The 72,089-nt window shown below is 41.1% G+C and overlaps 1 protein-coding gene across 1 annotated transcript; it reads left to right on the top strand.

Annotated features, from left to right (window-relative positions):
* The first annotated feature begins 47,062 nt into the window (after positions 1–47,062).
* wnt4 (wingless-type MMTV integration site family, member 4) lies at positions 47,063–68,290 on the top strand. The gene is made up of 6 exons (XM_084542044.1): positions 47,063–47,867; positions 64,146–64,227; positions 65,751–65,904; positions 66,248–66,379; positions 66,613–66,755; positions 67,385–68,290. The coding sequence occupies exons 1-6, from the start codon at positions 47,650–47,652 to the stop codon at positions 67,853–67,855; spliced, it is 1,200 nt and encodes a 399-aa protein (XP_084398170.1). The 5' UTR covers positions 47,063–47,649; the 3' UTR covers positions 67,856–68,290.
* The last annotated feature ends 3,799 nt before the right edge of the window (positions 68,291–72,089 follow it).

Below are 72,089 nucleotides of genomic sequence, written 5' to 3'. Positions count from 1 at the left end.
TCAGGGGGTGTTTTCCTGTCTGTCAGGGTTGGCTGCTCAGAGAAAGCTCAGTCGAGCATAGCATACTATGCCTGGTCTGCAATTTGTCTGTCCAGTGGTGTTGCAAAAAGTTGTGGGGCAAAATGGAAGTGACTGAAAATTATTATTTTAAACACGCTAATTCCAATAGTTGTCATGCAAATCCAACAACATGCAAGAAATCTGAATTATAATGGACATACACTTTTACAGCTCCTCCAAATCAACTAATCACTCACACAACACATTTTGACATATATATAAGTAGCAAAAGAGCATGTGTACATAACAAAATAAATTCTATGAACAATGAGTCCCAGGGTTCTGGTATGTTGCTTGCTGGTTCACTGTACATCACTGATGTAAAATTCTAAAATGGACTCAAAGACTAGCCTTCCTGACTTTCCCTTCCCCTTTTTTTGCGGTGGGAAGTTGATCTGGAGTCTCTCCATTGGGAACTGATTGTGCTCCAGCAAAAAATCTGCCGGGGCAATCAAATCATTTGGGTGGGCTTTACGCGGTGATGGATAGAAGATTAATAGGGGCGTAGTCATAAACATGATCTGACCACCATGGAGTTCAACTTGTTTACAACATAATTGCTCTGATTGGTTGTAGGACTATCCAGTTGCATGCTGAGATATTTTTCGGTGGAAACACACAATGAAATTACTCAATTCTTCTAAAAATGTGAGTCTGGCTATGCCTGGCTAAGACAACCCCACAAACTTAGAAGAAATTTGCTTGCCCATTGAATTAATTTCTGGATACAAACGTCTGTAAAAGTAAAATTCTGTGCTTTACAGTTTGATGTGTCCTGTCAACAGTTTTCTAGATGCAGTATATGATATTTTTCATTGGACTTGCGCAAGTGACCACTTACAAAAAGCAATAGCATGACTCATAGTGAGGTTGCATCCAGCTCTATTAACATATCCATGGTTTACCGTCACTGCTTACTGTGGCACATGGTTCTTTCTGTTATCAAGACACATCAAATCGTGAGCTTTTACGTTACCTTTGTGTGTAATCATGGTCTGAATTTGACAAACAATGTGAACATTGTTAGGTATTGCCTAACCTATATTATGATTAATCCTACCCACAGCCTTATCAATACTATTTGTTGTGTCTTCACTATGTGACAGCAAGAGTATGTTTATGAATACAAAATCCATGACTCAGACATACATGTGCGCATCCACTCTCCTCTGAGAATACATTAGCCTAACACAGGATGGTAAGACCTTTTTTGCTAAGTGCTGAGCACCAGCTGTGTCGCGTCTCCTCCCCTGTCCTGTCCTTCACTGCACAGCTGGATCCATTCACTGTACTTTTACACTTGTGCATGTCTCTGTGTATATTTTGTGTGCCTGGCTAGGTGTTCCGGCCTGTTCTATGGTTTGGAGTGTGTATGATTTTGGGCAACGATATAAAGTGTGTGTTTGTACTTGTACAACTATTTTGTTATTAGTAACAGCTTGAGTTTTAAGCTATCAGAGTGAGGAGACATTTTGGCCAATTCTCAATTTCTCATGGCCCTTCAAAGGGTTGTTTGAGATTGGTTATAGAATATATTAAGATTTTGGTTAGATTTATGGTAAAACTTTGGGTTAGCTGGATTTAGGAAGGTTAGGGTAAGAGGCTATTTTAATGAATGTCCTCACAAAGATAGTCGCACGTGTGTGTTTGATTGCAGTGATAGGGCTCACCAGGCTCTGACACATGTTTGTTTTATCACTGCTCATTTTACCGCTCTGAAGCCGTTGGTTTAATAGCCACTCAGACATCTAATGATTTAAAAGCTTTATGTTTGACAGAAACACTTTATTCTTCACTGGAATTTGTTGATGCACTCAACATGTAAAGTTCTTCAATGTCAGTATAACATTGTTAGGAAAACTGTGATGCCTTGGTGTTAGCACAAATTTGAAAATGGTGCTGACACTGTGAGAATGAGGCTGAAAACACTTAAATGGCTGTTCTGTCAGATATACTAGCCAACATGCTGACATTATGTCATGTGCTTATAACTTGCTAATAACTCTTTAAAGCTTCTAATTAATAATTGATAATACATAATGTTACAGGTCCCACATTTTTCAGCCTTTCTCCTAGACAAGGTGTGTATTAGGGATTGAACGACTTTGGATTTTTTAAGGTTGACTAATATGCGGACTAGTCAGTACGACCCCTAGTGTGTATAATGTCTTTAAAAATATATCTTTAGATAATTAGAATCATATCTTCAAGAAATGTCCTACAAGGGAAATGGAGAAAGTGTTTAGAAGTGTACTAAGTGAAGATAGAGCTAGCTAAATATCTATGTCATGTTTGAACAATTATGATCTGTTTTTCAAGATCTATTCTGTCTGTGTAGTCCTGTTTCAAGATATAAATTCTTCTAAGCTCGATAATGTTTACAGGCCTGTAACCGCAGAATCATATCAAATATTTTTGTTGTTGTTGTTATTTTTTTGTAGTGCCTACATTTTTATGCTATAGTTTTAAGAGAACAAATCAAACTTGATTACGGAAAATCTTGTGACGCAACTACAATACCCTTTGTTGTTATTCTCTAGCAACTCTACACGATATATGTAGCTGCTAAACACAGCAGTATTATGATCATTCTACTGCTAACATTGTCTGTCTGCAGCTTAATGCTGAACAGCTAGAGTGCATCGGGCTTTTGTAGTTGTTTCACTTGCCAAAAATGACTTTAAACTCTTACCTTTTTACCAATTTTACCTTTACCAATAATCAATTATTTGACAATGATCATTTTGCAGCTTGCATCATCAGTTGTTATCTTTCCTCAAGCATATCACCTTGAGGCGATGGCTTTTAGACGTTCTCTTCACAACAGACTCAACTGTATTAGAAGCCAGACTAAATTATGGTAAACAGTCTTAATCAAGTGATGTAAATTCACTAAAAAGTCATTACAGTTTACACTGTGGGATGGCTGTCTGATGAAAGAAATGATCTATGTGTTTGTAGTGTTTCATTATTCATTTTCTACAGGAGGAGTTTTCAGCCATTTACTATGTTGAGGAGAGATAAAGCAGAGTTTTGTGTGGGCCTATTGCCATGGCTCTCTCAAAATAGCCAGAAATACACACACCAGACGAGGCACACACATTTGCAGTCTCCAGTCCAACATCAACACCTTGATACGTCTCAGTAATCACGGATGAGTGGAGAGGTATTGCTTGGTTGGGTTGTAATGACAAGCTTCCAACCATTTAGATCAGGAAAAGTGGCAGTGCTACCTGTGATGCAGACACACACAGAAATTAAATTGCCCCCCGGGGACAAATAAAGTTTTCTGAATCTGAATACACAGACCACCAACAAACACACACACACACACAACATATACAGTCCATTAACACTGACTGAGTGAATGACTGAGACTGAGACATCTCATCTAATAGATTGTCTTTTTGGCACATTCAAACCAATGCAAAGACACACAACTTTCTCTGAGTAGCACTGGTTTTAATCACATTTTTAGAGCATCATCAGGTCTGTTGTGAGAGTAAATTAACTCCTGTAATGGTTGCATGGGGAGCGGAGTTTCACACTCAGATGCACACACTTTCACCCAGATACTGTAGCCTGTTTCCATGCACTTACACACACTTTCATATCCACACAAGAGCTAACCAGTTGGATCAGCATGGGGACATGGCCACCCGTGAGTAAGTTTTCTGAAGAAGCAGCCTGTTTACTCTGTAATGGAAGCTGAGCAGCTGTAGATGATGGATTGCAAGCTTGTGTTCTCCCTCTGTCTTACTTTCTCTTTCTTTGTATATTGCTGTATCTCTCTCTCTCCCTCTCTCTCTTTCTCTTTCTCACTAACAGTATCAGCCTAGTACTTCACCAAAGCAACATGTAGAGTATATGGAGTGGTCCAAAAGTCTGAAACCACACCAGATATGTGCCATATATACATACAAGAGTCAGACAATTTGTGGAGTTTACAAACATCAATAACAAAAAAAAAAATCTGTAAAAAGAGGAAGAAATAAGTCGGATTCTGTATTCCCCGAAATAAAACAACTGACTGCATTGACCATGCTAACTCCTTGTACGAAAGATAAGAATTCAGAGTTGTGTCCTTCCATTAAATCAGCATTCAGTTGGCACAGTGGATTTTAGTAAACTCATCAGGGGCTTGCTCAAGTAAATCAACTTGCAGCCATTGTTCACCTGTTATACATATGGCTGTCCCTCAAGTTTCCAGCAAAACATGGAATCAGAACTAAAGGAAAGTGTCATAATCACTGCTAATTAGTCAGTGCTGCACTCTCTCTCTCTCTGCTCTCTGTTTTTGTGTAACGTCTTTTACGTTGTCTCCCAAGTGTTTTGTACTGACTGTATTGCACTGTGTGTCTTTGCGCTGTCTCTCGTTCTTGCACTATTGGCACTGTTTGTCTGCACTGTCTGCACCATTTACAGTGTTCGTACCGTTTGTACTGTTTTTGTATTTTCTGCAGAAGCTTAAACACATTCACTTTATGCTCAGTCCCTTGTATTACTACTACTACTTAGCCCTATGTCTTCATGTGGTCCTGGAAGAAGATCCTCACATCTCACTATGTAACTGCACCTGCTATATATAGTTGAAATGACCATAAAACATCCCTGGCCTTTGACCTCTTTGGTAAGTCAAATTGCTATTCCGCAAAGAAGGGCATTGTCGTGATGGGTTTACACTACAACTTGTTCAGCGCCGCCAGTAACATTGTCAACAAGTTGCTGTTAGAGTGTCATTCAAGTGCTCAGTGACACATAAGCGGAGCGGCAAAATAAAGTTGCTGCCATCATAAATTTCATGTCACGCGTCTCATGTGGTCTGCACACTGTGTATGCTCCAAGTGCAATTTATTTATTTTAAACAGGCCTGTTTAAAATAAATTGCACTTGGAGCATACACAGTGTGCAGACCACATTTTTTCAATATATATCCTTTTTGTCTAGCACCTGAACTATTTTATTTGGATGTGCGCACCCGGATCCACTTTTAGATGTCACGCGTCTCACCCTTCAATACTTGATGTTACAAAAGTTCAGTATGTGACTACATATCGCCGGCTCTCGCTGGTGGTGTGAACACACTGTCAGTGTATATCAAACTGTGGTTAGATTTGGTTTCTAAGGAAATAATTTGTCAAGTTCCAAAACATTTAACAACAACTTGATTAAAAGAGTGCACATGGCTTTGTTCAGTGAGAAATAGAAAGACATTTGCTAAATAAAGAACATAAGGCTAAGCAAAACTCGCAAAATTGTCAGTGGGTGATAGAACAGGGAAGCCGAGTCCAACGTGAGGAGAGCAGAAACATTCTACACCCCTTGGTTTGCATCTCTCTGGAGAAGGATTTATATTTCAGCAGGAGTCCAAACACACCTCCAATCTTTGAAGACCAAAGACAACCAAATAGTGCTGACTGTCACCTAATCCCACTGAACATTTTTTGTTCAAAACACACTATACAAACACAGCAACAATGTCAGCTAATAGAACGCTCGCACATAAACACATATGCTTATATATGCTTACTGTTAGCTGCAGATATGTTTAGCCTATCTAAATTGGCACCACCAATAGCATTTAATAGTACTTCACAACGTGTTGTAAGATAGGATAATGTAGCCGGGATAAAAAAATATTAATAAATAAATGCGGTATATCTCAGAAGCCTTTTCCGTGTACAGCTGCTAAAGGTTTAATAACTTTAGACCGTGAAATTCACCAGCAAATTGTTGATGTGCAGCCTCCTTCTCTCTGTTAATACAGGGTGTTTAGTGAAGTTGTTAACTGACTGCTGTCAAGTGGATTTGGACCTCTGCTAGTGTTAGGGAATGCCCTTTCAGATTAGTGTGCATTGCACAATTTGTTGTATTTCAGGACTGACTTATATATTCTGCATGACCATTCACATGATCAATAATCAATAACTCTGCACTATTGTATATACTCACTGTACAAAACCCTGGTTTGGTGTATATATCTGCTCTTATCCTATATTTTATGTGTACAGATTGAGATTTATTTTATTTTATTTTATTTTTCTTTCACTTATTTAAGTTGTTTCTGTACAAGAGAGCAAAGTTGCCGGAGTCAAATTCCTTGTATGTGTGCATACTTGGCCATTAAAGCTGATTCTGATTCTGATTCTGATGTCATAGAATGGGAATTCATCTTAAGTGAAGTATTTCCACACACTTGATGAAGCGCTGATGGACATGAAACCATTACAATTCTGCAATCTGGTCTGACGAGTTCAGCTTTGAAGTATTTAACTGCCATGTCCTTGTAAAGAATGTGCACGGATGGTTTTTTTAACAAGACAATGAGCCTAAACAAATCTCATGGCTCCTTAGGGGCTGTTTGATCAAGAAGCAAAGCGATGGAGCGCTGGTTTAGACCAAGAGTCTAAACCCGACTGAAGATGATTTGAGATGAGTTGGACCACAAAGTGACGGAAAAACAGCCAACAAGTGCTTAACATGGGATTTCTTCAAAACTGTTTAAAAAACTCCCGGTGAGTATAACATTTTGGTTGATTTGCATTTTTACTTAAATCTATATTGGTTCGTGTGTTGTTTTAATGTCATTAGTTTAGTTGAAAAGAGATGCGCGTCCACCAGATAATTTCCACAAAGATGAACCCCATGTTTCTACTCCAAACAACATCATCAACAAGCCAACACGGTCCATTTATATCAGAGGTGAGAGACTGGAAGTAGTTCGAAAACAAGTCTGCCAGATGAGAAAAATGTCAACAACCAATTAGATTTCCACATTTCCCTGATTTCCCGCAGATGTGATTCTGTTTACTGAATATCCCTCCAAACTGACAACTTCAAAATGACGAGACAAGATGAGAAGTTGATTACAGCAGTTCAAAGCTTCCTGCTTCGCTGTTATTTTTTAGGAAACATTGCAGACAGAAACATGTCAGGAACAAATCTGCATTCACTTTGATTGTTGGGCTCGTCAGTTGAATTAGTCATTTCTCTTGACTGTTGAGAGATGCTACCTTGCTAGCGAAATGGTAATACCAAATCAATTAAAAAACAATTGCAGACTATAACATTAAAAAAGTAAATGTAGTATCCAAAACTGTATACTCTGCCTCAGCAAAAGATAAATGTCCGAGAAATCAAAACAGGACGAAAATCTCATTTATCCATGTAATTGCTCCTGAAGGAAACAGTGTAATGTGGTACCAACAGAATCTCAGACCAACTCTATTTTAGTCTTGACTAAACACAGCGAAGGCAGACCCTTACTCAGTCTGCCACAGCATCCCTCATTATCAGGTTCAAGTCGACAGGACAGATGTACTCTTTCAGCGCTAAATCATTTCATAATGGGTTCCTTGAAAAGAGGCCAGACTCAAAGCCACATTTTCCCTAATTCATTAAAGTGTAATTTCCATTTACGTTTGTGGAAAGATAAGCAGACACAGACTGCCCTAAGATATAAGATATGATTATTCCAACCATTTATAATGGGTGGACAGGTCAGGAAAGTAATCACCAGTCTTGACGTGTATAAATGGACTTTCTCCGTACATTGTATTCTAACCTGAGCAGGCCAGCGCTTGTTAGTCTTGTTGTGTATCTTTATTTATAATTTTTTTTTAATTTGATTATTTTTGAATAGTGTTAAGACTTAGACTTAGACTTTACTGTCATGCAGGTACTCAACAAGTGTACAAAGAATTAATTTTGTTGTATGGACTTACAGTATTATAATATACAGCAGTAGACCAGCTATGTATAAAAGTGGGTATGGTGATTAAAAATACTCATTCAGTTATTTAGCAGGGTGCAGAGTGCAGTATACAACAGTATAACATACTGCATATTGCATAAAACCAGTGAATAAATTCAGCAATGTAAGAGTGATATATAGTAATGGCAGTAATGCTAATAAAGTACTCTGTAGTATTTAGCAGTAGTGCAAATAGTCTGTTATTTTAACCAGTGTGCAGTAAGTAATTGAAACAGGTCTGAAGTAGAGAGCAGCCTATTTCCAGACTATAGAGGTCAGTATGTTCAAGTGTATCAGGTAAATAGAAGAGTATGGTGATTCATACTGACATAGGGCTAATACTAATAGGGCTAGGTTCATTTCTTGAAAGGGTAGTTGCTGATAGTCACTGAATGGTGAGAAAAGCGGGGTTGTGCAGCAGCAGCGTGGAGGGGGGTGACTCCAGGACGCTGGAATTCACTGTTAAGTCTTCTTTAGGTGTTGTGGGCCTAACTTAACGAAACATCCGTGAAGGGAAGTGCCCGCTTGAAAACCCCAATAACTTGCTGCATACTGCTGTTGACTAGGCCAGGTATCTGATGTCTTCATGTTGGTTGGTTGGTTGCTATATTTCTTTGTTTGTGTAGAGGGCTGTACAAGCCAGCAGCATTATTTAGTTCTGCTCCTGACCCTCGACCTGAGCAGATTCTGCCCTTCGCTGCCTTCTACCCCGACGAACCCAACTGCCTGCCACAACCCGCAGCGCAGGAACCGCAGGAAGAACTGATGTAGCTGGGGGGCACCCGCCTGACTCCGGTGGAGCAGCAGCGACGGGTAAGACGAGGCCTCTGCAAATATTGCGGCAACAAAGATGCATGTCATGGCCCAGTGCCCGGAACTTCAGTGCTCCCGAATCTCCTCATCATGCCAGAGACTCCCGGTGGTCCAGTCCACGGCTTCTTCAGCCAGAACCGGCTCCCGGTAAAAGGTATGTTGCTCCGGCCCCACCACGCCATCCCAGTCCTCGTGTCGGTGGACAGTGGGGCTGATGACTCGGGTCTGGTCCAGAAACACATTCTACCCCTGCTGCAAACAAAGATGTGTTAGCTATGGACAGCCAAAGATTAACATTGATGATGCATAAAACAGAACCACTTAAACTGGTGTTATCCGGGAATCACCAAGAACACACTGAACCTTATGTTATCTCCTCTCCTGTGACCCAGGTGGTGGTGGAGTTATCCTGGCTGAAGACCCATAACCCCCATGTGGACTGGGGAATGTCAACAATACGGGGATGGAGTCACCACTGCCATGCCCACTGCCTCCGGTCGGCGATCCCCAGGACCCCCACCACACCGGAACACATCAGCTTAGTCAACGTGCCCCAGGATTACCTTGACCTCCAGGAGGTTTTAAGTAAGGACTGGGCTCTCTCCCTCCCTCCTCACCGCCCTTACTACCGCTCCATAGATCTCCTTCTGGGTTCGCCTCTCCTGTCCAAGTGGCTGTAAAACCTCAGCAAAACCGAGAAGGAGGCTGAGGAGAAGTACATCACAGAGGACGCCAGACTTATTCGGCCCACTTTTTCTCTGGTGGGTGCAGACTTCTTTTTTGTTGAGCAGAAAGACAAATCTCTCTGCCCCTGTATTGACTACACAGGGTTAAATGACATTACCATCAAAAATAAGTACCCACTTCCACTTATGGACTCAAGCCATTACGGGAAGGGGGCGAGTGGAAGGTGGTCTTTAACACACCCCTAGAACACGCCCCTGCTGTCTTTCAGGCATTAGTTAATGATGTTTTACGTGATTTGTGTATGTTTTCATCTACCTAGATGACATTTTGGTGTTCTCCCACACCTGCTGAGAAGGGGCAGCTTTGTCCAGAGCTGGTAAAAGTTAAGGCGGTGGCAGAGTGGCCAACTCCTGAGTCATGTAAACAACTGCAGGGTTTCCTTGGTTTTTCCAACTTTTGTCTGTGATTTATCAGGAACTATAGTAAGGTGGCTGCCCCCCTTACTCAGCTCACCTCCGTTAAAACTCAATTTACATGGAGTCCGGAGGCACAATTAGCCTTTAAACGCCTTTTGCATTTTTGGTTTTTGCTTTTGGATTTACTTGTCTTTTAATTCGTTTTTAATAAACTCACTTTTATTGACTTCAGCACGTTGTGCTTCAGTCTCTTGCATGTTTGGTCTGGCCTCCAGCTGGACAGCCCACTACAGGAGTATTAAATAGCATTCCATTTTGAACTCAGCTTCTCATTTCCTTCTCATTTTCAAGACAGGTTGCTGATTTCACCCATACCTAATGCTACATTCATGTCATATTGACTTTACCATGATTTAAACTTTCCAACTTGTAAATGGTGTTCAGGTCATAGTCCATGTTCTAAATAAAATTGAGAAACATCTCTGAGTTATTATATAGCTGTCTCGGCACAGACAGTCAAACAAATATGGTGTTATATTGTCAGTGTAAAATAGTTTAATACGCACATGGCCAATTCTCTAAATCTTATGACAAAGTAAATGTGCTCACAACATAAGTTACTATCAAGGTGGCCAATGTTCCAAAGTGAAAAAAAAAAAGCAGAGTGCTTGGTAATGTTTGAACCATGGCAGCTTGAGCTCCGTCACTCTCTATCAACCTGGAAACACTCCCATCATTGAACAAGCTCCTCTAATCCCTTACCACCGCATAAGGGTGAGAGACACTCAATATGTGTGTGTGTGTGCAAGAGAGAGGGAGAGAGAGAAAAAGGGAGCGAAAGACAGAGTGTGTCTCTGCCCGAGGACTATTGGGATTTCCCGTTTTAATTAATTCAGGATTTGTTTGGGGCACAGGGTCAGAAATGGAGAGAGAGGCAGAGACATTTTCTCATTTTCTTCATGTAAAGCCATGAGGCATGTGCACGTATAGGTGTGTGTGTGTCTGCTGGCATGGGGAGAGGAAATCCAAAGCAAGGTAAAAAACAAGTTAAAGAACAGTGAGAAAAAAACATAGAGAATAGATGTTTGCACTGGAAGGGCAGACTATACAGCTCCCTGGTAAAAAAACAAACCATGTTGGTGATTCCTTATTTGACACACAGCAAGAAGGTTCTGCGTTTGAATCCACTGACTGATTTTGTGTGGAGTTTGCGTGTTCTCCCTGTGCCTGCGTGGGTTTTCTCCAAAAGACACGTCCAAAGACATGTGGTTCTGGTGATTCTATATTGGCCGTAGGAGTGGATGTGACTGTAAATGGTTGTCTGTCTTTCTGTGTAAGCCATGTGATAGACTAGCAACCTGTCCTGGGTGTGCTCCGCCTCCCACCCAATGACAGCTGGGACAGGCTCCAGCCTTTCTCGGGAGACAACTTTTCATAACGCCTTTACAAGTTTACCTCACACGCAATAGCCACAAGGCCGCCTCCCCAAAAGGGAAGAGACTGGAGAGCACTATAAGATATCCAATAACATTCAGCCATCCTTGGTTTGGGCTCTGCGCTAATTAGATGATACATTTGGTAAACATTATACATGCTTAAGGTTAGCATTACCATTGTGACAATATTATCCAACAGCATGTATCTGACTGTTTATTTTCCAGTGCCTGTTATCCCTATAAATGAGCATTTAGCTCAGAGAACCACTGCATCAGATTACAGCCTCAGAGAGCGGCAGCAAGTTTGTTCATAATGAGAAAAATAAAAAAGAGATGCCTTGGTGTGTTTGTCTGTATGTGCTTTTCGATTAGGTAGTAACGTAAGTCTCTGTTATCATCACGCTGCATATCTGTGTGTGCAAGAGCTTGTTTTATTGAAACGTTTTGGTTAGTTTTACTTCAGCCAAGGTGTCCACCCTGCTTTTGCAATTCCCACAAAATCCCTGTCAGCCCCTTTTTATGATTGATACACATTGTGTTGCATTTACAGGGTTCACGGCATGCACTGTCGCCATGCACACACGCATACACACACTGTCTCTTTCTGGATATGCTAATAATTCATTGCGAGTAGCTGAGTGTTATTGTAGTTTAGAGGGCTCTCACTCGTCAAAATGCCCCCTGGGTGCGCACATGTTTTTGAGGTCTATGTTTGTGTGTGGAGCTCAAGCTCTGTGACATTTCTTAGACTAACATGAGTCAGTGAGGAAGAATTTCAAAACTCTTTATGAGTGTTTGAGATGCATTTGTTGAGCTCAGTGTTTCCTGTGAGTGTGAGAAAGAGTGTGTGAATATGATGGGTGTGTGTCGTAACATTTTAAATGATTTCAATGAAATCCATGAAATATGGAAAGCGGCAGAAGTAATTTCTCATCATCTGACCAACTCGTTCTGGCTGCAAAGGGTTCTGAAACACTATTTGTGCTTTCAGTAAGAAAAAATGCAGCCCATTAAGTTATGACTGAGAGTAATGTTTGGAGCAGTTGTGAGACCCGGTTCATAATGCTTCATACTGAGATGTTTTGAATTTAACGTGCAGGTGCATGTGTGCATGCATCCATGTGTGTGGTTCACAGGAATGTGCTGGGTGCTGTAATTGAGAGATAAGATCGCAGCAGAAGGCTCGGGTGCTGACAGACACACAGAGAGGTGATGAGACTGAGAAAGACAATCCTCAGTCGTACTCCTCCATTTCCAGTAGCTGCATCTGTCAGGTGTGCTCTCACTGACCCACTTCCAGTTCCTGGCGGCTTTCGAAGTTGTAAAAATTTCCATAATCACATCTCATGTCTCTTTTTATCATTCCTTTACATAAAAGTGAATGTCTGCCGCTTGTCTACAACTCAATGGTGACATGTTGCTACATTAGCACTCACCGTAGTTTATTTTAACTGAGCCCCACATAGACTTCATCAACTGCTAAATAGTTTACTGAAAAAAATAGTGTATCCCAAATATAGGACTATGAATAGAGGACTAGGATACACTGTAATATTTGTCCAATTGAGAAAGATCCTGGAGATGCACTAGATCTGTCACTGAAGCCTCATAATAAGGGAATACTTAAAACTCACATTTGTGTTGCTTGTCTTTCAGTCTCAGTCTAGCTATAGAATCATTTAGAATCATTTTCTCTCACAGTTACTATTTTTGAGCTCACCATCCATGAGAGATCTCACTCTCTGCAGTGACGATGTTAAGAAATGCTATAAACTTCTCCATGGCATCAGCTTCCTCTGAAGGCTGCTACCACAGATTAAACCAATGCATTTGTGTTTGCTGGCATATGCCAAATTCTCCCAAACATCTCTTATCCACATAACTAAACTTGTTCAGTTTGGTTGGTTATTGAGGCAGAAATGAAAAATAGTCTATGGTTTAAGTGGTTAGCACACATAAGATTTGGCCTCTACTGAGTTTAACACGGTCTTCATTGTTATGCTTGATGACAGAAATGCGGCAGCCATAGCCCTTAAAAGTCTCAACTGTTATATTTGAACCAAATTAGCTGAGGTGGGACCAAGTCATTGTTTGGCAAATTGCGAGTATTCACAAGGCCAGAGAAAAGTCCCAAGTCAAGACAGGCAGGATTAACTTTGGGGCCAAGTCAAAGTTCTGAATCCTAACAAATCATATTTTGCTTTTCACCAAATGTAACGCCATCAATTGCCGTTTAAGTAATTTTTCATATAAAATATTCCATGGCTCCTGCTTGACACTTGTGAAGATGTGCTGCTTTAGCTTTTACTTTTTTATTTTTTTAAGTGAAGAATTTTTACTCATCTTCAATCATTATTTCTTGTATGCTGGCCATCTATCAACAACAGATGTAGATTAGGTCTAGAGCTCAAGCCCAAAACACAAAATCTGAATTTTAGCCATGAATTTTAAATGAAATGAATGATAATAATGTCTTGCACTTTAATTCATTACTGTAACATTAATACTTTGTGGTGCCATTGTTTGTTCATCATAAGAGTAACACTTTTAAATCTGTTGTTCAACACTGGTAGAGTGGACACCCTCGGACTTGTGTGTTTCAAACATGTGAAAGTTGAGAGCGGGGATGAATCTTGATATGTTTAAATTAATTTTTACTCAGCATCTCCAGCCAAAGCATTTCTGTGTAGATGGGAAAAACGGGTGTGAATTGAAATAATGATTTTCCAAATGGCCAGAGTAGATGAGAGATGTTAAGTTGTTATAGGATACACAGGGGAAAGCTTAAGGTGGGTTTGCTCGTGAGCTGCATCCAAGCACACTTCCTTCTCTTATTGGACTTGCTAGAGTGTGTGTGTGTGTGTGTGTGTGTGTATGTCCAGCGGGGCTGCTGTAGTTAATGGGACCAGGGTCAGGGAGATGGTGGGTTATGAAACTTAATTCTCCTCGTAAACTGTCTCATTTCCACCGTAACATGTGCGAGCACACAAGGAGGATGGTGGGAGTGAGCGGGTGACTATGGATGGAAGGAGGAAGGCAAAGGAACAAATAGTTGAAAAGAGAAAAGGGTAGGAATGAAAAGAGGGGGTAGTAGGGAAAGAAAATATTTAGCAAAGGAGCAACTGAGCAAGAAAATGAGAAATTTAAGAAGTAGTTGAGATGTTGTTGCTCAGGGTACTCAGAGTACAAAGTAGATCAGATCAGCAGTTGAACAGTTGCACATGTGCTGTGATTACTTAATTTACTCGTGAGATATTGTTATTGCTCTCATGAACAGGAACTAACTGGTTACATTGACATTCTGATGTTGGTCCCCAACAGTCACAATTACTGTAACTGCTACTGTGATTAATAGAAGTTTTAAAAATAGCATAACAATACTATCAAAAACTAATAGTTTACACTTGTTTTCTTAAGGTATTGTTGGACAAGGTGTTTCCAATAAAGGCCATTTCAAGACTCAAAATGCTACAGCATGATTGCTTCATTCATTGTTCATATATTGCAAACTCTAACACAAACTGACCATGTCTTTCCTAAATTCGTAAAAGATCAACCAATTTCCTTTGTTGTGACTTCAGCCTATCCACTGAGCCAGCATGTCGTTATGTTCAGAATTTAATGGCCTACAGAAAGCGTCAGTCACCTGCACAACCACTTCCAACTGGTTCAGTCTTTACAGGAATGATAAAGATTGGTTGCTTCCTTTCACCGTAGAATCTTATTGGATATTGTAGGCTGTACAGTACATGGGAGCTCCTGTTTTGGTCAAGCGAGGTGTCATTCAAAACACAGTGTCGATGCAATGCTCTGATACGGAGATATTGTTAACATGTACATGCTAACTCAAGGTTTATTGGAGTAAAACCTGGAAAACTAGGCCCATATGCTGGGTAATTTCAAATGGAGTATCATTTTGTAACTTTAAGGACAGATGTATTAGTAAAAGTTCAAAAAGAGGATACGGTAAGAGTTCAGGGAGGAGAGGAGAGATGGACATTTAAATAGGAAAATACTGTGTAATGAATAAAGAAGGAAAGACACTAGAATAAGAAACAAGATCATTAAAGAAATAAAATTATATTGATGAAGAGACAATGAAGAAGGACAGGAAGGAAACAGGTTTAAAAATACAGAAAATAAGAAAAAGAATAGAGGATCAAGATGGAACGGCAAGAAAAGGGGAGGAAATGTTCGAAGCAGGATGGATAAGTAATGAGGAATCATATGCGAGAGATGGAGGGATGGATGGAGGAATGCCAGTGTTAATCTGTGTGTGAGAGCTGCAGCTCAGTGTCAGGTGTCTACCTGTGAATGGTCCTGTGTCACTGCTGTATAACCACAACTGGGCTGGGACGCAGCAAGGTGGGAAAGAAAGAACTGCAGCAAACCTGACAACGAGAATGTATTTTTACGGAGCAGCAGCAAGAAAACAAAAGCAAGCAACACTGATTACCCAAAAGATGGTGGGGAGAAAGGGACATTAAATATCTGCCTGTTGGTATATAGATAGTCAGACTGTCGAGGCTTGAGGTGAGTGTGTCACTGGCAAATTCTTTGTATTGAACGAGAGCCAATTTCTAGAGAATTTGTTCTCCTTCCTCCTTCTCGGGCTCAGATTCAGCCTGTCTGACATTTGTACGCTGGGGGATTGTTGTCAAAATACCACAGGCCAGCACACAACTTCACAAACACACAAGACTGCCCACAAACCTGTCCCGTCAGAACAAATTGAGAGAGTATATAAAGGAGTAAATAGCTCTTGTGATGAAGAGAGGAAACCAAAAACAGAGCTAACAATGGAAATAGTATAGCCTTCCAATTGTACACTGCCTGGCCAACCAAAAGTCCCTACCTGGATTTAACTAAGCAAATAGGTAGGAGCCTCCTATTGGATAATTACTGCATGGGTGATTATCTTTCAGCTGGCAACAAGTTGTTTAACCCCAACTGATGCAATGAGTAGCTTCTCATTTCTTAAACAACCATGTAGAAAGACACATCCTGTGGTCATAGAAAAGATGCTAGTCTGTTTGAGAAGGGTCAAATCAACATTTGGTGAAATCAAATCGAAGAAAACAACAGTAGAACTCAGGGCAATGTTAAATAGTGAAAGTAAGAACATTTCCACACGTACAATGTGAAGGGAACTCAAGGGATTGGGACTGAACAGCTGTGTAGCCTTAAGAAAACCACTAATCAGTGAGGCTAACTGGAAAAAAAGGCTTCAGTTTGCTAGGGAGCATAAAGATTGGACTCTGGAGCAATGGAAGAAGGTCATGTGGTCTGATGAGTCCAGATTTACCCTGTTCCAGAGTGATGGGGGCATCAGGGTAAGAAGAGAGGCAGATGAAGTGATGCACCCATCATGCCTAGTGTCTACTGTACAAGCCTGTGGGGGCAGTGCTATGATCTGGGGTTGCTGCAGTTGCTCAGGTCTAGGTTCAGCAACATTATGTGTCCAAAGAATGAGGTCAGCTGACTACCTGAATATACTGAATGACCAGGTCATTCCATCAGTGGTGTTTTTCTTCCCTCATGGCACGGGCATATTCCAAGATGACAATGCCAGGATTCATGGGGCTCAGATTGTGAAAGAGTGGTTCAGGGAGCATGAGACATCATTTCCACACATGGATTGTCCACCACAGAGTCCAGACCTTGACCCCATTGAGAATCTTTGGGATGTGCTGGAGAAGGCTTTGTGCAGTGGTCAGACTCTCCCATCATCAATACAAGATCTTGGTGAAACATTAATGCAACACATCATGGAAATACATCTTGTGACATTGCAGAAGCTTATGGAAACAATGTCACAGTGAATGCGTACTGTAATCAAAGTTAAAGGCGGTCCAATGAAATATTAGTGTGTAGAGTGTGTGACTTTTTTTTTGGGGGGGGGGGGGGGGGGGGGGGGCAGGCAGTGTATTATGTGTCTTCATATTGCCTGGAGTATCTTCAGTAGTCAAATGTTTTTTTTTTTCAAAATCATCTAGTGGCATCATGCCTCTAGTCAGTGCTGATAATTCCACTCATAGACTGTATATAAATATGGACACTTCCTTGCTTTGGCCAGAATGACGCTACATCTTATGAGTTTGGAGTCAGAGTCTGCGCAGAACAGTTCGAGAGTGGAGCCACGTGGAGCTGCATTATCGATGACCCATCCACACTTAGGTACTTAAGTCCCCACGGTCCTACGGGCAACTTGTTGTCATCATGATCTCACATCCTGTTTCTGTAGCATCAAATAACTAACTAAAAAGAAAATTATCAGAAACATGGACACTTGAGTATGCATCAGCATTATATTAACTACCTAAAATGAGAGAAACCATCCTTGAAAGAAAAAATATTTGATGTGTACTTTAAGAAAAACCTTTAGCGTGGATGCTTCACATGCTTCAGCTTGACTTTTGAGGAGCTATTCCGTCGTACATCTTTATTTACGATGATTCTATGATTCTACTGCTTTGGCCATGACTGGATGAATTTACAACTTTGACAATTCTTTGACGTGTACAAATGCTGGCATGTTACCATGACAGTATTAACTCGAGCAACTATCTCCAAATGCAGTTCCATTATATGGACAACTGAATACTGGATTGTAAGATCACAACTCATACTTTGGAATGAAAATTGTAAAACTTCACAAGGTTCCTCTATGAAGTTCCTGGATGTTCTTCAATTATATGTTAGTATGTGAGTGTGTATGTCCAAGATTCCTGTGGGCAGTATGGAAAATAGTCTCCAATTTCATTCATTCATTCATTCATTCATCTTTTGTAACCGCTTATTCCTGTTAAGGGTCGCGGGGGTCTGCTGGAGCCTATCCCAGCTGTCATCGGGCGAGAGGCGGGGGTACACCCTGGACAGGTCTCCAGTCTATCACAGAGCTAACACAGAGAGACAGACAACCATTCACACTCACACGTGATGGTGATACGATCTAGCCTGGTGTAGCAAGACTCTTGTTTTATCGGAATGTGTCATAAAAAAAATATCCACCATAGAATCACCAGTTAAACTAATGAGCATGTCTTTGGAAGGTGGGAGGAAGCCGGAGTACCCGGAGAGAACCCACGCAGACACAGGGAGAACATGCAAACTCCACACAGAAAGGCCCAGTCGGCCCATGGATTTGAACCCGGGACTTTCTCGCTGTGAGGCATCAGTGCTAACCACCTCGCCACTGTGCCGCCCGGTCTCCTATTTATAAAACTATATTCTACCTATTGGTGTTTAAAGTACATTACAGTAACAATGACTCATCTGCTCTTGTTCACGCAAGTGCACACAAGTTCAGCGTCTTGCTGAAGGACACTGTGGCATGAGTTATGGTCAGCATACAAACTGCTAACCTCCTGGTACATGAACAACCCACTCTCTCTATCTGCCGATTCACAGCTGTCCCGGTATGACTTCCGGCTGGTTCCCCACACTCATGGATAGGCTAGAACACAAAAAGACTGTTGCCCTGGGATGACAAAGGACACTGACCATCCAGTCACCTATAGGCAGACTATTGTACATTCTTTAATTAATAAATCATGTATTTTTATTTTGCAACACCACACATGAAACAAATGTATTTGTTAATACGCAGAATTAGATGTTACAATCCCTTGTGCCAAGTGGGCACCTCCCTTCACCGATGTTTCGTTAAGTTAGGCCCACGACACCTCAAGAAGGCTTAACACTGTTGTGGGCCCAACTTAACTTATTTATTATATATCAGTCATATGTTTTGCATTAAGCAAGAAAGTTTTGAAAGAACAACTGCAAACTGATGAATGAAAAACTGAGAATAACTTGGCAGCCTCACTGATTATCACACAAACTCATGAGCTTCCAAACATATGCACAGACTTCTCGCTGGAAGGTGTGTGTGTGTGTGTGTGTGTGTGTGTGGTACTAATTACACTCGTTCTGTCTACAAAACAGCTTCCTCATTTTTCACCAGCCTAACACATACATTCTGACTTGACATGCACATCCAGCCATTTCTTTCTCGCCCCCACTTGCTGTTGTCTCATCTCTCTCTTCCTGTTCTTCTGTCTGATTGGAGTGTGTGTGTGTGTGTGTGTGTGTGTGTGTGTGTGTGTGTGTAATTTTATTGACACTTTACTGATGGAATGATGTCCATCTGATCCGCCTGCTGTCTCAGGTGTCCCTCAGCAGCACTCACAACACATCAGTCACCCTAAAGCTGCCCCGCAGCCCCAAAACATGCTCACACACACACTCACACACCATCAGTCATACACAACTGCACAGATAAAAATCGCACATCTTCGCACAGACACCAGAGAAACATCACAACACTGACCGACCCACCCACACACCAAGAGGTGGTGTGAGAGTTAACAAAGAGGGAAACACACACACACACAAATGTATGCACACTAAGCCTAAGGGAGATTCTTTAGACTATGTCTCCATCCTGGGTGGCAAGATTCACACACATTCACATCAGGATGGTGATGGAAAGGCAGTGTCAGAACACAGTGATATATTAACCAGGCTATGCCAGGAACAGGTTATGGACTGGTAGTCACATTGAGCTGGGGCAACTAAAAATCCAGTATGCATGAGCAGTGGTGTGTGTGTATGTGTGTGTGTGTCTGCATGTCTAGCAGAGTAGTAATTTAATCTGAGACCTGCAACGTGACCTTAGAACACGTACTGACCACCTTCCATCCGAGGCACCCCCCACCCTGCCTGAGGCCGCACACAAGCCAAAACACACACTTTACTAAGCCACACACAGTCACACACAACAGCTAACTTCCCCAGCAAACACACAAACTATCCTCAAAAACAGGTGTGCTGTAGTTAGCAGAATCATGTTACCTGGCATTCAACAAAAAATATGTACTTTCTTTATTTATATTTATATTTATATTTATACTGTATACTTGTTCCACAAAGACAGTTTTGATAGTTGTTCAGTACCCATTAAGAGTTGATTTGAACCAATATAACGTGTGCGAGCACACACACACACATGCATCGCAAGCAATGCAAAAACGTGCTTCAAAACATACTATCATTCAGTAACTATAGCACTAAGGACAAAATAAAGCTGAGACAAGATGTGAATTATTTTAGCGGGTATTTGGTCATAAACTAAAGCATTTGTTTCAGGTCAAATATTTTAACAATGACGTTAGAGGTACAGCATATTGAGAGTCAATATATAGTGATTGCACGCTATTCAAATCCAAGAGTTTCAAGACATTTAATCAAAAGTCTAAAAATGTAAATCTCATGGTGTAAATTTCAATCTCATAGTAAGTCACTAAAGTCAGTCTTGAAATATCTTAAGGTAATATAGGTAAAAAATTATGATGTGTTAGGTGTTAGAGAATAATTTCTCTTCCACAAATTCCTCCCTAACATTAGGTACATAAAAAGTAAGGGGATTGCAAAATCAATGCCCATTTATTTACATATAAATCAAATTTAAAAGAAACAAAAAAGTGTTATGCAATCAATTTCTGTTGAAAACAGCAAAAGAATAATGTTCCCTTTGCTTCAACCTTGTCCTTGGGCCAACCACAAGGAAGTAGTTTGCTTAGGGGGGACCAGTCTTAAAATCAATCCTAAAACATACTAGGAGCCAGTGACGGTAGACCAATATAGGGGAAGTGTATTCTGACGTGTGTTAACGTGCTGCAGCATTCTGCACCAACTGCAAGCGTGAGAGGGAGGCCTGGCTACCACCAGCATACAGGGCATCACAACACAAGTTGAGAAGTGAACATGTGTAACCCGTTCAAAGGACTACCATTTCAAAAACCTTTTCAAAGACTTTAGATAAGAGCCTCAACTGGGAGAAACTGGACTTGATCTCTGAATTTTATTTGTTTTTGCTATTTAAAATCACTGTTCACTCCTGGCCATGTGAGAATGAAAAGATGCCATACGTATACTGTGCTGTACATAAGAAAGTGGAGCGTGTTTCTATAGAATAGAGCCCTGAGCGACTCCACAAGGTCGAGGTGTTGAAGAATCCCTGAGGCTAATACCAGACTGGAACACCTCCACGATCCCAAGTGTGTCTAAAAAAATAGATTAGATTAGGTAAGAACAGGACCTGTCAGAGTTGGAAAGGACAGAGGTGTCAAGATTGGATTTCTTAATCAATGAACGCACTACTGTATGTTTATGGTATAGTAATACACCTGAAGCATTGACTGCCATTTATAATTGCCTGAGTGTTTGGTTCTTTAAAAGTGAGACAAAGGCTCAAACTAGATAAAAGCAGCAGAGCCAATTATAGTTATAGAAGGGAGCACGGACCAGTGTCAAGTCACTGAAGTCAGTCACAGCCATGCCTCCTGGTCTTCAACTAATTGTTTCTTGTAATAGAAAACAACAGTTTGGACTGGGAATGACTGGAAGATGTACATTTAGTACATGTGCCTTTTAACTGTTCTTGAAGACTTATGGTAGAGTACTTGTACTTTGCTATAAGTTCACTACTATTTTAGATGAACTGTATTGTGCAAAATACTTATAATGTACTCCACTGGACTTTATCATTAGGTTGTGTGACTTATTAGACCTACTGAGGTTGGAGACGCAAAAGACATGCTGACTTTCACATGGAGTACATAAGTTCAATCATGCGGATGATTGTAATTTAATTTGGAACAAAACTTCATTTAAAAAGAACCCCTACAGTCTTGCACACAATCATAATTGAACACTTTGTAACAGCCATTATGCTTAGGAAGTTATTTCAAATGACTGCACTTTAAGTACATCTTTCTGGCAGTAGTAAGACACTTTCAATCATGAAGAACTCAGACTGAACTTGCCACAGAGTTTTTATTTTTATATTGTGGTTATAATTCTTCCACCAGTGATAATAAGCTCAGTGAGAATGTCTCACCCAGTTTCAGTCTGCAATTATACTAACCTGCTGTAATTAGTGTGGGTTTGATTTATTTACAAAGCCAGATTTATTGTGGAATATGGCCTACTTTTATGTTTCTAGTGTGTAATGGATACAGATTCCTTAGTCAAGTTATAATCAACAAACAAGTTACACCACATGGAGACACAGTTAATAAGAAACAGCTGATAACAACATTGAGTACATGGGGGTTAGAGCGATGTTTTGGGCTATATTGTTGGTCACATACTGTACAGTATGTGCATATGTTCATTCATATTTGGGTTCTCTGTATTCATATGTCATGTCAGTGTTTATTTCCACACTCCTTTCCTTGTTCTGTGTCTTCTACAAGATTTGAGTGGCAGAGGACCTAATATATGCGAGAGAAAGGGATCTGTCATCATTCTCTTCACAAGGCATTGGAATAACCAATTCTCTATGAGTAATATATTTAATATATACGTTTTGAATACTTTTATAATTCTATTGATCCTAATATAAAGCACACAATTTAAATTATGAAAAGAGCCTGAAGCTCAGAATCCAGCCCACATTCACAAATGCAACACACATGTAAGTTACATTTTTACCTGCAGGCTTGCCACTATACACATTCATTTTAGGAGACGTCTCAAAGTAACTATACCATTTGCATCTCTTTGTGTCCATGCAAACATCTGAGCAAAACAGGCCACCTGCTACATTTAGTAAAAAACACACCAAAACAGAGATTTGGTTGTGAACTCAGTTTGGGGAGTTTCTGTATTTGTAGCGTTAGACCGCTGCCTTCCTCACATTGAGATTAAAATCACATCTTGTTGGTTCAAGCTATTGTATTTTTAATCCCTGACACTGATACTTTCAGTAAGCCCTGGTGCACCATCTAAGTCCCTGTGTGTGCAAATTGTTTTTCTTGGGAAGCTGAAACAGAAAAGCAGAAGCCAGCTGAGTTCCTGTACATGTTACAGACTACTGGAAAAACGTAATGAAGAAAGTAATGTCATGAAAAGCTTGTCATTTGACTGAAATAGAGGGAAAGCAAGAACTTACCCTACTTGTCAGTGCTGATATGAACATTAAATAAGAATGTTTTATACCATACAAATTACAATTCCCATAAGAGTACCTTTCTTGATAACACTTGCTACAGCTTTACTTTACTTGCAGTAGTTTGTGTATTTTCAAAAAGCCGTGCACATTTAATAAGACCTCTTTGTGGGGAGCCTGGCCAGAATGGCATGAACTGTGTAAGAGACAGACTCTTAAAATGCCATTTTGTTGGTACAAAGTGATTTATTTACAAAAGAAACTGTGCCACCATGCTACATGTGTACAAAGAAACAAATGATCGGTTAACTCAGCTTCCCCAAAGGAAACTAACTCATATTAACCACTCTTAGCAAGAATGAGTCTGCCTTTATAATACCCTTAATGAGCATTAAATCAGTCTCTCTCACCTGGATAAGGCTGGGAGCACCGTGAGAATCATGTTCTTTGATTTCTCCAGTGCTTTCAACACCATCCAGCCTGTCATACTGAGGGACAAGCTGGTGCACACAGGACTGGACCACCACCTCACATCTTGCATATTGGACTACCTGACTAATTGACCACAGTATGTGAGGACACAGGATTGTTTGTCTGATAGAGTCGTCTAGCACAGGAGCCCCTCAGGGAACGTTCCCAGCTCCCTTACTTTTCTCCCCCTTTGGAGAGTGCTCTCAACCACTTTGTCACACTGGGAAACAAATTCCCATATTAACCGTGAAGTGAACGCTTGCTTCTAGTTTCAGCAAACACACTGAAACCTGCATTGTGTTGATAATCACGATGACTCTTCATACACCATGTAATTCTTCCTTGATTGTGTTGAGTGAGCCATAATCCTCTCCTCTTTTGACAGTTTATCATAGCTAGTAATCTGCTTTACTTTTGTTTTTTATTGGTTATCTCAACATATCATATCTGAAGATTTATATGTTTTATATCTATCTGGGGTACCATTTCTGGAAGTGGGTTGGTATCACTGTATGGCCACTGACCTGAGTCTGAATTGTTGCATCAGTAAGCTTAGACCCCTTTCCATGTCACTGGATCATTGTAAACTCAAATAAATTATCAAATAAATTATCAGTGATCCCAAAGTGATAACCAGTAAAAACCAAAAGTAAAGCAGACAGTGGTCCCAAAGCTAAGGCAAGTGCTATTGATCATCTATCTTTTAACGATGGTGCATGTCTGGGATATGTCAGACGGTGAGTGAACAGTTGGTTCCCATAGCCAACATGCAGAATATATGGGAAATAGGAAGCCACGATGATCTGAGAAACCTGGGACAAGGGCGGAGCCTCTCTGAAATATCCAGACCATTTGGGCACTCCCAGTCAACCAGAGGACCTACCAACAGTGGTCCAAGGAGGGACAAACCATTATCAGCCAGAAGGGTGGGGACGTAAGGATATTAGATTAGATTAGATTAGATTCAACTTTATTGTCATTACACATGTACATGTACAGAGCAACGAAATGCAGTTTAGCATCTAACCAGAAGTGCAATAGGCAGTAAGTGCACGTGACATAAATATTATGGTAAATAAGTATGGTACAGGTTGTTTTTTACAGCATATGGACAATATTTACAGATTAGAACCTATGTACAGATGAGACCATATATACAGGTTAATGAGCAAGATATACATAACGATTGAGTGAGGTACTATGAACATATTATACAGATGGATTTGTCCGTTAAGTGTGAGTAGACTATAAACAGGAACTAGCATAACATAATTTACAATAGAGGAGATGGCAGATGATAAATTAGGCGATACAAAAACAGATGACGTGAGCAACTTACAGTGCAAAAATAAATAATAGCAGTGGCTATCTAAGTTACTAGACTAGTGCAATATTCGTTACATAGTACTATATGCTTGAAATATTGATCAGCAGTGACTCAAATATGCAATTAACAGGATTTAAAGGATCTTGTAACATTTTGGTTCCAGATATAATTAAGTCTGTTACAGCACACAACAAGCATTAAACATCATATACATCATATACTGCAAAAGCTGACAAAAATGAAAACAACAAATTAAGCACTTGAGTACCACAAATTTTACATGGAAGTGCTCTAGAGTTTGGTAGTTGCTATCAGATGAGAACTACTGTACATATACTGTATACAATATCTGTGAAGGTTAGTCCACAACATGCCACAGGGCATGTTTTTCACATTGGCTCTGTGTGTGTAATTCATATGAAAAACATCAGTTAAAAACCAAATTAGACAGATTCATTGCAAGTGGAAACAAAAGCCCAGAGTCTGCTGCGATCAGACTTGATCCTCTGCTTATCATCAGATAGCATGCAGAGCCACCCAGAAATTCCACTCAAACCACATCTGCTGAGCATATGACCCTGCAGCCATGCCATACAGTCCTGTACAGCAGCCAGAGACAGCGGGGCTCAGCTCTGATGCACTTTTACAGAGAAAAATGAGTCAGCGTGAGGGAGAAACACAAGGCTTGAGGGACTAAAGACCGAAGCAGTGGTGTATGGAGAAGAAGTGGAAAAATGACAGCATCAAGGCGGTTATCACTTATTGATTTGTGGCGAATTTGTCTTGTGAGTGCATTGTTAAAGCATGAATGTGTGCTTTGGTTATTTCTTCCAGATGATGATTTACGTGACGATATCTCACTGCCTGACGATCATGTGACTTACCAGATGACTTGCGGTGACCTAACCAGCACTCATATACCCCGACTGCAACCTCCATGCCATCATTCTTATATGCGGGCTGCTTTTCCCTCATTATTAAACCTCATGTCCGATCTGCTGACCCAGTGACCTCTTGGAAAGCACAATTTTGATGGTGGAACGCAAGGAGGCTTGCCCTGCCAAAGTCTGCACTTACATATGTGCACAAATGAATCCATGCATTAGCAACTTAGAATGCTGTACACAACATATTGCTCTATATAAGTGTCTGAGCGGAAACAGGTCCCTCTCACTGCCAGTAAAGTCCCATTAATCACCCATGTAGCCACAACGCAGGCCAGCGGATGGGACCGTATGTCTGTAACTCTAAACCGCAATGCCTCGCCGTTTATGAACATTGTCTGTCCTCCATCGATCACGCATCTGGATCCCATTGTCTCGTGCCCCGACATCAGACAGTCATCTGGAGCCCATGGAAGAAAAGAGAGGGAATGAAGAGGAAGAAGGGCACTCCGATTACTGGTAGAGTGATTAATCATAGCCATATTGGAAGCAGGATGAGGCAACGACAGAGCTGGACCACAGGGCAGAAAGGTAATGGCTGCTCCTATGGGTTTGGGTTGTCGATATTAGTTTAAGATTGAGAGCAAAGGGTAAACGTGTGTGATAATCAGTCTGTTTCAAAATGATTCCCTTCTGCTATGCAATGATGTGTTCTGACTGACTGACGCAAGAGAGAATGAAGTCCATGCATGCTGTAGGTGAAAATTCAGGATGGACACAGCGCTTTATTAAAAGTAAGCGTGTATGTGTTTGTGGGGGCTTTTGCTTCAGGTACCAATGAGTAATGAAATGTGATCCAGGAAGTCAGTTGGAATAGGTAGTCAATTTATTTAAAGCAGTGATGTGCAGATTGCAGTTGTGTCAGTGAGCACTGAGTTTAGTCCGTAAGTCAGAGAGCCCAGGTCGTAAAAATTAGATATGGGTGACATAAGCCTACACCATTAATTAGGTAAATATTAGCTAATTACTCTGAAAGTCCAATTTGAATAAGGCACAACTTTGCATGTCAATTGCAAGGTAAGAAGTAGAAATATAATTCTGTGCAAATGTTTTAGGAACTTAAAGTAAAGAGAGGTAGCTTTTAAAAATACAGATTTTATATTGATTAACTCCATGAAATGTGCAGCAAAAAGAAAATTACACAATGTTTTGTGTCAAGTTAATATTAAAATATTGCCTCAATGGGGATCCAAGCAGCTCATGGCATGCTCTCTCTAACTATTGCTTTTAAATCAGCACAGACCTTCCAAGGTATAACTGCACACAGCCTGTCAATGTACCTAGCAGAAAAGTGATTCACGACATTGTGTGATTTAGTCTGACTCAGTGTCTTCATTGAAATTCCAGACTACAAATCAGATTAGGACTCTGTGGGGACTATACCATCTGCTTACTGGACTCTTCGGTTTACTTGTTACTGAAGATTCATACTGTGTGTTTGGGCTCATTGTATACAGAACCATGAATTCAGTCCTGATCAGACACCTCCCAGATGGTACTGTGTGATGAATAAGAATAAAAAATATCTGACGTGTTTAAAATCTCGGCACAGTACTACTAGAATTAGTTGATGTTACACCCAGTGTGTGAAAGGAATGGATGTATTCAGATTAATAAAAGTGTTGCATTTGTGGATGGGAAAGTTTGCATTTTGTTATTTTCCATGAATAGTGATTACAATGTACCTGTTAGCTCCAGCCACTTAAACATACGTGAACTTAAAGAAGCTAGTACCGTATCATTAATGTACCTTAGTGATCTGAAATCTAACTCACAACTTGTGGCATATGCAATACATGATATAGTTTTATACAGGATGTAAGAGCTTAAGAGACAACACTTCTCTTTACATATCTTAAGCCTAAACCATAGAACAAGGAGACATTGCATACTCAGTCAATATAAGATGTACAGAGTATGCCTTTGTTAGATGGGAGTTGAGACTATGTTAAGGGATGACTGGCTTGCTGTTGGAAAATGAACGGAGCTAAGAAATCATATTCCTAACACTCTGTTGTCTATATGTCAAAGACCACATGGAGTATTTCAAAATCGTGTTTTAACCTGGATTAACTCAGGATCACATCAGGAATCACCTGCTGGACTGTACCTGCAGCTGCTCTATTCCCTCAGTGTTTCCTTCATAATGAACTAAATATGAAGCTCCATCAGGTTCACCTACCTAACTGCACCTCCCTACAGAGACAACTCTAACCAGGAAACTCCTATCACCTTCACCAAAATGCCTTTGGGGCTGTAATCCCTAAATTCCTCTCAGGTTCACTCCGTGACAATCTTCAAAAAAGAAAATCAATAAAAGTCTGATGTGATTTGGGTGAGACTGTCCAGACGCTGGAGACAGGACAAAACCCTGTCTACTTCGTCTTTGCCTTCAGCCCCTGCTCACAACACCAATCTGTGTTCAAAGGAATTCTCTAAATGGATGGAGTGTGAGTTGCAACTGCTCTTCCAAAACCTTCACCCTCCATCCATCTGAGATTAACCGTACAAAACATTAATATATTTATTTTTGCTTTAGTTCAAAATTAAAGAATTCTCAACAGAAAAGCACCTTAACAAAAAATGTCATGATCAAAATTACAAGTAGGAATAGTAAGTGGCTGCATTTTTATAACTACTATTTAAATACATTTAAAGTGATCTTTTTTGTAGTTGTATCAAAACCTAAGTTACTGAAGAGAGATCACTCATAGCAACAAACCCACTTGGAATTTATAATTCTTATCAGAATATGAGTCTGTAAACTCACTATTTGGATTTCATTATGGGGCCTGTTTCAACTGACACAGAGAAATAAACAACCAACTAGAGCTATTTTATTGTAAAAAATGATGATTTGATTGGCCCGGCAGATCTTTGCTTTTACAGAGAAAGCAAAATCAATCCTTCTGCACTAGCACACTGGATGATAAAGTAACACAGAGGTTTTTCTGAGGAGATTAGGACTCAGAAGGGACCATACGATGGTGGAGACCAAACCCAAGCAGTAAGCATCATGAATGTTACAGTTAGTTAGCAAACAAAACACATGGTATGGTCATGTGGCAACGTGTACTGGTAAATGTTCAATTAGCATTCCAGCATGGAAGATGTTACCACAACATACACTGGTGAATCAAATTTTATTTAACAAGCAGTTTTGATCTTACTAACAGAAGACAGACAACCGTGGTTGTTAAGGCTTGAATCTGTTGTGCTTTTATAGCAAATATAGCAATCAGGTTCAACCATTTCCCCCTTCATCATTTAATGTTGGGCTAACACTGGCATGTTGGAAATGTATGTCTCTAGCACTGACAGTGACCAGCTTCATTCATGGCTGCCTGTGCATGTTTTTTAATGTAAATATTTGAAAATAAACATTTTAGAACCTGAATATTGTAGTCTATAATCTGCCAATGAATGTTTCAGATGCAAAATATGCACAATTATTAGAGGTTACCCCATCAGGTTTCTTGCTCTTTATGCAACCATAGTATTTACATTGTTGTACATTTGTGGGAAATTTTTCAAAAAAATAAGTTTTAACCCTTTATAAGGCGAGGAACCATATTTGATGACTTCAGCACATATTCTAAATTGTGTCCCCATGCCTCTCAGTGAGGTTGAGAAGCAAGTGGTTTCACCCAGCCATTCAGCACAGATCAAGACAACATTCTCAGGTCCAATGTGGTCTGCAAGGTCCACCTATGCATGAAAATATATAACTATAAAAGAAGATATGTTACAATAAAATCAGCTTGATAGGTAGGTAACTTGACTCCAGTAACATTAAGGGTGAACATCTTGGGTAGAGGGAGCACTGAGAATTTAAGCAGAGTGAATAAAAAAATAAAAATAATGAGTCAATAAACATTCATGCAGTTCCACAAAAAAAAAAAAAAAAAAAAAAAAAACCTCTAAGAAGTCTCAACTTCAGCAATATCATTTGATTGCAGCATGCATCATTTAGTCCAGTTGTGGCATGGTGATTATTTGTGCATATTAGCTCAAATGTAGACCACAACACCACTGAGGATCCTCCACAACTTGATCCTTGATTTGAGCTGAATAGCTCTTGTAGCCAAATCATGAGTGGGATTCAAATAAACATGCAGGTAGGGAGGAGTTACATTTTGATTTGCTCTAAATTAAGTGAAAGGAAACCAAACCATCGGGAAGAATAAGAATGTTTTCCAACCTATCTACTGGATCTGGTTAGCAAATCATTTTAAAGCAGCCTTAGTTAGGTCAACTTGGACTTACTGCAGTCAGGTTGGCCAATATTTTATTCGCTGATAAAATCCAATGTGTTGGCAATTTAACGTATTAAGACCAAACCGGACATATCAGTCAGAGCCTGCATCTGCCCCGAGCAGGTTCCAGAGAATATGACCAGATGAACAGAACAGATGAACATCAAACATTTTGTGCTATCTTTGATCTGTGGATTAAAGTAATTGATGCTGAGTTTTATAGGATGGACTGTGTTCAGTGTATGGAATATGTTCTCCGGCTGTGTGAGGCTTTGCCCGTAAGAATCTGGATGAGTCATTACAAGCCCCCACCCCCATTCAACTCCAGCTTGGGTCAGACGCTTCCAATCCTTCTCTGGCACCTCTCCTTCTGCCCTGTTCAGGGTGTTAAGCCCCAATTATGACTGCCCTCGCCCGAGTTCACACACACACGCAAAATGACATATATAAGCGAGCAAATCAACACACACACACACAGTGAGAGGTCTGACGGTCAGGTGCCCCAGACAGCATTCCCCTCTGTGATTAGGCTTAGTGAGCCATCTCCTCTCTCCAACCTGTCGCCAGTAGCTCTGCTTGGCCTTAACACCCAGCCAGCCAGCTATACAACACCACTGTCTTTATCCGTGCGTGAGAGTGACTGTGTGCAAGTATGCATCCACAAATCCAGGCAGTGTGTGTGTGTCAAATTTCTTTTCCACATATATCTACACCTTGTGTATGTGTGTTTGATTGTGTGTGTCTGCTGTCTGCAACCTCTAAAGCTGTGTGGATTAGTGACAGGACCCCACCAGAGCATGACAAGGCTTTTGTCTCTGGAGCCCAGTGGTTTTATGGCTGAGCACGCTTGTGTGTGTGTGTGTCTCTGTGTGTATATCCCTGCTCCATGTGTGAGTGTATCTAAAGGCATGTACCAGAAAAGTTATTTGTTGTCTTTATTTCCCAGCTTTTATTTCTTAATCATAGCGTGGAGATGGGTCAGCAGATGGGGGAAAGAGGCAGTTTGGAGACAGGCTGTGCGTGTTTGAGTGTGTATGTGGCTGAGGGGTGTATTGGTCCCTGCTCAGCTGAGACAAGACTGGGAAAAGCTGCTGTGTCACCAGCAGTAACGGTAAACAACTTCATCCTTGAGTGAAGGTTTAAGCCTGTTTCTGAATGAAGGTGATGGATATCGCTTGGGGCAGCCCACATTATTATCAACAACTGTTCATCATGAAATACTGTATATTACCAGACCAGCCGCATCCCTCAGGCAGATTGGTTCCATATACTGTATGCATCAACTTGTCAATTTCCTGTCCAGGCTCTCAGGCCATCAGTAGAATACTTATAGAGTTGACATCTTTACTGGAAAACATGTGTGTTCAAGCATTATGAAAAAAATACAGTAATTAGGCATAACATTATGACCACCTTCCTAATATTGTGTAGGTCCACCTTGTGTCTCCAAAACAGTTGTGACTAATCAGAGAATGGACATGGGCCTTCTGAGGGTGTCCTGTGGTATCTGGCAACATAATGTTGTTAGTGGCGGGGGGGGGCTTTGAGGGGAGGGGCCTCTGTGGATCATCCCACAAACACCAGTTTGGGATCTAGTGAATTTTTAGGCCAGGTCAACACCTTGTGCTGTTCTTCATGTTTTTTTGAGTTGTTCCTAAAGTGTTTTTGTGTTGAGCCGCATCCTGCTGGGGATGGCTGCTGTCATCAGGGAGTGTCATTGCTATGGGGTGGGGGTCCCTGGTCCGGTCCAGGTGGGCAGTACATGTCTAAGTAACATTCACATGAATGCCAGGTCCGAACATCTGTGGGATGCACTGGAACAAACCTGATCCACAGAGGCCCCTCTCCCACAGATTATGAACAGCATGTACATATGTGTTGATAGTAAAAAAAAATCAAGCAATGCAAACATTTTACATGTAGTGGTTGTCTCAGTTATTGGTATGGTTATGGAGCTCATCAGAGTCATTGCCTCAGGGAAGAAGCTCTATTTACTCAAACCAGTTCTCTAACTTTAAAGATTGTTTGTCTGTACCTATTGATACGAGCCATGTGGGAGTATCAACGAAAGGAGAGACAGATCACAAATAACTGAAGATTAATAAATGACCCTTTGACGAGGGTTACAAATTCATAGTGAATTTTTAAGTGCAAAGACAACATGGGTATATTCCCAGGAACCTAATTTAAAATCCATAAGGGGTATAATAACTACTTTGTGCTTTGTTGCAGTGAGTGAATATTAATCATTATGGTTACTATAATGAACACACACAAACATATTGCCTCATAATAGTGGCAGTGTGAAACAACAGCAAACAACAGTCATCTGTACACCCTGAGCTCCTCCCTACATTGACTTTGTGCTCTATAACAATATTCCTTTGCTCTCATCATAATAACTACAGCCACTAGAAGGTTTGTATATAAGCATGGAACATTTTGAGGCATTTGTGAGTCCCCTTTAATTCCTATACAGGCAAAAAAAAAAAGATCAAGTTATTACAGTTTATTAAGTTCAGTTCAGTTCAGTTGAACTTCTGTCATAATCTAACTCTCATAAAATCTAGTTCAGTTTATGATAACAATTTACTCCATGCCCCTTCCAAGCAGTGAACCCTCTTACTTTTTGAAGATGTACCGATTACTTCATACACCATTGATCAGTGGTACAATCTAAATCTAAACATCTTTTCATTGTTCATAAGGCCAGAACTACACTGACCCCGCTGTCCCTCGGTGATGGCGCTTTGCGTCGTTGTATAAATGTGTGTGCGCCAGTAATTGGGGATTGTGAGGTTGACGCTGTGGTTCTCCGTGGAACAATGATTCCGACTGGAAATACCAGAACTCTGACCTCACACAACAAAGATCCCCGACCTCAAATCCCTGTCTGCCATCTGATAGCCCAACACAGAGACAACAGAGGTGTACAGAGGAAAACCTCAGAGACCAGCGGCAAATTGGGGACATGGGGACACAGCTGATGAGGGGCAGAATGCCAGAATTACAGAAATGTTCCATTTTATATATGAACACAGAATGTTAAAAAATTACATACAAAATACATATTTTTGTGTAGTTTTCAATTATTTTCTTTCAACATAAACTTAAAACAAAACATGATTATAAGCAGTTTGATTTACTAAAGCCATAACCTCTGCATGACAGCTATGCTGTGTGTGCAAAACCAACACTAGCGACTAACAGTCCATAAAGATTGAGAACAATGTAGCTTATGGAAATATGCACGACAGACAACCACATTCACATGCACACTTACGGCCAATTTAGAATCACTAATGAACCTAACCAGCATGTCTTCGGACGGTGGGAGGAAGCTGGAGAACCTGGAGAGAACCCACGCAGACACAGGGAGAACATGCCAACTCCACACAGAAAGGAACCAGTCAAACCCGGAACCTTCTTGCTTTGAGGCATCAGTGCTTTCATTTTGTATTTAGTTAATTTCCGTGTGTTTGAGAGGATCTGGTCAACCAAGGTTTAATGTCAGGAATCCTTGCGTCTGTGCATGTGCATATTGCAATCAGAAGGGCCAAAGAGGAGCATGCTCATAGTTGCGAGGGGTGACGCAGTTCAGTGGCCTCAAAAAACAGAGGAATGCACCAAATGAAATGAAGTTGTTATTGCGTCTGTTTATGTGTGGGACCAAATGACACTGGGTTGGACGGGGAAGGGAAACCCACGGCGAGTGAGGCCCGGCAGGCTGGAGCTGTCAGTTGTTGTTGTTTTAACACTGGTCGTGTGGTTGATGCCTGGAATGCTTGCACAAACCTTCACAGTTATAGGGAACTCTTTGGTTTTCTGTCATCTACAGAAATGACTCTGATAAGGTGGATGAACGGGATCCAGAAACGTCTATCTCTTAGCACAGTGGGTGCCCCTTTACAAAGAGCTCCATAAACTTTAATTTTCCAAGAACTAATTGTCCATCAATGTACCTAGAAGGAAAAGTTCCACCGCAGGACAAGAACATTTATGAAATTACTCCGCTAATGTACTCAAAGCATATGGCCACAAACCACAAGCAAAACCAAGGTTCCTGAACTTTAAGGAAGTACTACCCCCAAGCAGGGACTTGGGTGGTAAAACAATCTCACCTGAAATTAATCTAGACTCTTGCTCCCTCAGAGGAATTGTAGATACCTATTAAAACACTCAGATTACTCCTTATTGCTTCAGTGTATGCAAAGAGCTCTCCTGTCAACATTCACATAGAAACTGAGACTTTCAGTGCTGACAGAAAGGACTACCACACACACTCTCTTTGTCAGTAGTGAGGAAACTGTTTGCTGCAGAGTGTCACTGAGGAATAAACACATACATAGTTGTGGCTTCTGTTACTAAAAGCAGAGGAAGTCACAGCCAGTAAATGTGGGGAAAGAGAGAGCCAACCAGCACTAGAGGCAGCACTCATATAGTCAACGCCTCAAGGGCCCATCACCTCTCATGGCTGGATAACCAGCGTGTGTGACAGACATGATGGAAGTGAAAGGGTACTCTGAGATGACTGGAAACAAGATAAGGCCAGAGGTTTGCATTTTAGCATCACCCACAGAGGTAAACACGTTTGTTAAACCATTAGTTGTTCTTCAGTTTATTTATTTATTGAGGAGGGGCAGATGTACCTAAATAATAAACATAATACATTTGTCCGACAGTAATAATCCTTTCCAAAATCATTAGGAGTATATGTGTTCTGTAACCACTTGTCCTGTGAAGGGTTGTGGGGATGCTGGAGCCTATCCCAGCTGTCATCAGGCGAGAGGCAGGGTACACCCTGGACAGGTTGCCAGTCTATCGCAGGGCCATTAGAGAATAACTTAGAGAAAAATAAAATGCAATGATTTGCTAATCATTTAAATTCAACTGAGAATTTTGATTGTTCTTTGTAAAATATATGCTCATTTTGAACAACAAAACACAGGAAAAGTTGCGTGATGCTAATGCTAACACCATATGACTTGTTCCACCTAACAAGGTTACACGGTAAGGTACTTAATACATAGAACACAATACTGACAATTTATACACAAGAGACAATCCAGTACCTAAAGATATGCTCTTTAGACCTTCAGGCTGCACTGCATTGAAAACAGACACGATTCTGTTGAGAATATTTCTCCCTGGGCTAATGAAACTTCCAAAAACCATTGTCAGTGACCACAGTTAACTGCTATAAATGCAAATCAAATCTCTACCATCCAAGGTAAAAAAATTAATGAAATCCAGAGAGGTTTCTGCTTTCTCTGGGCCCAGAATCATTTCAGGAAAACTGAGGCAACACTCAAAACTGTCCTGTATGTTGGATTAGTCTGTAATGCTATTACTATTTTTTTCCTCAAACTGGTTATATTAGCTGAGACTATGAACAGAGACATACTATTACTGAAGTGAAAGGCAAAGTGGGCTGCATTAAGCCAACAGGTCAAGCAGCAAAATAAGCTTTATAGAAAGAGACTTTTCTTTGCTTATGATCTGTTGCTGTCAAACTGCATGTAACCACAGACATACCTGTGTCACTGTTACATGGGCGAAACATAGTTTAAACTGGTTACTTAAACTTAGCATCTTTTCCTTTGCCAAGGGGTACGCTCAAGTGGTGCAAACAATACAGGCAGAAGTCAAACAGTGTCCTCATTTTATTATATTTAGCACTTTTCTGGGATACTTTACTCCAGCTTTCTGTTTGTCAGATATGGGTCACTATTCATGTTAATGTTTTATTTAATTGAATTTTACCAATACTGTTACAGAAGAAGTCACAGGAAGGTTTAGCGCTTGACAAAAACACCTAAGGCGAAAAGGACAGGAAATTAGGTATAGTGTATGACCCATGGTCTGATTACAGTGCCACGAGTCTGGCTGGTTACCTCGTCCTCTGTGTAAATGAGCAGCTCTAAAATGTCAAAACAGCACCACTTTGCAGTCTAATATGCCTCTTCTGAACGCCCGGAATTAGGTTACAGCTTTTCACTTTCTAAACTGTTGTTAGTAATAGGTACACAGTAATTCTGTCTAACACAAGCACATCTGTCATATTCCATCCAGGAATATTCCAACTATTGAGTGTTGGTAGTGATATGCCAATATTACAAAATAGGCTCTAGGTGACCAGGAGGTTTATTTGGGCACAGGAAACATTAACCGTAAAGGGTGCATGCCATAAAATGACCTTCTATGACAAAGAAAAGTAAATTTTATCTATTGTAAAGTTCTCGGGAAGTGAGAGTACCATCCATTGCATATCACTCCTTCAGTATCAGCTTTTTTCTTCTGAATTAAAGCCTCTTTGTCATGGTTCCTGTTTTATTTTGTTAAGTTCTTGATTTCCTGTTGTGTTACTCCCTGTGTTTCCCCCCTTTTGATTAGGTCATTGGTTTCCTCCTTGTGTTCTCTTGATTTGTGTCACCTGTGTCTCGTCACCCCTCTGTTCCTCGTGTGTGTATATATAGCCCTGCCTTCCACTTTGTTCCTTGTCGCGTCATACTGCTTTTCACCATTTCTCTGTGTTTGTAGTGTTCCTTGTGTTCTTGATCTCTAGTCTCGTGATGTTACATTTTTTGTCTTTCTGAAAGTTTTGATTTTTGTCTTTGGAGTTCCTGCTGTTTCAGCAGTGCTTTGTGTTTCCTTTTTGTTTAATTAAACTCATTTTTTTGCCCACTCCTGCTCCTCACTCATCGTCCAGCATTTGGGTCCTACCTCCCCTTGAAAAACCGTAACACTCTTGGCTGAGAGCAAGATCATAAGAGAGACTCTTTTTATAGCTCCTGACAACTTCAGGAGAGTAAATGGTAATAGCTTGTATTTATATTGCGCTTTTCTACAAATTGGCATCCAAAACACTTTACAGTCACAATGTCACATTTATCCACTCATTCACACAAGCACGCACCCAGTGCCATGCGCTAGGAGCAACTCAGAGTTCAGTTTCTTGCTCAAAACAACTTAGACGTGTGTCGGGGTTCGAACCGCTACCCTTCTGCTTCATAGACCACCTGTTACTGAGCCACAGCCGCCCAGTACTTTAGTGTTCTCATTAAATCACATATTCTGATAAAATTGCCTCCAGACGTCCTTCATTCTTGTCCTCCTTCAGACAATGCCATTTTCATGGTCGAATTATAAGTTTCCACCCAAGTACATAGGACTAGTGTTTGGATTATTTTTGTATCAGATGTCTGAGCAGAAACATCATTCCACTGTGGTGTGGGAGAATTCTTCTCTGAAGCCCATAAAACCTGCAGTGAAACTCGCCTCGCCCTGCCTGCAATCATAACTTAGAAAATTTCACCAGTATGATTTTCAGGGGAGTGTTAAAGTGTTCCCTCATGGTCGAAACCTTGTTCCGGTGGCATTTCCACCCAGACAAGAGGAGCACTCTGTGGCAGCTGATTTGTTTCCAACCTTTATGCCAGCTTGAGTGTGTGTGCATGTCGTGTTGAAATGTGTGGTCACTGTTGGCTTTTTGCTGAAAGCCAAAGCTCTTCCAAAGCCACAGACAAAGCCACAGCAGGTGGATGGGGAGCAGGGTGGAGGAAAGAAGGGAGGGCGGCAGGGGGTTACAGAGGGCTCAATGCCTCTCCTCATCACGCCCCTCAACTCTGAAGAAAAGGCTGATTAATCGGAGCCTAATAGGATGGAGGGGCCACGTTTGTCCCTTAGACTGAGTCTGGACGGGCTTTCATCTTGCTGATACTTGGCTGATAAAAACTACATATCCTAGTGTTGGGGATTGTAGTCGCGTACTGTATGTGGACAGAGTGGCATGTAATTAAGTGTCTCAAGCAATGTCAGATTTCTATCTCTTCTGGAGACTTTGAAGTGAAGACAATCTGGGTAGTTTGAAGGAAGTAAGCCAGGTCTCTGTAGCCCCAACTCTGCTTGAGGTCAGGCAGTCGAGGCAAACCGTAGTTGCTATTAGAAGAACACACCACAATCTTCAAACACTGAGCAAAATGTGGGACCAAGAAGCATATTTATGTTTCACATTTATTCATTCATTCATGTTCTGTAAAACGCTTGTCCTGTGAAGGGTCGCGGGGGGGGGGGGGGCTGGAGCCTATCCCAGCTGTCATCAGGTACACCCTGGACAGGTCTGTCGCCTGTCCATCGCAGGGCTAACACAGAGAGACAGACACCTATGTTTCCCAGGTTTTTCTTATTTTTTTATACTTGACATCTCTAGATCTTTATCCTCATACAGGACTTTTTGCTATTTTTGTACTATATTTAGTTAGCTAATTTTATTCTATATTTATACTTTTTACTTATGGCTTGAATCGGGACCAGAGAAACAAATTTCGTTCCGTCCCATGTACCAACATGTGTTGAAATGACAATAAAGAATCCTTGAATCCTTGAATCCTTGACAATTGCAGATGAAGCATGAGCCAACGTCTGAGGGTGCCAATGACGGGGTGCATGGGTGACCGACTGACTGCTGTGGTTCTGTGACGCCTGCCAGGCTTTGTAATGGATTCCTCTCAGGTCCTTTCAAACAAACTCGGTCTGGCCCCGGACACTCGCAAGGCCTCTGTGAGAATACTGTTGACTACCCATTGTCTGTGCAAGTGCGAGTGTGTGTGTGTGTCCATAGGGGTCTCTGGAGGCCCCCTGGGGGCCGGTGACTCCTCTTTGTCTCTGGTTTGGCCTGCTGTCAGAGTGTCTTTGTTATGACAGTTGGGCTGCTTTCATGCAGACTAAATCACCACTCTCAGCTGTTCATTTACTAGCCTAACCCCTGACAGCCTTCATGACATCTAACACACACACACACGCCTCAGACATCATCCACTTTAATTCTTGGTACCACTCTCACTTTAACTGAAAAAAATTGCATCCACCGTGTGAAAAACTATCCTCTAAGAGGAATGAGAAAAGAGGATGAAACGTAAAGGAGGATGAGGAGGATGAGTAACAAAGTGAGGGAGGGGAGGGGGGAGGTCAAAGGGCATTTGACCTCTGACCTCTGTGTTATGGCTGGGGCCCTGGGGGGGTCATAGGACTCAAGAAACCAGGCTAATCAGTAACTATACGCCAGATATACACAAACAGACAGAAAGAGAAAGAGATGCACGGGAAAATGTTGTCCTATTTAAAACTGATTTATCTGTGCAACAGGAAATGAACCTGTCTTTTCAAAGCAGTAAAACACCAATTACAGCTAAATATAGCATAGCAATTAAACATAAACACAGCAGTCCCTATAGGGGGAATTGAATCACTGCAGCAGTGAAAGTGTAGTAGTTACTGGGCTCATGAAGAGTTCAAGAAACACAATAAACAGCAACAAAGCGGTTAATCAGCATAAAAAAATAAAATCAATTCAACTGTCAGTTGTTTAACTAATGCCTCTGCTTAACTATAAGGTGAAATAAACAAATTACAATGTAGTCTGTTTGAACAGACTTCTATGTTCACCGGTGTGACTTCTAGAGACTGAGTGAAGAGGCAAGGAGCATGATGTCATCACTGATTACTATAGTCAATATTGAATAGCATTGATCTAACCTTTTCTAACTATTTTCTTCCATGTAATGTGCCTTTGTGTGAGTGTCTCCCTTATACACACATTTGGTCACAGTAGGGCCACATGTAGTTCCTATTCAAGCAGTTAAAATGATTTAAACCAAGACATGATAAAAAAAAAATACATTACTACAAACATAAGTGATAAAGACATCCTCTTGCATCATAATGGACCCAAGAAAGAAAATTAAGTTGTGGGAAACAGAAGCCAATGAGTATTATTATGGTGCAGCTTCAGTTTTTCAATTCCAACTAGTAGGTGCTACTGTTTCTTGTTGGTGTACATGCTTGCAACGGTAAACACAAATCACATTATCATACATGCACATGCAAAATTTAAGTCGCATTTTCAGTTTGTGACTGCTGTTGTTGGTGAACACATCTGGATGGGTGTCTTGTCAGTGAAATAGACTTGGGCTTGGCTTTTGAAACCTGGGTGATTTGTTACTGAACCGTGGCGTTGTGGAAAAACTTCTCCTCCTCCTTTTCTCCAGTAGGAGGTTTTTCCATTAATTAACACCAGATAAATGCATCTTTATAACAGGATATGTGCCTCAGTCTTTAAGAAACCTACTCTAGACCCAGATGTTTTAGCCAAATGTAGACCAATTTCCAACCTTCCTTTTATTTCTAAAATTCTGGAAAAAGTTGTTGCTAATCAGTTGTGTGACCATATAAACAGGAATGGTTTGTTTGAAGAGTTTCAGTCAGGTTTTAGAGTTCAGTACAGTACAGAAACGGCTCTGGTTTAAGTTACCACGGTTTAAGTTAGGACTTGTCTCTATACTTGTTCTGCTAGATCTTAGTGCTGCATTTGACACTATTGATCATAATATTTTACTACAGAGACTTGAAAGTGAAAGTGTGATCAACTTTAAAGGAACCGCATTAGACTGGTTTGAATCCTATCTGGCCCTGCGATGGACTGGCAACGATATAAATAGATATATATTTAATTTGAACTGGATTTATCGATGGGCTGTTTTTTCTTGACCGTACATAATTAACACATTACTTTCAATAGCTGTCGTCATTTGCTTTTTGCTTGAATCTTGCTTTATTTTGGTGTATTGTTGTTCTTTTAGCCTAATTTTTGTTATTCAGTTTAATTAGTTTGTCCTCTAAAGACTTAGAGATACAGCTGTCGCCATGTTTACAAGCGCCATCCAAGATAATTATGAAAATATTGCATTTGTCTTAATGGACTTTTTTATTTGATTTATTTTATATTTAACTGTTACTTTTAAGTAAATCACCAACTTACAATTTAAGATGATCTTTTTTTTAGAAAAGAAAGAAAGAAAATAAATGTTTTGTGTATTTCTTTTGTTGTTTTTTTATAAATATAAATGTAATTATAAAGCACAAATGTGTGACCCTAAAAGTACAAGCTGTTTGAATAGTTGTTAGCTTCCATCATCACTTCTGTGTTCACCCCAAGTGACAACAACACAAAAGGTAGCTGACTTAAAAATAGTCATCATACTTGTTGAGGTTAGATTATCTTTTATAAGTGCTGGTGTGCTGGCCTCTTGGTCGATTGTCCGGCCGTTTTATTAATAGTGCCCGTCTAATTTTCAATGGGACTGCAGCAGACTTGAGTTTAGTTTGGTTTCTTATCAGGCCAATTAACTAAATGAGGTAGACTAGACCCAAACATAACCGGCACTTTGTTGACTACTCCACATCCAGCAAACTTGTGATTTATTTTCCAATTGAGTTACCTCAACAGTGAAGGATAGAACAACTCAGGTTTCAGGCTGCCTGAGGTCTGCTGTATTTACCACTCTGGGGTCCATGCATAGAACGAGAGGGACACCGAAAGAGCAAGAGGAAGAGACTTGTCAGTGTTGTCATAACTCTTTCAGAGGTCAAACACTATTTGCGTGTGTGTGTGTGCAACAGTTCATTTGCGCACGATTGTGTGTGTCGCCCGAGAGTAAATGTTAGAGGGCTGAGCAGCATTAGTGTTACCGGGGAGATGGCACAGGAGTGTAAAGCCAGGGGCAATATAAAACCTGTGCTTTCCCAGGATGCCTTTGTGCCGGGCGTGTGTGCCAGCTCCTGTTGCCATGGGGATGGGGGAGGTCGTTAGGGTAACACGTCCTGACTCAGACCTTTTCTCTCATGACCCCCTTTTCACTGTGCTTCATGTGTCCATGCCTGCCTCTCCGTCTCTTTCTCACTATCTTTATCTGTCACACACATTTGTGCACAGATGTGCGTGTGGCGGTGGTGGTGGCGGCGGCGGTGGTGGCGGGAGGTTGCTGCCTGCACGATGTGTGTAGCAAGCCCAGATGTCTTGGGCTCCGTGGGGGATAATGGTTTCTTTCATAGGCAGTGGGCTTATGTCTCCCTCAGCAGTGGTGCATGCTTGCAGCGATCTCACTTCAACAAACTGAATGGGAGTTACTTACAACACATTTACACACACACACACACACACACACACACACAGAGCAGTGGAGAAGAAGTAGTTAGCCAAAACTTCTGAGCGTTGGTGTAAATGCTCACATGACTCTGTGTTTTAAGCAAATTAGATTGATAGCAGTCCAGTGCTTCAAGTCAAACACTCGACATGTACACTGATGGCCTTAAAGAGTTACGAAATCTAAAATGCATAAAAAGAAGACTGACAAATATCTAATGAAATAAAAAGCAGTAATCAACAACATTTTGGTGGTGCTTGCAAACAGAAAAGATTTATCAATCATTTCTCGTTGGGGTCATGGAATTAGCTTTTAGCAGCTACTTCTGTAGTTCCTTGCAGTTTTCTTGTATACTAGCCCCATTTCAATGCAACATGCACACTTGACCAATGACAATGCAAACTGTTATAAAGAAAGAATGTGATGATGAAGAATTAATAGTCAATAGTTAATATCTGACAGCTTACAGATGTCTTCCTGACATGTTGATGTGTTTCTTATGCGATCATTTGAAGTGTTTTAATTAATACTGATTAAAATGGAGGGGTTTATTATTATAAACTTCAGTTGCTGTGAAAAATTAGATCATCAACTTGTTGCATTTATTGCAACTTTATCACAAGTCTTTATTTTGATGTTTTTGGGGAATATACAGTCACTAATTAAGTAAATTAAGGGAATTTTTGGTTTTAATGATTCAAGTCAACCTGACAATAAAAGTCAGTGATGGTTTATAGAAAATCAATAACCTGTTGTCCCACAACATGTTATTTTTCAATGTTTTATCTTAATGTTACTATATAGGTTGCTCTGGTCAATATAAATGTTAAATAAATGCTTTAATATTAATAATAAGAAATAAAATAATTAGATTATTTTATCTCAAATTTGATTATTGTATCTTAGATCAGATTAGATTAGATTTAACTTTATTGTCATTGCACATCATACACTTACATTTACATTTAATCATTTACTCTTCTTCTTCTCACTCACAAACAAGGATTTCAGCCTCTAACATACAGAGGTCACATAACATACATGTCGGTAACGTGGGAACATATGAATTCGTGATTTCCTGTTCCTTATCAACAAGCTCCTTTACTCACTCCCCCCCTCTGTTGGCCAATCAGCAGCAGGACTGATGCAGGTCACCTTTTGGAAGAACGACCTGGATGCACTCGGGCGGTTTCCCACATCATTTTCATTTCGCAGGAACAGACGCCGAAGCCTTGACAGCAGCAGACTGATCGGCGGTAGCCCTGACGCTCTCTCCGTGAGTTCTTACACATTCCCCTGTAGGTGCAGGTGCCATCTGTCTCATTGTGAAGCAGTAACGGGTTCACTGGGAACGAAGACTTTGGAACGAACCGTCGGACCCAGAATGTAGGTCAGCAGGTTCCCACACGGGCCCTGCTCGGCTGTCTAGAAGCCCCGACTCTGTGGCTTTTTCTCTGAAGTACCTGAAGACTTTCCACTCACATGAGAGAACTTAAGAGCCTCTTGTCAGTTACTGTTTTCAGTGTTTAGTTGATACTCTGTTTATGGGCTCATATTTGACTCTTTTTCCACAGCTGAATTCATTTAGTTTGGCTGCAGCAGTAATATCTCCCAGCGGGCATCAGTACACATTTATCTTATCTTTAAGTATCTAAAATCTGAGAGATGACTTGTCTTACTCAACCCTACAGCGCTGTGTGTGTGTGTGTGTGTGTGTGGCAGGCAGGATCCACACTGCGCACAGATGGTGGTGCGGCGGCAGCGTCTCGTCCCAGCAGGGTGTATTCTTAGCTCCCTAAAACCCAACAAGTGAAATGAGATTAGACGACACACACACACACACACACACACACACACACACACACACAGAACCCAAACCTCATCCACCACCACACACACAAGCTTAAGAATGAGCCCATGTGTGGCGAGAGGCTGCTGCTGAGGTCTCCTGTCTGGAAGTTTTCTCTGGATCTTTCCACATCTGTGTGTACTGACTGAAACCAGTACTGCTCTCACTTGGTATAACATACATGCTAACTGTCTTTCTTTTCATATTAATAGTAGCTTTCAGGTTTCAGTATCCTACAAAATTACATACTGCACATTATATATGAGGTTACTTCTTTACACTGAGTGACATATTTAAACCTTTTTTAGCAGTTGCAGTGTTCTGTCAGATGGAAACGTGTATCATTTTAGGTGCATTGTCTTCAGAATTCATCTAGAAAGGTACTTTATACTTTAGGAAACTTTTTGTTGTCACTGCAACACTTACAAATTTTATATATATATATAAAATGAGTGGATTTGAAGACCCCATGGCATCAGCGCTTAGATTTCTACAGGCTCAGACCCTCAGCAATATCCTAACTACTTATTCTTATATTTACATTTGTGTATGCCTAGTTTTTATTATAGAATAGCCACTGATTTTCTTTTTTTATTTTTATTATTGCTTATATAGTACAGTGCATATGTTTCTGTGGGGTAACAATATCCTTGCGAATTAGCACCTGGTTGCTAGTTAGCTCACACTACTTCATTAGCTTATTTACAGATGTTACTGTTAAAATAATTGTGGAAAAGTAATAAGGTCAACTGTTTTTACATTCAAAAGTACAATTCATTGTGGAATGACACTAATTCAACACTAGAAATTACAACAAAGTAGACATGGCCACTATTTTCTTTTCTTTTCTTTTCTTTTCTTTTCTTTTCTTTTCTTTTCTTTTCTTTTCTTTTCTTTACCTATCTCACCAACCACAACTACCAGCCTAGCTAGCTTTCCAAAACAAAACCCTGTCCATGCAAGGAACTGTGGTAGAGCTGCAACAACATACAAGAGTGTGCAGAATGTACAACAATACGCTGATTATGTCCAGAGACAGTCCAGCTGGAATAATGGTTCTTAGAACAAACCAACCTCGTGGCTCCTGCAAAGTCTCTCAGGGACGGCAATTGTTGCAGTTATGTCTGAGGTGACCCGGTGAATGGGTAAATTAACAACAGGCTAACTCGACATCGTCACATTCCGTTGAAAATCGATTTATGCTATTCAGCTGAGGTAGCAATACCACCAGTAACCACTAGATGACAACACAAGGACTTCTCCTACAGAGCTTGTGAACACCAGTACCCTGATGTTGCCAATGTCTGTAATTAATTTGACTCTACAATGACGAACAGACTCCTCACAATCACCTGACTCAGTATCATCACACAAATTTCATTTTAGGTGCAGACAATCCATGATGAAGAGCAGATGCACTGGGGATAAATAATGTGCGATGAATTACAACACTTAGAATTCAGCCATTTATTGTAATAGCTGTAATCACATTACTCACAAAAGAACATAACTAGTCAGAAACAGACATGTCCTTGACTAGTTCCCTCTCCATGGAAAGCGTGGTTGCTGCATTCAAATGTCCCTGATCCATTATGTTTTACAGAAATGTCTTGATTGCTGCATATGACATAAGATTGCACTGAACGCTGTGCAATTTTTTTTAAAAAAAGCTTTAATATGAGAATATATTCAAACAATTTGGGTGATTTGCAGAAAGACTGAAAACACCCAAACACCAGCAGTGGATTTTTACTTTACACTCATATATTCAGAGGCACAAAGAAAAGTGACAGCAGTGACAGCCACTGACAGCCAGCGCAACACTGCCATTTAATCTCTTTTAACCAAAGTCCCCCTATTTAATGGTTTTGTAACACACAATAATGCAGCTGAAAGTGGAAATAAAGACATCTGCATGTGTTTCGGATGTGCAGCATTTGCCAGCATCTACAACTTCTGCTTATTACAGCTGTGTTTCAGTAAGCTTATACTGTCATACATTACCTGTTTACACAGCAGCCTTCACTCGTGGGCGTCCAAAAGGTGATCCTGCATTAATTAGCACATGCATTTGATTGCAGCTTGCCTAATATTGAGCTATGCATGCAAACCATGTATTAACTGTTTATCTAATGTGCATATATATGCTCAAAATGGGAGGAAAGGTGTGTTTCCTTATTTTTTTCACCCTGCATTTGTCTTTTTTTGTCTTTTTAAAGCTGCAATGTCTTGATGACGATCAATAAAGACTCTTTTCCTGTGTATCATATCCACAGAATACATACTGACACACATATGCACACTGGTTTAGAGCAAAGTATGTGTTGTGGGAATTATGTCTGTACAGACAATATTTATTTTGCCGTGGATACTAAGCATCTTTGTAACCACTCAGATTTCCCCTTATTGACATAAAGTAAATCTCCTACTTGTTCTGTTTTATCACACACCTAATGCACCGTCATGTTTCTTATAGCTGTGGCATCTTATACAGAAATATTCTTCATGTTTGTGTATCTTTTTATATACCTTTCCTCCATAATTCAGTTTGACATGTTTGGTATGCTTAGAAACTCTGGGATTCTCACTACGGTTAAAAATAAAGTTCTGTGGTCGTTTGAAGTGATGGACCCCGGCAGTGCTGATTCATGGGCAATAAAAAAGGCAGATGTGTTTTTTTCTGCCTTTAAATGTTTTTGTTATGCAAATAATTTTCAATATCATCTTACAGTCTTCAGTCCTCCTTCTTTTCTTCTTGGCCAGGATCAGGTGAGTCAGAGTCCTCAGTGGTCTTCCATGAGGCCTGAATGGCTGCCTCACCTTATTATCCTCCTACAACATCTGCATCAATCAATAGTGTGGAGCTGACATTTGTCATATTATTGGGATTTTCTGGTTTCAAATGTAGACATTTTGCAGCCAAGCTTTAAATAGCCTGTTGACCGCAGAATATTTGGTTGAGTGTGTGACAGGGAGAGCAAGACGCTGCCAAGAAGTGCGTTTGTGTGTGTGTGTGTTGGACAGGAGTGGAGGGTGGCTGGGGAGGGCATTAGTGAATGGCTGTGCTATTGCATCCTCCCAGGAGACCTCTAAAACACACACAGTCTCGTCCACACACATACACACACCCACACATAAACACAGTACCTTAGAAGCGCAATAAACCCGCCTCCTTCATCCCAAAAAAAAAACTCCCATTTCGCTGCCATACCTCTATATCCTCGCACCGCCCCTCAGCTAAAGTCAGCGCACACGCTCTCTCCTCTGACAGACGCACGGAGACACAGGGACTGAGGTGGGACTGTGCGTTTTTACGCTCAGAGTGTATGTGATTGTGTCGGGGCAGAGTTGGAGATCTCGCGGCACGGTGACAGCAGAGCAACCCGCTCATCTGAGAAGGGGACGCGCATGCCGGTGATCCTACAAGTGGACAGGAGAAGAAGTTCATTTGGCTCGTTCATTTCTTGCTTTATTTGACAGCCTCTTCACGAGCTCTCCGGACGCGGCGTTAACGTGAAACTGAGAAGGAAAACGATTAAGAAGAAGGGTCTATTCAGTCCGAGTGGCTCCAGAGTTTTGACCATATATATTTTACAGCATACCTCTGTGCCCCCTCTCCCTGTCCCCTCTGAGCGCGCAGTGACAAGAGGGACGGGAGAACCGGGCAGACGGACCGTGAAACCGCGCGTCTCCCCGGTGAATGAGCCCCTGGATGCGGGACGATGGAGCAACATCGTTGACCGGACACATCCTTTTAATTTTCCCTTCTTACCACCGCCGACCTATTGCGCACATCGGGATTATTTCAGCTCTCAGTGACTTCCCATCCTTTCCTCTCGAGATGACTGAGGAATATGTTTTGCGGTGCGTCCTGATGCTCTGCTGCGCGCTCCTCTCGGCCAACGCGAGCAACTGGCTGTAAGTCACATTTCTGATCCTGCTTTTACAGAGTGGACCGCAACTCTTTCACCTTTCCGCCTCTACTCTGCCAATTCACCTGCTCTGTTATTTTCCTCCTCATCTTCACACCATCTTCCTCTGACCTCTTTCCCTCCGACTCAGCGGTCGCTCAGGTTAATTGTTAACCATCACACACACGGACACACACACAAACACACCCACGCTGGCTTTCTCTCTCTGACTTAATAACTTACCTACACCGCGTAACCCCTCCCGCCCCACGCAAATACCCTTACAGATTACAACTCAAGCTAAAAAAAAGCACATGTTCTGCAGATTTCCTTAGAAATAGATAAAATATATTCTTGTTAAAAAATAAGCAGCATTTTGTATACATTTTCGGTAGGTGCAATTACATTTACATATATAGCCTGGAGACGTGTTGCAGTTGTTTTTTTGTTTTTTTTTTACTGCATGTTTTTACACCGAAATTTGATAACCTGATAGAAAGAAAGAAGATGATTTTAGTGCAAACTGTTACAAATTTACAGTGAATAAATCTTTAGTTTCTTAAATCAGACTAGACTTGCATCCTTAAAAAAGTACCAGTCACCTAATACCTACTTAATTTACAGAGACACTATTGTTATCTATGCTAAAATGTTCAAATGTTAATGTCTAAAACTATTTATGTCCATAAAACAAATCTTATTGCGATGTTAGAAATAATAAAAAGCCCAACAAAGCCATAAAAGCTATATGAGAATATTATACACGTGTATGCATTTCTTTTAGGGGATGCGCAAGCAGTTCTATCCTGTAAACGCATGGCCTGCCTCCGTATAAACTGAATCATGCCACCTCTTCCTGGGGGCCGGTCGGTTGGGTCGCATGTGTGTGCCTGCTCTCCCGGCTGCCTGTGGGAGGTGGTTAGGTGGGTTTTTGCATTCCTTCGCAGGCTCCGCTCCATTTTCTGCTGCCATTCATTCTTTTTACTATCAGCAAATTTACAAGCAGCAGTTATCATTTAGGGATGACTTATTCTCCCTTTCCTCTTGACTGGCGTCGGTGTCATGATACCTGGCACTGAGAGTTTTTATTACAAATCACTCCGATGCTCTCAAAGCGAGGATGCCCACTGTCAGATCTGTATTTTTATTTCTCCTATTCCTTTGTAATAGTGCCCCGTCACATTTATAATAGCTTGCCCTGTTGCCATTGGCATAGTGCTGCAGACAGCCTAACTGTTCCTGTTGACAGACTCATCAGAGTTAGTCAAATTAAAGCCCTGCAAAACAGCACTGCCTACCTTGAACTCTGTCACTGAGTGCAGGGTAATTGTGCTGTTTGGGGCTGAAGGCGTGGTGACAGCAGCACAGAGCAGGCATGTACAGGCAGGCTGCTAAGCTGCCGGTCTGCTCCACAGCATTATACTGTTGAGGCAAATCTGCGCGTGGGGGTGTGTGGACTGTATGTAAGTCCTCAACGTCTCAGCAAGGGTCAAAGGATGAGAAGTAGTTAGGATATTGCTGCTAACAAGTGGGGACGTAACATCAAACTGCTAAAACTACTGATTAAAAGGGCAGCTACCACAGCAGTACGTTGCTGGATCAGGATTCATTAGTTTTTATGATTCAGGTATCAGATTAACTCCTTGTTTCAGTTCTGTTTGTCTGACTTAATCTCTCAAATGCCCGTATTTAAACTGTCAAGAGGCAGGGGAACACATCTGGTATTACTGAAACTGCAGCGGATTTATTCGCTAATTTTTCTTGTGCTGTTAATCAAACATTTCAAATACTGGAACGTAATGCATGTCATCAACAAGGAAGTGCTGTGACTGACTGTTGTTTTGTCTTCTGTGTCTGTGCTGGAAGTTGGAACGTGTCATGCGGTATAGTCAGACTGCATGTTGCAGTGGATAGTTAGTTTATATAGTTTCACTTGTGAGCTCTTGAAAATCTATATTCACACATGCACAAATCATTTTAGTGAACATGCATTGTGTACGTAAACTTACAGCAGACAATATCTATATATGACCTTCAGTGGTCAGAGTCTGCAACATCGCATGGAGTCGAATGTTAAAAGTCTTATTGAGCCGAGAAGAGTATTTCTTCTCCGACATCCAGCCGTAACACTATCAGCAAAAGAGCTGCAAAGGAAAACGTTTACCGTAACTAGCTGTCATCAGCTGGAGACGTGCAGTGCTCACAAACAGGGAGCAGAGAGGAATTAAAACAACCAGAAATGACAGCAAAAATACTGAAATTAAAAAGTACACATAAATAGGTAAATAACATCAAGGAATAAATGATGTATTTTATTTCTTCTCTTTTGGTAGGGAAAACACATTCTGCAGATACAGTTGCCAAATCAAAATATCCCCAAAAGACATCACATTCTTCTACATGCAGTTTAAATACAGTATGTACATTCATCAAAGCACACAGGGACACTCCATCTTATGTTTAAAATTTTTGCTCACCAAAAAATTACCAGCAGACATTTTGATTAAATGGTAATCAAAATAGTTCTAGCTTTGTTTTACGAGAGTAAACTGCATCTGTCTTCTTGTGCGTTGTCTTGCTGTCTGTTTGGACAAAAAAAAGTGTTAATCTCAATAGCAAAACTTTTAGAACACTATTACTCACTTTCACCATTATGACTATAATTTTCCATATTAGCTGATGATGAACTAGATCATTGCATTCTACAGTACTGTTCCTAAAATCTCTGTTGATTCCAAGCAGAACTGCTCGTCCCGCCTCTCAGCTGTTCTTGCGTCACATTCAAGCACAGGCTGAACCGGACTGTTTGTTTACCTCACCCATGGCTCTGCCTGTCACCTTTAGCCCGTCAGCCGGGATGTGATCAATTTCCCCGATCCCTGTGGCTGCTGAGTCATGTTTAGTGTCCTGGTTGGCGAGCGAGGACCTGAATACCATTTTTCATTAGTTTGTCTGTCATCACCCTCCTTCTCCTCTTCCTCCTCCTCCTCCCACTCCTCTTCTTCCTTACCCTTCACTACTCATTCTGCTGCACCTGCACACAGGGCTTTTGTATGTGTGTGTGTGTTCGTGGTTTCCATATTTGAGTAAATGAACTGGAATCTCCCCCAACAGTGGCACACACTCAGAAATTACCACACTGACTGCTAGTCTTTGGAGAAACTGGTCACTTAAGAAGTTGATCAGAAACTGATCAGCTCATCCAGACCACTCTGGAGGATTGGTCAAGCTCACATAGTGAGTGAAGTAAATGCAATCTCTTTTCCTAACACTGTGTATCAATAACCAACTTATTTGCATGCTGAGATGGGATCAAATTGTGGGCACAATCGAGAAAGACAAAAAAATGTTTTACCAAGTGTAAATGCACCCGTAGGGGGTACAGTGGCGAGGTGGTTAGCACTGATGCCTCACAGCGAGAAGGTCCCGGGTTCGAATCCATGGTTCCTTTCTGTGTGGAGTTTGCATGTTCTCCCTGTGTCTGCGTGGGTTCTCTCCGGGTACTCCAGCTTCCTCCCACCATCCAAAGACATGCTGGTTAGGTTCATTGGTGATTCTAAATTGGCCGTAGGTGTGAATGTGAGTGTGAATGCGGTTACAGAAGATGAATGAATGAATGAAATGCACCCATGGACGGAATGTCAGAATTCAGATTAGATATCGAAATACAGTTCATGCCTGTATACCAGATCAAATGGAACTAAAATAGGGAGCTGGACACTTTTTTTATCTCTAAGACTAAAGGGGGAATTCACCCTCTGGGAACCATGAATATCTGTACAACTGTTGATGGAAACTGTCCATATATAAATAAATGCAACTGTATGACATAGAATTGAAATGAGGTATTATTTTTTCGGTCCAGGGTCCATGTCCAAAACATTTTAAAGAATTCCTTACAGACATTCATGGTCCTCAGATTATGACTGAGTTGAGTAATCTGTTAACTTGTCCTCTGTGTAGAGGTTTGTTTTTAAATAAAATATCTTGACCACAATCAAATGGATTGCCTTGAAATTTGGTACAGAAACCCATGGTCCCCTGAGGATATATCCAGCTTTTCTTCAAGTGTCACCTTGACATTTGTGGTTTTGAGTGAAACCACAGCTGTTGGATGGATTGCAGTGAATACAGATCCGAGGCCTACGCAGGTTGAGTTCTAAAATCTTACATAGTTTTGCTCTAGTGCCATCACCTGACCAAATACCTGCAAAACCATTAACATTGCCATCAGCCTCAACTGAACCGTTCAATGCTAATTTTCAAACTCTGGAACGATAAGATCCTAAAATAAATGGTGAACATGGTAAACATAATAATACCTGTTAATGGGTAAGGTGCTTAGGTATTAATATAAAGCAAGTCTGGCCAAAACTGAGGTTTTTATTCACTAGTATTTTAAAGATGCATTCCTGCATGTCAGACTAAAGAAAAGCCCCCACCCCCAAAAAATGTATCCTTGTTCTGTTTCATTTATTTGTTTAGTTAAACTGTCATAAATCTTCTCTGGAGAAAGTATTAACATCCCCATTTATTGGCTCGAGAAAGCACATCCCCTTCAAAAGCTGGACAGAGTTGAGTGTTTGCTTTTAAAACGCTTCACTCAGGAACAGAGGGATCAAGTGTGGATTCCCTGTGCTACTGTCAATATGATCAAAGAGCTAGAGAAGCAAAGTAACCAAGATACCACTGGAAGTTCACATTACTCGATGTTTTGAATACTCTCAATAATGTCAGAAAACTCCCTGACAGCATGTCAGCACTGTCCATCATAGTGTAGGTTGAAAGCAAAGCGTGTCCCCTTTATTTGTCTGTTACTTTATGTGAGTCAGTGTCGGTGTGTGAACATATATGCATATGTCCTGGAAAACCATGCTAAAGAGATGGCAGCTGATGGGTAACCAGAGAAAGCCGAGACCTTGGCGTTTCAGTACATGCTGGCGCCTCACGCTTCTTTACACACACTCTCTCTCACACACACACACATATGAGGGAAACCTGTGGCATGTTATTTTGAGCCCTCTTGTTACCAGCGTGTATACAATTATTGTGGCACACTTAGAGCCATGGGGAAAGGCTTAGGAAGCCCAGATTACAGCCAGGACATCTCAGGCTGACAAGGAAACACCAGGGCGGCTGAAAGAGGGGAGATGGTTCTGGCAGAACCACAGAGGGGTCCGTATGGGTTATTTGGAGAGCTCGTGCCTCTGATTTCCTTGAAAAATATGTTGATCATATGCAGATGCAGAGAAAGTCCTGTGTGCCGGCTTTCTATGAAAATGGTAACATGATCATTGCAGTGTTGCCACAATAGGTGACAAAATTGGAGTCATAAATCTGTCAAAGTTGAACACACGTGACACTTATTTTTAGATTCAATGTGTTTCAAACAAACCTTTAATCACTCAGAAATGATGGACACCCCACTCTCTTTATGACTCCATAGGTAACTCCATAGGTACAATGCAATCAGGAACCACTATAAGTTCTTTTGTCAAACTTTAATGGTGTCAGTGTCAGGAGGACAAACTGGCAAACATTCATTCATTCATTTTCTGTACCCGCTTAAGGGTCGCGGGGTCTGCTGGAGCCTATCCCGGCTGTCATTGGGCGAGAGGTGGGGTACACCCTGGACAGGTCGCCAGTCCATCGCAGGGCTAACACAGAGAGACAGACAACCATTCACACTCACATGCACACCTACGGCCAATTTAGAATCACCAATGAACCTAACCAGCATGTCTTTGGACGGTGGGAGGAAGCTGGAGAACCTGGAGAGAACCCACGCAGACACAGGGAGAACATGCAAACTCCACACAGAAAGGAACCAGTCGGCCCATGGATTCAAACCAGAAACCTTCTTGCTGTGAGGCATCAGTGCCAACTATTTACCTTAATCTTATAGTGCAACATTGCAGGAGCTTGAAAAATTTATAAGAAGGTGATTCTATTTTTCAGATAGATCAGAATCATGCATTAGTGCTAACCTTACACACAGAGAGTTCTTCATACATACTTTGTGTACAGCACAGAGGCCCCACACATGTGTGTTAACTGTGTAAACAGTAAGCAGGAGCGTTAATGGTGCATGCCCAAACCTGCCTGCCGCACATGAGCGATGTCAATTTGACAAGCCAGCTTATGATCTTATCTGTCCAAACTAAATGTGAAAATGAAAACAACCACAAATGTGTCTTTGACGCTCATTACCTCTGTACCTTTCTACCTAATATTTTAACAATATAAAAGATCATTTGAATTCTGATCTTGCTCCTTTTTAATAACCAGCCACAACAGTGTTGCTGATACTCTAATAACCTGAAGTTTATGTGCTGTCCTTCTGTCTGTCTGTGGACATTTCTGTCTATGTGATAGTCACAATTGTGCAAGATGCAATGACAAAATTTTAAAAACTAAAAAATGAAGGCTGAGCTCAGTAATGACTGTGGCCCAAGCACTCAGAGAGCACGCATGGGTCAGAATATCAGCATGTCGATGGCCAGTGTGGATGGTGTGATCCTTCTGCATATTGGTCTGCAGTTTGAAAATAAACTGATCCAAACTTCAAAGTACATATTAGACGCTAACCCTCTACATGGAACCTGTGCGTGGGTGTTCTCCTTCATATCATCATCAGCTCACTCCTTGTGCTCCCCATGGGCCATGATCAAAATTAATTCCCCAAAACAGATTATCTCAAATTCGTTCTGCTCTTAAGTCAGTCATGGCTGTGTTATCATCCTAAAGATCTCTAGGAACTACAGACAAATTACATTTTTTTTTTTTTAAAGTCTCGTGGCATCTTAATGCATTCTTCTCCTCTTTAAGCCCATTTTGACCACTATTACATTATGCTTTGGTTATTTCGCCAGAACACCGGTTCATTGCCTCTGTTCTCATTGTCTCTCATCAGCTGTTTCCAGTGAACAAGCTCAAACAAGTTGATTATACCACGCATAAACAAATGATTGGTGGTGGTTTAGAAAGTTCTTGAAAGCTAAGGAAACATCTTTTTTCAGGAGTTGATGGAGTCTCCAACACACAGTAGCGAAAAACTTTCTGATGATAATGTTTCTCTGTGTCTGAGTGTAACTTAAGAATGTGATGAATGGTGTGTCAGATCTATTTTTCCATGAGTTTGTTTTGTCTCTTTGATCCCCTGGTGGCTTAAGCTTAAAATATCCTATTACTTAACAGAATTTTCAAAGTTAGCCATGCAACACCACCTTTTTTTTTTTTTTTTTTTTTTTTTTTTAGAGAATACAGACAAGGTAATGTAAGTGCCTTTTGCCTGCTTTAAATCATCGTATTCATTTTGCTGTTATCATCCTTTTATGGTGTTTAGCTTTCCCCAGTTCGAGAATACCATCTGCACAGCAGTCAGCATTTTAGCACACTGATTTGTTGAGGGGCTAAAATCCATCATTTCAATTTCTGTTGGAACGTTGCATCCATGTCAGTGCGAGACGTCTGTCTGCCCTTGCAGTTTTTACTGTAGTCTGTGAAAATACAAATGGAAATTACCAACGTTCATCTTCCTCAGAGGGTAATTTCCTCTGGCTTTTGGGATTTCCTTATCAAGTGCCATTATGAGGTTAATGTTTGTGACTTTTTTATTGAAAGGTAGTGACAACTGCAATGTTGCCTACATACATTCATGGTCCCTCCTCAGGATGAATCGCTACGGCCATCCTTTCACTGTTTATCAAGCACCACCGCCAGGTCAACATTTTAATGTGTTTAATGCCTTGGTTTATGACACATGTGAGCCACATGTGCAGTTTACTTTGTGTTCTGTAGGAATCAACAAGCATGTTAGCCAGTTAGCATGCTGTGCCCAAGCCTTGGTGACCTGCTGGCATGTCTGTAGACTCCTAGTCTTTAAAGAATGGCTGAAATGATTTCATTAATTGTTCTATGTACTATGTTATTAGTACACTGATATTTGATAGAAAAATGATTTTAAAGAAACCACACTCTAAGAACAAATGCTTTACAGAAATATGGAGACTTGCTTCCTCACAAGCTGGTATGATCATACATTGCTGTCAACTTTGACCTAACAAACCCCAGCTACACAAAAACATCAAGCCACTTTGGCGCCACGTTCTGATAACGTTTTGCACAAGCTCCCATCTCCATGGTTAGCTAGCTAACAAACTGATACTACCTTGACACAGAGATGGCCACAGGTACACATCAAAGGAATCGGCAGGGGCAAGTCCCACATTTAGAAATAATCAGCTGTTCACAGCTATTGTTTCCCAAGTGCTACAGAGCTGAACATTACACACACACACACACACACACACACATATGCCAGCGCGTGCCTGTGCGCACACACACAAACACACGTACACTAATTGGCTCCTTGCCTTTTTGGAGCCACGGCACTAACACCAGGCAGGAGGTTAATTTCATGGGTTTTACGGCCTCCTTCCCCAAATGTGTGTCTAAGTGTGTTTTTGTGTGTGTGCGCATGTGTGTGTGAGGGTTGCGGTGTTGGCAGAGCATGTTATTTTTAGGGGGAAATGAGCTCTAGTGGAGCCAGAAGCATATAAATACACCCAGACACACGCGTGGACACACAAACACAAACACACACACACACACACACACACACAGCTGCACAATGAGCTTCAGGCCATGCAGCAGCAGCAGCAGCAGCAGCAGCGCTAATTGAGCTCATCAGATTGTTTCACCTCTCTACTTCAACACTCTCTCTTCTTACGACTTCACTGCATCCCTGCTTAACTTCCACTTTCATGTCTTTTCTTCCTGACTTTGTGACTCCCTCTGACTTGTATTTTCTTTCCCCTCAAACACTGCTGTCCTTCTTATCTCTCCACAAACGTACTCCATCTCCTACATTTATTTGTGAGGCCATTTTGAATATTATCCCTCAAAATTAGACACACCTCTCTATTTAATACAATAACCCACTCTTCCATGTATTACCACTGCCTCCCTTTTGGTTCCTAAACCAACTACTTCATGCTGCCAGTGGTTTATTTTTATTTTTTTCATTTTGATGGTTTAGCTTTATTTTTCCTTTGATTTGGTTATTTTATTAACACCTGAGAAAACAACTCAACGCTTTTTTATTTTATATACAATTTCCTAAAAAAGAAAAGTACTTTTACTTTTTTTTTTATTATTATTTTTTTTACAAGATAAGCCAATTTTTAATATGCTGAATAAATGTTCCACGTATAATATAAGATAAACAACATGTGGCCCAGATGCCGCAGGTTAATTTCTTAATGCTGCCAATGAAACTTGCAAAAAAAACCTGCTGAAATGCATGATTCCCTGCAGCTGAACAACTGCAAGTATTATATTAGTCCAAAAGTTTCAAAGCAACATCTAAAAAGGTTTTTACTGGCATGTGCAACAAGTAGAGGAGTGAGCAGTTTCAGGTCCAATACAACAGTACAGCACCGCTCGCTTTTAGTTCAAACTGATGTTGCTTTAACTGTGATCACTGAGGAAGCTGACAGTTTTGTTGCTATCGAATAGTATTGCATTATACTCATGGTGGGTCTATGATATTGTCCATATCTATTTTGATCATTGTTGGGCATAATAAACTCTCAACTGAGACCTATGGAGAACACAGTTCTGGCTGGCTTTCGTGCTATAACAGCCATGCATTCCATTTTACTTCTCACTCAGATAAGAAAACTTTTAGAAGTATATAATCATCTGAAAATAGCAATTATTTTATGTATATATATTTTTTCTTATATATAGTTTTAGGTGAGAAAACTGTTAGATAAGAAAATACTGTATTTATCCCACAGTGGGGAAAATGGGGCAAAATTATTTGCATGTGACTTATAAGCTTTACAAATGCAAATCAGAAAAGAAACAAAATTCCCCTTGTATCTGAATAGTTGATCTAACTTAATGAATGAATAAATGGAATAATGGAACTTTACACTCATCTATGAGACTGACAAAAGTTGAGTTAGTACCAGAAAGTACAGACATATTCTATACATGCAAATTTAGATTGTTGTGTACAAGTGTTGTTGTTGTTTTTGTTGTTTTTTTACCTTCATAAATGATATCACTCACAAGGAAATTATTTTTTGACTACTCCTCCCAGAGGAGAGAAGGTCCATAGCAGTTTGAAACTCTCACCATTGGCATAATGCAGTTTCTGACATGCCAGTTTACGGATAAGTTACGGATGTCCAGACACTGTTTACATCACTGAATGCTGACTCTTAGACATACAGATCTTAAGCGTTAACATGCAAAGACTAAATTTAAAATTTCAGTTGGGATAGGCAGCTTAAACATTTGAATTAAAATCTCTGTCATTATGGAGCAGTCCCCTCTAGCCTGAACATGACGATCTTGAATCTTCTGGAACTATACACACAGGTTTAAAAGCTTTCATCCGTCTGTAACCAGTGGGGGTGTTTACTGAGGAGCACTGGCTGTTCGGAGCAGTCTCACGATCTAAACTCATCAGGACAGCCACAATGAAGTTTAGATGTTTGGAAGCGAAAGTACTTGTGAAAAAGTGTGACTGAAGGCAAACTGAGAGAATAACGCCCTCTACAGGCCACTGTGGCTTACACAGTGTCCACTACAATGGTGCAGGGGAGTTAGGTCAGGTCGGTTGCCTTTAGTAACACTTTAAATTTGCATTGCCTGCACACTGTAGCGCTTCCTTTATCATTTCAGTTCAGCGTACCTTATTGCACTGCTTGACCTGCTGCAGTGTTGCAGTGCTCTTAAAGACCTGCATGCAGCGCCTCGGCAGAGAACACACTCTTCTTGCCGCTCTCCTCCTTGCATTTCCCATCCATGCTATATTTACCGGTCACTGTGTACCCCCACTGTGTGCTCAGTGCTGGAAATGCAAACATGAGGATATTTTCATGTAAATACACATTAGAGACACTGGAGCTGCAGAGGGTGTGCTGCAGTCTGCGAGCATTTTATGTCACTTTGTGTGAAGAGGTTTGGTGAAGCACACCACTGTCAGGCAGATGTGTCCAAGCTTTTAACCCACACCCCAGTTTGCTCTTGTCCTGTCTGCAGCTTCTCTTCCTTTTGGTCTTCATTTTTTCTGACTCTGTAGTGGGTTGATAGAATTTGTGACACCGGCATCTTCAGCACGTTTGACTGAATGAAACATAATTAGCATTGCATCACGTTAAAAAAAACGAAAAAGAAGATGTGGATTCAACAACAAACAGATGTGAAAGGGAGAAGGCAGTGATGCATGGTTAAGAGATATGGAACGGGACCTGCTTAAAATAAATAAATCAAGTAGTTTCTAATAAACAGGCCCCAGCAGATTTTTTTTTCCTTTCTTTCTCAAATGTCTTGTTCAGGACTATACTGTGCACAGGTTTTTCTCACTAAAAGTAATAACATTTTGCTGTAGCTATGCTTTAAATAGCACCAGATGATGCACTTTCTAAGTTGTTGTTGTTTCAAACGAATGAATCTGGGATCAGAACACAATTTAAAACAATTTAGGTCACCAAATTCATATCACTGTCTTCGTTCAGCTTGAATTCTTTTGTCATAGACAGCAGCACAACAAAGTAGTTGTTTATCTACTAATACAGTTATCTTTACAGCTTTACATGAGTAATGTGAAATACTCTCAATAGCAGATACATTATTGAGGATGCAGCATTTTCATTCTTAACTTTCATGTATAGATAACAGCCCCCATCATCAGAGTGTGCTCTGTTTAGAATTATCTGTTGTTTTGAGTTTCAGCCTCCCACGAGGCCGTGGAGGGCTCTGGGTGGGAGGTGTGGAGCATTCCACCTGGACAGTGGTGCGTTCGCAGGCCGCTGTATGTTTGTGTTGCATTACACGTCGCAGCCTTCACAACACCACTGGCTCCATCGGGCTTAGGCTCTTGGGATTCAAGCACGCAAGCACCAGAGGCCGGAAAGGCAGAGAGAGAAGAAGGAGGGGAATGAGGATGAGATGTGGGATGATGGTGTGTGTGTGTGTGTGGGTGTGTTGCTCTGTCCTTCTAGGGGTTGATTCCTCTGTAGAGGTGTTTTGTTAACCTCACATGTGGGAAGTGAGTGGCATACACAGCAGAACGAACAGATAAAGTGAGACAGTGCTGACAACACACACACATTTGCCCAAGGTCTTCAGTGAACCTTTCCCACATGTGTATACACACACAAACACACATCTCCAGTAATTACCTGAATAGCAGCTTATCCAATGTTTATTAAATGTTTCCAGGGTGAATGTCAGGCCAGTGGGATGCCGTTCAGCTGTTTGTGTCTTTGTGTGTATAGTGCAGATCGTCACAGAAGCAGCTTTCCGCTGTCCTCCTGCATTTTCTCCATGGGTTGTTTTTTTATGGCCGTCTGATGGTCTCCCAGCTGGATGCCTCAACCCAAACGTAGTGCCCTGCCCAAGGCTACACTAAAAAACAAAGAGGGATCAAACGCCGCACATGGCTTTGATGAAAGCCCAGCAACTGCAGTGGAGCAAATCAGAGCGGGGTAGAGCTGAGTTGGACTCGGTCCACACTGGGAGGGGAAAGAAATGAAGTTGAAGGGCTGGAGAACAGACAGTGGGGTCCACACTTCCCCCGACAGTTTACATTCACATAACATTTTGATGCTCCTTTCAGAGCTGGTATCCTTTGCTTCCACATTTCCATATCAGTGTGAAATGACCAACTTTTCATTAATTTGTCAAAGGACTTGACTATGACTGGCAGGTTTTATTTCTTCCCATTTTGTTAAAGTGGTAAGATTAGACTTTTAAAAGAGTCTGCTGCTTGTACAGCTTTACTTGTTGCAGTGATGGTGCACTGGATGAACTAGATGGCTGACTGGAGCAGCTGCACATTGTGGACTTCACATTCATTCATCAGAGCACGGTCAAGGTGGGGTTGACTCGAGTTCAACATTCTGACATGGACAGTATGAATCACTACACCTGCTATCTGACATTATTTGTTATTACCAGACTTTTTCAGTGTTGTTATTATTGGACTCAAGTCTAGAAAGTCGAGATTAGATTAGGCAAAATTGGATTAGATTCAACTTTATTGTCCCTGTGCAGAGTACAGGCAGGGTCAGTAAAATGCAGTTAGCATCCAACCAGAAGTACAAAAAATGAATTAATCAGAGAAAGTGGAGGTGCACATAGGTGACAGTACTGGAGCTATTTGGAGTATTTCAGATTGAGATAATGTATGTTTAACCTACCTTTATCTAGCAGCTGCAGTTACATTACATTGCTTTTATGAACAAAACCTGCGAGTGATTTTATAGAATACAGTCTGGCTCTGCGCATGAAGGCAGGCGTTTTGAGTTATTTGTCAGATTAGAACTTCTGTTCAGAGCTTTGCATTTGGTTAATACTGCACTCTGATCTACCTCCACCACTTACAAAGAAATGTTGGATTATACTCTGCACTTATTTTTCAATCATCTTGAAAACACATCCTGTTTCTATAGCGTCAGATAACTAACTAAAAACAAAACTGAATCAGAAAAATGGACACTTCTGAAAAATGTACATCTGTATTATATAAACTACATAATCGACAGAAACCATCCTTGAAGAAAAAATGTTCGACGTGTACTTTGGTGTTTTAGCTTGGGCCAAGGGTTTGGAGCTTATGACCTATACAGCAGCCAACCACCAGACTACTTGCTTTGGCTTCACTTTTGAGGAGCTGTGATGGCTTCCATTTTTTTTTTTACAGTCTATGATTTAAACATGGAGACATAGAACAACATTATCATTCATTCATTCATTTACTTGTTGTGTTTTCAGCCCACGCAATCCATTATTGACTTTACCTTTAGTTCTGTTTTGATTGGTGGGTCTGTTGCAACCAAACACTAAATTTACTTTATGTTCACCAGCAACTCACTAACTTTGTCTATTTTGATGGTGGGAATAGAGTGGGTTTATTACAGCTTATTTTTTGCAACCTGCTTAAATATGCCAAACATACCCTATAGTTAATGGTGTCTATGACAAACCCCTGTAGTTACTTAATCCATTGTTAATAATAATAATAATAATAATAAACAATTGCAGATTGTCTGATGAAGGCTGGGGGCCTTGGTGCTTTAACCTTCTGAAAAAACTGATGTCAGCTGTGAGAGTAGTTGTGAGCTGATGAGGTGGAGTGGCAGGGAACTGGGTTATCACAGTGATGAGTGTTTAATAGTGAAAAAGGAGTCCATCAAAGAGACGGAGAAAGAGAGAGAGCAATTATCTGGACTGTTGAGAGGTAGAGATGAGAGGGTGAAGGGACAGGGGAAGCTGTTTGACCTCTAGAAGGATAATAATTTCACCACCACAATTACAAATAGAACGGCCCACCAGTCAAACTTAAACTAAAATAATCAAACTTTTTTTATAAATTAAATTCTGTCAACTGGTGTAAAAAAAAAAAAAAATAATAATAATAATAACTGGCTTGACTTTGTGTCGTATTAAAGTTTTGTAAGGAATCTGACTGCAGAATACTTTCCAGTCTGGTTTTGTGCTTTAGGTTTTTACAGAGATATGTGTGGTCTTTGGAATTCATAAACCAAGACTTCAAAACAAGCTTGAGAATCCTAAATGTGTTTATTTGTATAAAAATGTTCTACTTTAACGCTGTTTGTTTAAATATCTTGACACATTTCTATACTTTGTGTGGCGAGGGCTATGGTGGTGCTACGGTTTTCTGTTCCAGCTGAAATAAAACAATCCAACAATGATTCATTATTAACAATAAATACAAATAATACACTTGGGTTTGTTATGCAGACAGCCAGCCTACTGCAATCATATCAAAACAAAACTATTCCACAAAAGTACACACAACCATCACAAGAATACACCAGGTGGTCACCATCAGCGGCCCATAAACAACACGGAAAACCTGCAACACTCACGGAGGTCAGGTGACACGGAACAGGGGGTACATACTCTCAGGGAGACAGGGAAGAGGTCAGCTTTGTGTTATAGACACTGCAGTTAATTGGCTGGTCACAGACCAATAAAAGACACACGACAACAGACCTGAATAGACAGAGAGGGAAGCGTCCCTTCTGCTACAATCGGATTAACCTGTTAAACAACACTAGATTATTTTTGAAATCCCCTAATTAGGAACTTTTGTTAGATTTTTTTTTTTAGAGCAAGAGGCAAAAGGAAGCAGACGTCAACAGCTAGCCTGGATTCATTATGGGGCTGTTTTGTAAGTGGTACAGAGAAAAAAACAACTCTGCATGCACTTGGACAGTCCTCCAACCAATTAGAGCCATTTTGTTGTAAAAAAAATTAAAATAAAAAGGTGACATATGTGACCACATTGCTCTTCTGTCCATCACTGCATAAAGCCCAGCAAAACTGTCTGGCAGATATTTGGCGGATCATAATCACTTCCCAACAGATGGGTTCCAGACCAAGTTGATGTGTCTCTCCAGGCTAACATTTGCTGTCTGGGCTTGATTATCTGGATATTGTTCTCGTCAATGAAACCTTCTCAAAAAATAGTTTCATCATGAATATCCCCAATATCTGTGCATGTTAACTGATGTTTATTAGTACGTTTAGGAATAGTGAACAAAATATGCTTTATTTCCTCCTATAACACGGTATGCCAACTGTTTTCAAGAAATCTCTATTTTGTGTCGTCTATTTTGTATCGTTTGAAGACAAACAAAAGAAGAATACTCTGTCCACTGAAATGTCACTGCAAAGTCAGAATGATCACACCCCTTTGTTATAGAAAAATAACAATTCTTAGACTCAACTTGTGTTTAGTGACGTCTTAGAGTGGTGCAGGCAGTAGATAATCAGTGGGCGTTTGAGAAAGACTATTTCTGTAAGGTGCAGCTGGGACTTGAGATACGAGACTGAGGTGGAAGTGGTTGGGTCAGGGCATTCAGACTGATGCCATTTTCTCACCCATCTTAGACTGTCTGTGTCTGTGTGTGCGTGTAGTATATCTCCCTGACCTGTCTGGCCTGGAGGCGGTATGTGTGATAAACCACTTTCACTCCTCTCAGTGTCCTTGGAATCTGACGTTCATCCAAAACATTCCCACAACATCACAGGAGCTAACCATTTTCACGCCAGCTCTGACTTAAACAATAATTAATGACTAAAATTCAACCATGTTGTAGCACTTTCACCACTTTGTATTCAGAGTGAGTCATTACAGCTCGGGGCAGCACGGACATTTGTTCTTTTTGGAGAACAAAAGAATAATGCATCAAATTAACGTGGCCTTCTTTGTTGTGTTGTGTTTACTTCCTCTTAGGTACTTGGCAAAGCTGTCGTCAGTGGGAAGCATCAGGGATGAGGAGACGTGTGAGAGGTTACGAGGCCTCATCCAGAGACAGGTAATATTTATGGAGTTACAAATACCTCTCGTCCAGAAAAAGATTTTATTCAGTAAGTACAAAAAACTTGTGGATCCATTCTCAGCAGTGGGCTTTTGGGATTTGGGAAGAGTTGTTGGAGTGATATGAAAGGTTTAAAGGTTTGTATTTACTCTCATATCAAATGGAATCCCACGAGCGTGTGGGTCAACAGGTCCTATTACATAATACTAGTACAGCTACCTAAGGAAAAACGAAAGTGGAGAATCACTTGATTCACTTTTCTTCATGTTAACACAGACCAAAACAAAATAATATACATTCTGGCTGTGCCCTCTTCAGTATTCAACTGTTTTTAGTTTCAAAGCGTGGCTCGTTTCTTGCATCCTGACTCCACTGAGAACCGGATACGCTAATGTCTCTCAGTTCAGTTAATTTCAATCCAATTCAGTTCAATTCAGTTTTATTTATATAACGTCAATAACAATACAAATGTTTTGCTTTACAACATCCGGTCTGAAACCTGGCCTGAAACAAGCCTAAAAAGAAATCCCTTTTAACAGAAAGAAACCTTGAGCAGAGCCCAGCTCATATGGAGGGACCCATCTGCCTGAGGCCGGCTGGGTAGAGACAGAAAAGAGAGAAGAGAACAGCAGGAGAAACGAGATAAACATACATCTGTCATAGATACATACATCTGACTAGAGCGTTACATGTAGAATCTGATGATGATAAAAATACAACATATAGCTGAAGATGTTACATGACAGTTTGGGAATATAAGAGGAAGCGTATGCAGGTTGGAGACTGGACAGGTTGATTAGACCACGACAACAGATGTAGTATGGAGCTCCACAGGAAACACACAACTCCAGGCCAGAGACACTCACAAGAACATGGAGGGTTGCAGTATCCATAGAAGTGAACAAAGGCTACTGAGATCTACTACTGAATTACATTACATTTTAATGGTATTTGGGCAGCTATAGTGTATATTATTAAACATATGACATAGGTGTCTTGTTGCTGTTATTTATCGTCCTTTGGGTTGCTCGTGGACAGTCTGGATAGTCAGAGTCAGAGGCCTTATAACCGTACAGGGCCACTTTGCTAAAAATTAAACAGCAAACAGTTCCCTGCATATACATATATAAGTGAATGGGTTTCTGTATCTGCTGAAAAATGACATTCCAGCATTCAGCATTGTGTAATTCTTTACTCATTTACATGCTAACCTACCACTGTGAACATACTAGGTAAACATGATTGCAACATAAGCATTTAGCATAAAGCTGTGCCACAGCAGGGGGTAACTATAACCCCAGCCATAGTTTGCACGAGTTGTTTGCACCGCTGTTTTTTGGTCTTGTTCAAAAATCTTTTCTCAAAACCAGAACAATAACATTTGCTAATAACTGACTTAAGCAGGTGCCAGGACATATGTTTTTTTATCAGGGACAAACATTCTTCAAATAAGAGCTGAAAGTACTTTGTTAGTATATGCACTGTGTTTGTGGCTAACAGCTCCTGTGTTTCGGCTCCAGGTTCAGATCTGTAAACGCAGCGTGGAGGTGATGGATGCAGTGCGTCGTGGAGCGCAGTTGGCTATAGATGAGTGTCAGTTTCAGTTTCGCAACCGTCGATGGAACTGCTCCACTCTGGAGACCATGCCTGTGTTTGGCAAAGTGGTCACCCAGGGTAAGACTATACACTGCAGTGTTTCCAGAAGACCCACTCATATGACAGAAACAACTTAAGCTGGTTTATAACCCTATAACCCACTTATCTGTCTGCTTTTCTACTGACATGCATTTACAAATCTGAGCCCTAAATATCACTTTTAATATGCTGTGAAATGTTTGAGCTGGTTTCCATTTGTATTGGCTGTTACATGTTAATGTCTGGGCTCCTTCCTCTAGACTTTAGCACACACACTTTCAGTGTAATGAAAAGCTCTTTTCATTTACATAATGAAACAATATGACTGAGTGTGTCTGTGATTGTGTGTGTGTGTGTGTGTGTGTGTGTGTGTGTGTGTTAGGCACCCGTGAGGCAGCCTTTGTGTATGCCATCTCAGCAGCCAGTGTGGCGTTTGCGGTCACAAGGGCCTGCAGCAGTGGGGAGCTGGAAAAATGTGGCTGTGACCACAATGTACATGGAGTTAGTCCAGAGGGTAGGTCTCTTGCTCTCCCTCTCTGTTTCACACAAACACATAGGGGAAAAGAAAAAAAAAACAGACTGCCCAACTGATTCACTACATTTCAACACAACAGTAAGATTAATTAAACAATGTGACAGTTTAAATAATAAATTAAGTCTGAATTCAAATGCTGTTTAGGCCACATTTGGAGGGTGATAATAGTGCCTCACACATAAAACTGGATCTGTCTTAATGTGTTTTCTTAGGGTTCCAGTGGTCAGGCTGCAGTGATAACATTGCCTATGGAGTGGCCTTTTCTCAATCCTTTGTGGATGTGAGGGAGAGGAGTAAAGGCCAGTCCTCCAGTCGGGCTCTCATGAATCTGCACAACAACGAGGCTGGGAGAAAGGTGGGTCGCTGCTTTTTTACAGTTTCAATATACTGTATGTGAAGTCTCGAACCATCCCACACACTGACCAGGTGAGGTTTTAAGGTATAAGTCAGGCATCAGTTCATTAGAGGAGATTCCAGGTCAAGCCTCTAGTTATTCGAGTCAAGTCTAAAGCAAGTCTCAGGTGTTTCAAGGTGAGTGCAAGTGAGATCTGAAGTCATTTGAGAAATGTCAAAACAAGATTCAAGTCATTGAAGACTAAACAAAGTTCAGTCGCACATCAGTAGTTAAAGAAGGAAATCAGTAAAGTCTCTAGCCAGTCAAGCCAAATACAATTTAAGTCTTCATTGCAAGAGTTTTCAAGTCACTTCTAAAGTCATTCAAACTTAATCCAAATCAGGTCAGAAGTCTGCTCTTAGTCTTAAGGACTTTGACTGGTCACTGTTCAACTGTTCAACCACCCAACTTTTTGCCTGGAAAATGAAATTTAAAGGCCCCCCCAATCTTGCAACACTGTCTCCAACTCTCAAGTCTCCAGTTGTGGTAGCAGTAGAATTTATTGTTGTACACTTCCACTGTAGCTAGCTTTCATGCAATCATTAACCAGTTCTGTTACGTAAACTAAATGTTCTTTGGAATCTCTACAGGCCATCTTGTCCCACATGCGTGTGGAGTGCAAATGTCATGGTGTGTCAGGCTCCTGTGAGGTAAAGACCTGCTGGAAAGCCATGCCACCCTTCCGCAAAGTGGGCAATGTCATCAAGGAGAAGTTTGACGGCGCGACTGAGGTGGAGCAACGCAAGACAGGCTCCACCAAAATTCTGGTGCCTCGTAATTCCCAGTTCAAACCTCATACGGATGAAGATCTGGTCTACCTAGACCCCAGTCCAGATTTCTGCGACTACGATCCTCGCACGCCTGGCATGCTGGGGACGGTGGGCCGCCAGTGTAACAGAACCTCAAAGGCCATAGACGGCTGTGAGCTAATGTGCTGCGGCCGTGGCTTCCAGACGCAGGAGGTGGAGGTGGTGGACAGGTGTAGCTGCAAGTTCCACTGGTGCTGTTACGTCAAGTGCAAACAGTGCCGCAAGATGGTGGAGATTCACACTTGCCGGTGATGGAGGTGGGGCACAGAGGGCACTGCTGAGAAACAAAACAAATGCCCCTCATTCCTGCTCTATTCAAGATCGCAGGGAGCAAAGAGGACACGTGTCGCTCCCTCTTCTCCTGCTTGAAACCACCTCACCCTCCTACTACTGGTCAACACAAACAAACAGAAAGGCTTAGAGTTCAAAGGTCATCCTATTGATTTTATGCCACCATAATGGATATCAGTAGATTAGGCATGGGGTTTCCTACAAAGCTGCAGCATCTGTTTGTTCCTTTACAAGTAGAGAGCATCTTTTACCTCCTTTCTGCCTCCCTCACGCTCTTATTTGGTTTGTCATTGATGCTTCTTATTTTTGTAATGTTTAACTTATTTGTCGAGACTAAGGAGCTTGATGGGGTGGTTGTAGAAGGAGGGGACAGACAAGTAGAGATAACGAGGGACAAACAGGACTCTTGGCTTGTTAGTTGGGAGGGGGTGGGTTTCGGGGTTCGGGTGTGGTCAGGAGGAGGGTTGTTAGCCCTCTGTCCTTGCTGCTGCTGCTGCTTTCGGGACTCAATTGGAGTGCTAGATGTCAAAAAGGAGACAGAGAGTCTGTCAGAGGACGGAATCAAACGAAGAGGAACATGTCACAGATGGACTTTCTGTGACCTACTTTCCGAGTGTACATGGCTGTGCTGTGCTGAAGTTCAGTTGCCATTAAGTCATTTATCTCGCCCCCCTGCAATGCCCTGATGCTGCTCCACTCACACATGCTCACTGTGTTTCTGTCAGAGGGAGGACAACGATGGATAAGCCACTGTCAGCTCCCTCCTGTCTTCTCCGTAGGCCCAAAGCACTGGCAGGTGATGGGCATCAGACAAACAAAACACATACCCAGCAAACACAAGACAACACCTGCATTCACCGCCATATGGTACCTGCAACCGGAACCAGAAACCTTACATAAAAACAGTTTGCAGATCAGTCTCATTCGTTTGTCACCATTTCAAATTGTAAAAAACCTGAATGCACATTTGGACTGATGTTGATCTTGGCCTCCCCCTGCATGTCGTCATCTGCCTGATGCTAGTTGGCTTAATGCAAACACGAGTAAACACACGATGAAATGCATGCACCAGCAAACACGCGCAATCAGTAAACACACAAAGGGGTCTGCCAGAGGGTTGCCGAGCATGTTCATCACGCATGATGACTGAAGCACTTTCTCTCCAAGCGCACATAGAGCCCTCACCCCCAACAGCCACAAACACCCAACCACATAATCAGTGTTCTCTGTTCGTCTCATACACACACATATGCACACACAGTTTTCCATGCCACTGTCAGGACTCTGTTGTTGTCTTGTACCACCACCATAAAGCCAAGCTTCCCTATAGTAACGTGCTATCATTATAGAGACAAACTATAGATCTGTAAAGCCTTATACACTGAAGAAGACTATACTGCCTATGAATGTATGTTAATATTGAATATATGCTGTGTCAAAAATTATGATTGTGGCTGTTGTTTTTGTGCGTGTGTGTGCGTGTGAGAGAGAGAAAGGATGAATGCCACAAAATGGAATGTGAAAGAGTGAAAAAAAGTACAAGCCCTAAGACACACACACAGCTCTCTGACAGACATATGCATATTTCAATAAAACCGTCCATTTCCCGTGTCTTGCAGCCGCATTATTATGTGGCCACAGTTTTGCAGCATTTAATGTGTGTGTGCAAACAGAACATTACACCCTGAGGTTCTTCCATGCACCCCTGACACCTATAAACACAATTTATGTGCCATAAATCAGCACACGCAGCATGTAAACCAAAGATAGAGGGATGGGTTTCCCGCGGCCGCTGGGAACCTGGCAGTCTGGTTTTGGGAAGAACCGAGGAGGCCACTCGGATTTCAGCGACCGTCTGACTGAGTTTGGGCTGTAGAAGGAGCAGAGGCAGGAACACCAGGCTAGAAACAGGGATTACAGCAAAATGCAGACCACATGGCACAATCTTTTTCCCTCCTTCTGTCTCTATCAATATCATACTGCCCCCCCCCCCCCCCCCCTTTTCCTCTCTTGCTTACTCACTTTTTTTCTCCTGCAATATCTTTGACTTGACGCTAGTTCCAATGGGCTCCGTGTCTGCAGAAAGTGTAACTCTAACCACTCACAGTCTGCAACAGCAGGGATCTGTCCTCCATTAAGCCACCCTGATGGCCCAGATGAGATGGGTGATGGTGGCCACACTGATTTAGAATGTCTGTAGTCTTCTGTGTGTGAGAGTGTGAGTGTGGGGTGCTCAGCCCATCAGACAGCCCAACATATAGTCACTCAGAGAACCCTAATGCTTCTTGTGGTTTGCTGCGGTTGTGGCAGAGACAAGAGGCTGACAGTAGGGTTTTACCACGCTGTGTGTGTGTGGGTGTTGCAAAGAATACACACTCCATTGATAGACATACTGACAGAATATTTAGTCCAGTGAAACCAACTGCTCCATCATTATCAGTCTTTCACATAGTGTATGACAGTGCTCATTTTAAGCAGGGAGTGTAGCCTCTAGGAAAACATTAGCCTAAAGAGTGTGTTTTCTTAGCTGAACCTTTCCACAGGTTAATAAAAATACTATAATTACTGTTTGTGTTGAAAGTGTTGATAAAGGTGAATATGAATAACACACCCCTTCTTTATTTGGTGTAGCCTGGGGTTTTGCTGCTACAGCTGTGCATGATCTGGCAAGACTGGCAGCTTATCGTGACTAAAGTCAGCTAACATCAACCTTTAACATTGAATCAATACATGGATTTTATGACTACTCTCTTAAAAAGCTGGAGTTATACTGTCTTTGTCTGTCTAACAATTTCAGATATTCTGTAGTAATTACCTGTGGCCACAGTAGCAGCTCTTCAACAACGTTATATTGACTCTTAGCATTATAATCTAACAGCTAATCTCCCAGATGTCAATTTAACTTGCTTAAACTACAAAACCAAAATAGTGTCTTGATTAACTTTTTCAGTGAAATTGGTTGGATACAAGCCTAACACAACCCAAGCATTAAATTAATGCATTTGTTGTCGTAGCATGCCTAAGTGCCGAACTGTCCTTGAGCAAGTGAACCCAGTGCTTGTCACTGGTGTGCTAATGTTGTGTGAGCAAGTGGGTAGATGTGTCATTGTGACAATAAAGAGTTTGGTGTACCAATAGGTAGAAAGGTGCTAAGTAGTACAAGAACATTTACAACTGAGGTCTAGATGAACAGAGGCTGTGGTGATGTGGATGGGATGGGTGAGAAACCACACGGATATGTCTGTCTATGGCCACGTTTTTGACATGCTATACACTATAAATGGCTATGAACCAAGTAACAGACAAGTGCTTCACTTACTGACTAGCCATTACAGCATAAGTATCGCCATAGTGACGGCAGGGCCAGCCTCTGTTCCACCGGCCTTTGTAGCTTGATGCAGTCTAACGTTCCGCATGTCCTGCAACATTAAGGCTGTGTTTGAAATCTTTCCTTATTTATTATACAGTTGTATGACTTATTATATTTACTGCAAACAGTTTTACACAAGTAAAACTAAATTCCACACTGGAATGAAAAAAAGTAGTGTCCATGGCATGAAGAACAGTAGGACTCAGCATCTGTCCATTCCAGGTAGTGTGCCATGGATAACTGCACATGGGTATTTTCCACACAAAGTCAAATAGGCATCCTGTATTATTTATTTAGTTTTTATTTAGTTGTTTATTTGGTGAGGACAGTGCACATTAATTAACACTTGGCAGACCTTGATAGCTCTTTTATTAAGTTGTTCTATAGGTTTTAGTATAATGGCACCAGGAAATGACCAGATTGTAAAACAGTATTCAATATGAGACAGGATCATGCAATGGACGTATGATTTGGCAGCGTAAGCTGAGATAAAGAGCCTGATTTGTTCAACATTTTGCAGTTTGAATTTTATAGTGTTGCATACTTTTTTGATATGTTTTTTAAAAGTCCAATTGGAGTCCAGTATGACTCTGGAGTACTTGAATTGGGATACCATATTGAATTCCTCACCTCCTCCTATATACATGTTAGATTTGTTCTGCTCTACTTGTCTTTTAGTAAAAGTCATACAAACCATTGTCCTGTCATTGGCACTGAGCCAGTCTTGTTCCTTGTTCCTTTGTGAGTTTGGATGATTTGATGTCAGAGATCATCAAAGCGTGGGTAAAAATGACTGCATGATCCATGTACATTTGAACGTTGAAC

This window comes from Chelon labrosus, assembly GCF_963514085.1.
Source record: "Chelon labrosus genome assembly, chromosome: 4".
NCBI classification, from domain to species: Eukaryota; Metazoa; Chordata; class Actinopteri; order Mugiliformes; family Mugilidae; genus Chelon; species Chelon labrosus.
Note: the sequence above shows the minus strand (reverse complement) of the source record. Positions and strands in the feature narration are given on the sequence as shown.

Excerpts from the sequence above, each read along its gene's own strand:
- wnt4 (XM_084542044.1), top strand. The coding sequence starts at position 47,650 with ATGAGCCCCTGGATGCGGGACGATGGAGCAACATCGTTGACCGGACAC. Across the intron at positions 47,868-64,145 it reads GCCAACGCGAGCAACTGGCT|GTACTTGGCAAAGCTGTCGT; the intron begins GTAAGTCACATT and ends ACTTCCTCTTAG. Across the intron at positions 66,756-67,384 it reads ACAACGAGGCTGGGAGAAAG|GCCATCTTGTCCCACATGCG; the intron begins GTGGGTCGCTGC and ends GAATCTCTACAG.